The sequence below is a fragment of the Ovis aries genome, chromosome 4 (genome assembly GCF_016772045.2).
Source record: "Ovis aries strain OAR_USU_Benz2616 breed Rambouillet chromosome 4, ARS-UI_Ramb_v3.0, whole genome shotgun sequence".
NCBI lineage: Eukaryota > Metazoa > Chordata > Mammalia > Artiodactyla > Bovidae > Ovis > Ovis aries.
Genome location: NC_056057.1, coordinates 496947 through 551161, shown reverse-complemented (window position 1 = coordinate 551161; position 54215 = coordinate 496947). Strand labels below are relative to the sequence as shown.

Here is a 54215-nt window from a genome sequence, read left to right as displayed (position 1 = left end):
ATTTTCTATACGTATTAGACCAACTTTATTAGTTGTGTTGTTCAAATCTTCTATATAGGCATTCTCAAAGATATTGTAGTCTGGTTCCATACCACAATAAACAAATACCACAATAATGTGAATCATGGGGATTATTTTGTTTCCCAGTACATAGAAAACTTATATTTATATTATAATGTAGAATGTAGTATCTACTCATACAGTCTAAATAACAATGCTCATATCTAAATTAAAAAATATTTTATTGCTAAAAAGTGCTAACCATCATTTGAGGCTTCAAGTGAGTCATACTCTTTCTGTTGTGGAGAGTCTTGCCTCAATGTTGAAGGCTGCTAACTGACTGGGGTGGTTTCTGTAGGATAGGATGACTGTGGCAATTTCTTAAAAGAAGAAGATAATGAAGTTTGATGCATCCATTGACTCTTCCTTTCATGAAAAATTTCTCTGTATCATGAATTACTGTTTGGTAACATTTTACCCAAAGTAGAATGTCTTTCAAAACTGAAGTCAATCCGCTCAAACTCTGCTTCTGCTTTATCAACTAAGTTTATGTAATATTCTAAATCCTCTGTTGTCATTTCATCAATCCTCACAGCATCTTCACCAGGAGTAGACTCCGTGTCAAGAAATCATTTTCTTAATGCTCACCCATGAGAAGCAACTCCTCATCTATTAAAGTTTTATCATGAGATTGAAGCAATTTAGTCACATCTTCAGGTTCCACTTCTAATTCTAGTTCTCTTGCTATTTTTCTACCACACTGGGTGTTATTTCCTCCACCAAAGTCTTAAAGCCCCATAAGGCACCATAAGGGTTGGAATCAACTTCTTTCAAACTCCTGCTAATAGTTATATTTTGACCTCTTCTCTTGAATCATGAATGTTCTCAATGGCATCTAGAATGGTGAATCCTACCCAGGTTTTCATTTAACCACCCAAATCCATCAGAGGAATCACCATGGTAGTTATAGCCTAAAAATGTATTTCTTATGGGACTTCCCTAGCAGTCCAGTGGTTAGAATTTGGCACTTTGACTGTGGTGGCCCAGATTCAATTCCTGGTCAGGAAACTAAGATCCTGCAAGCTGTGAGGTATGCCACCCCCAAAATATACTTCTTAAATAATAAAGCCTTGAAAGTTCAAATTACTCCTTGATCAGTGGGCTGCAGAATGGATGTTGAAAAGGTAGGCATTAAACGACATTAATCTTGTACATCTCCATCAGAGTGCCTGGGTGACCAAACGCATTGTCAATAAGCAGTAATATGTTAAAAGGACTCCCTTTTTTTATAAGCAGTAGATCTCAACAGTGAGCTTCAAATATTTAGCAAACCATGTTGTAAACAGATGTGCTATCACCCATGCTTTGCTGTTGCATTTACAGAGCACAGGAAGAAATTTAGCATAATTCAGAATGGCAAATGAGCATTTTGTTACTATTCAGCTGACACATCATATCCTACTCTTTTGAAACCCCATGGACTGTAGCCCACCAGGCTCCTCTGTCCATGGAATTTCCCAGGCAAGACTACTGGAGTGGGTTGCCATTTCCTTCTACAGGGGATTTTCCTGACTCAGGGACCAAACCCACATTTCCTGCATTGACAGGTAGATTCTTTACCACTGAGCCACCAGACCAGCTGCATTAGCCCCTAACAAGAGAGTCATCCTGCCCTGTGAAGCTCTCAAGCCAGGCACTGACCACTCCTCTCTAGCTACGAAAGTCCTGGTGACATCTTCTTCCAATAGAAGACTGTTCTGTCTACACTGAAAATCTGTTGTTTAGAACAGCCACCTTCATGAATGATCTTAGCTAGATGTTCTGGATAACTTGGTGCAGCTTCTACATCAGTACTTGTTGCTCTGCATGAACTCTGATGCTACAGAGATAACGTCTTCCCTTAAACTTCACAAAATTGACCCCTGCTAGCTTCAAACCTTTCTTCTGCAGCTTCCTCACCTCTCTCAGAGCCCTCACAGAATTAGAGTTAGGGCCTTGTCTTAGATTAGGCTTGGGCTTAAGGGAATACCATGGCTGGCTGATCTATGCAGATCCCAAAACTTTCTCCATATCAGCAATAAGACTGTTTTGTTTCCTTATCATTCATGAATTCACTAGAGTATCATTTTCAATTTACTTTAAAAACCTTCCCTTTGGATTCACAACTTGGCTGTTGAGCTCAAAAGGCCTAACTTTTGGCCTGTTTCAACTTTCAACATGACTCTCTCACTAAGCTTAATCATGTCTAGCTTTTGATTTAAAGTGAGAGGTATGCAACTCCTTTCACTTGAACCCTTAGCGGCCACTGTAAGGTTAGTTGGCCTGATTTCAATATCGTTGTGTCTAAGTGAATAGGGAAGCACATGGAGAGCCTTTTATATGTAAACCCATCCCCAAAACGTGTGTGACTTGCTTTATTGTGATATTTGCTTTATTGTAGTGGTCTGGAATCAAACCTTCACTATCTCAGAGATATGCCTATCATGCAAGTGTTACCAAAATGTGACACAGGGATATGAAGTGAGCAAATGCTGTTGGAAAAAAAGGCACCAACATATTTGCTCAACAGAGGGTTTCCACGAACCTTCAATTTGTAAAAACTGTGGTGTCTGCAAAACAAGAGTCCAAAATGCAGTACCTGGATGCAATCTCAAAAAAGAATGATCTATTCATTTCCAAGGCAAACAACTCAATATCACAGTAATTCAAGTCTATGCCTTGACCAGTTATGCTGAAGAAGCTGAAGATGAATGGTTCTAGGACGTACAAGACCTTCTAGAACTCACACCCCCAAAAGACACCCTTTTCATTATAGAGGACTGGAATGCAAAAGTAGGAAGTCAAGAAACACCTGGAGTAACAGGCAAATTTGGCCTTGGAGTACAGAATGAAGCAGGGCAAAGGCTAATAGAGTTTTCCAAGTGAATACACTAGTCATAGCAAACACCCTCGTCCAAGGACACAACAGAAGACTCTACACGTGGATATTACCAGATGGTTAATGCTGAAATCAGATTGATTCTATTCTTTGCAGCCAAAGATGGAGAAGCTCTATACAGTCAGCAAAAACAAGGCTGGGAGCTGACTGTGGCTCAGATCGTGAATTCCTTATTGCCTAATTCAGACTTAAATTGAAGAAAGTACGGAAAACCGCTAGACCATTCAGGTATGACCTAAATCAAATCCCTTACGATTATACAGTGAAAGTGACGAATAGATTCAAGCGATTAGATCTGATAGAGAGTGCCTGAGGAACTATCAATGGAGGTTCATGACACTGTACAGGAGACAGGGATCGAGACGATCCCCAAGAAAAAGAAATGCAAAAAGGCAAAATGGTTGTCTGAGGAGGCCTTACAAACAGCTGTGAAAAGGAGAGAAGTGGAAAACAAAGGAGAAAAGGAAAGATATACGCATTTGAATGGAGATTTCCAAAGAATAGCAAGGAGAGATAAGAAAGCCGTCCTCAGTGGTCAGTGCAAAGAAACAGAGGAAAACAACAGAACAGAAAAGACTAGAGATCTCTTCAAGAAAATCAGAGCTACCAAGGGAATATTTCATGCAAAGATGGGCTCAATAAAGGACAGAAATGGTATGGACCTAACAGAAGCAGAGGATATTAAGAAGAGGTGGCAAGAATACACAGAAGAACTGTACAAAGAGTGCCACTACCCAGATAATCACGATGGTATGATCACTCTCCTAGAGCCAGACACCCTGAAATGCGAAGTCAAGAGAGCCTCAGAAAGCATCACTATGAACAAAACTAGTGGAGGTGATGGAATTCCAGTAGAGCTATTTCAAATCCTAAAAGATGATGCTGTGAAAGTGCTGCACTCAATATGCCAGCAAATTTGGAAAACTCAGCAGTGGTGACAGGACTGGAAAATGTCAGTTTTCATTCCAATCCCAAAGAAAGGCAATGCCAAAGAATGCTCAGACTACCACACAATTGCACTCATCTCACATGCTAGTAAAGTAATGCACAAAATTCTCCAAGCCAGACTCCAACAATACATGAACTGAGAACTCCCAGATCCTAAAGCTGGATTTAGAAAAGGTAGAGGAACCAGAGATCAAATTGCCAACATCCATTGGATCATCAAAAAAGCAAGAGAGTTCCAGGGGGAAAAAAAAAAATCTATTTCTGCTTTATTGACTAGGCCAAAGCCTTTGTGTGGATCGTAACAAACTCTGGAAAATTCTTAAGAGATGGGAATACGAAATCACCCGACCTGACTCTTAAGAAATCTGTATGCAAGTCAGGAAGCAACAGTTAGAACTGGACATGGAACAACAGACTGGTTCCAAACAGGAAAAAGAAAAAAAAATATACGTCAAGGCTGTATATTGTCATCCTGCTTATTTAACTTATATGCAGAGTACATCACGAAAACACTGGGCTGGAAGAAGCACAAGCTGGAATTAAGATTGCTGGGAGAAATATCAATAACCTCAGATATGCAGATGACACCACCCTTATGGCAGAAAGTAAAGAGGAACTAAAAAGCCTCTTGATGAAAGTGAAAGGGGAGAGTGAAAAAGTTGGCTTAAAGCTCAACATTCAGAAAACGAAGATCATCGCATCTGGTCCCATCACTTCATGGGAAATAGATGGGGAAACAGTGGAAACAGTGTCAGACTTTATATTTTTGGGCTCCAAAATCACTGTAGATGGTGACTGCAGCCATGAACTTAAAAGACGCTTACTCCTTGGAAGAAAAGTTATGACCAACCTAGATAGCATATTCAAAAGCAGAGACATTACTTTGCCAATAAAGATCCATCTAGTCAAGACTATGGTTTTTCCTGTGGTCATGTATGGATGTGAGACTTGGACTGCGAAGAAAGCTGAGCGCTTAAGAATTGATGCTTTAGAACTGTGGTGTTGGAGAAAACTCTTGAGAGTCCCTTGGACTGCAAGGAGATCCAACCAGTCCATTCTGAAGGAGATCAACCCTGGGTGTTCTTTGGAAGGACTGACGCTAAAGCTGAAACTCCAGTACTTTGGCCACCTCATGAGAAGAGTTGACTCATTGGAAAAGTCTCTGATGCTGGGAGGGATTGGGGGCAGGAGGAAAAGGGGATGACAGAGGATGAGATGGCTGGATGGCATCACCGACTGTGATGGACTTGAGTTTGAGTCAACTCTGGGAGTTGGTGACGGACAGGGAGGCCTGGCGTGCTGTGATTCATGGGGTTGCAAAGAGTCGGACACGACTGAATGACTGAACTGAACTAAAGTGACTGAATAAACTTATCTAAAGAGACAAAAGAACTGTACACAGAAAAGTATAGGAAAATGATGAAAGAAATCAAAGATGACACAAACAGATGGAGAGATATTCTGTTTCTGGGTAGGAAGAATCAACATTGTGAAAATACTACCAAAAGCAATCTACAGATTCAACATGATCCCTATCAAATAACCAATGGCATTTTTCACAGAACTAGAACAAAAAATTTCAGAATTCATATGGAAACAGAGAAGATCCCAAATCGCCAAAGCAGTCTTGAGAAACAATGGAGTTGGAGGAATCAACCTTCCTGACTTCAGATTATACTACAAAGCTACAGTTATCATGACAGTATGGTACTGGCACAAAAATAGACATATAGACTGATGGAACAAGATAGAAAGCCCAGAAATAAACCCATGCACCTATGGGTGCCTTATTTTTGACAAAGGAGGCAAGATTTTACAATGGGGCAAAGACAGGCTCTTCAATAAATGGTGCTGGGAAAACTGGACAGCTATAAGTAAAAGAATGAAATTAGAACACTTCCTAACACCTACACAAAGATCAACTCAAAATGGATTAAAGACCTAAATGTAAGATCAGAAACTATAAAACTCTTAGAGGAAAACATAGGCAGAACACTCGATGACATAAATCAAAGCAAGATACTCTCTGACCCACCTCCTAGAGTAATGGAAATAAAAACAAAAGTAAACAAGTGGGACCTGATTAAACTTGAAAGCTTTTGCACAGCAAAGGAAACGATAAGCAAGGTGAAAAGACAGCCCTCAGAATGGGAGAAAATAAAAGCAAATGAAACAACTGACAAAGGATTAATTTCCAAAATATACAAGCAACTCATACAACTCAATGCCAGAGAAACAAACAACCCAATCAAAAAGTGGGAACAAGCTAAACAGACATTTCTCCAAAGACGACATACAGATGGCTAACAAACACATGAAAAGATGCTCAACACTGCTCATTATTAGAGAAATGCAAATCAAAACTACAATGAGATATCACCACACCGGTCAGAATGGCCATCAACAAAAAATCTACAAACAATAAATGCTGGAGAGGGTGTAGAGGAAAGGGAACACTCTTGCACTGTTGATGGAAATGTACATTGATACAGCCACTATGGAAGATGGTATGAAGAGTCCTTAAAAAACTAGGAGTAAAGCCACCATATGACCCAGCAATCCCACTCCTAGGCATATACCCTGAGGAAACCAAAGTTGAAAAAGACCCATGTATGCCATTGTTCATTGCAGCACTATTTACAATATCTAGAATATGGAAGCAACTTAGATATCCATTGACAGACGAATGGATAAAGAAGTTGCAGTACATATACACAATGGAATATTACTCAGCCATCAAAAGGCAGGCATTTGAGTCAGTTCTGATGAGGCGGATGAACCTAGAACCTATTATACAGAGTGAAGTGAGTCAGAAAGAGAAAGATAAATACTGTATTCTAATGCATTTATATGGAATCTAGAAAAATAGTACTGAAGAATTTATTTATAGGGTAACAGTGGAGAAACAGACATAGAGAAGAAACTTACGGACATGGGGAGATCTGGTAGGTGAGGATGAGACATCCTTCACCACCTCAAATTCTATTTTATTATGCCTGTGATAGGGCCCAAGAAATCTGCATTTTGACAATTTTCCAGACTTGAGAAAGCATCACACGCACAGTATAGAAAAAACACGGATGTGCTATAGACATTCTCACATGATTGGAAGTACTGTTCTCATGAACTTCCTGCATTTTCAGTTTTCTTGGCAGCACCAGTTTCTAAGCCTTCAGACTCCCATCAACTAGATATTCAGTAGTTACATGCATCAAATAGTTTCTAAGAAACTGTCACTGATATTAAGTTTGCCAAATACACATATAAGCTTATACTGAAGCTGATTAATCTCAATAAACTATCACTGATATTGTTTGCCAAATACATGTATAACCTTATACTGAAGCTGATTTAATACAAACCATTTTCTTCACAAGGCTTGGATTATAAAGCCAAATGACAGAAACTTATTGCACAGAGGCATTTATTAGAACTCTGCAGTAAGCCAGGACTTGAAGAGAAAAACACCTAAAAAACACTCTATCCTTGAGTTCAAAAGAAGGACAAACTTGTAAACACAATACAAGATATAGCAGCATGATGTATGAAGCAATCACAATTATGAAAGACTTCATGTCAGTCCCTCACCACAGGATTTTTGAATCAGTATTTGTCAGTACTGGCAGTATGGCAATCAGTATTCTAACAAAAAATGTGAGCAAAGGCACAGAGGTTCGACCAGGGTGTGTTTAGCACTGCTGGGGCACGAAGAGTGCATGAACTGTAAGCACAAGAGGTAAGCACTTTCAGAAATGTGTGTGTGTGCATGTGTGTGTATAAACACTGATATAAACATACCAATGGACATATCTGTACATCCAACTGCCAATTCACCATACATATACTCCTTTTTAATCCTTCCAAAACCAAACTCTTGATTTCCACTCCTTAGTTTCTCCATTTTCACAAATGGTAATCCCATTCTTCTAGCTGCTCAGGCTGAAACCCTTGGGATCCTCCTTGAAACTGCTTCTGTCGTATCCACCTCACAACGTAACAGCACTTCTTGTCATTTGACTTCATAACGTTATCTATAATCTGATCACTTTCCACGTCCTCCACAGCGTCCAACCAGTTTGAGCTATTAGTACCTCATCCTTGGATTTCTGGAGTGTCTTCCAGTTCATCTCGATTTGTATACAAGAACCAGAGTGATACTTTAAAGACATGTCACCCCTGTGCTCATGATCATGTCTCTTCTGCTCAAAATCTTCTAACTCACTCAGAATCAAATCCAAATTCCACAAAGGAGCTCTAAAGACACCCCTAAACCCCAGTGCTTTCTGAACGTATTTCTTTCCCTTCTCCCTTACTCACATGGCTCTAGCCTCTCTGGTGTCCCTGTTGCTCTGTGAATATAACCAGCACGCTTCCACTTCAGAGCCTCTGCACTTGTTGCTCTGCTTCTTCTGCCTGGACTGATCTGTATCATAGATATTTGTATCATTTGTTCTCTCATTTCATTCATGTCCCTGTTACATTGTCTCCTTCTTAAAAAGGCCCTCGCTAATGTCTCCCTACTATATTGCTATCACCTAACTCTATTCTTTCTTATTGACATTCATTGCCATATGACATCTATTTATTTATCTCCTACCACCTAACTCTATTCTTTCTTATTGGCATTCACTGCTATATGACATTATCTATTTATTTATATCCTACCATTACAACCATCACTAGAACTGTAGCTCCATAAAAACAGACCACGTTTTGTTCACTACTCATCTTCACTATCTGGAATAGTGTCTAGCACATGCTGCTGCTGCTGCTGCTGCTAAGTCGCTTCAGTCATGTTCGACTCTGTGTGAACCCATAGACGGCAGCCTACTAGGGTTACCCCCGTCCCTGGGATTCTCCAGGCAAGAACACTGGTGTGGGTTGCCATTTCCTTCTCCAACGCATGAAAATGAAAAGTGAAACTGAAGTCATTCAGTTGTGTCCGACTCTTAGTGACCCCATGGACTGCAGCCTACGAGGCTCCTCCATCCATGGGATTTTCCAGGCAAGAGTACTGGAGTGGGTTGCCATTACCTTCTCTGGTGGAGAACATGGAAGACATCCAATTAATATTTGCTGAATGGATGGCTGTTGACTAAATATTTGCTGAATTGATGACTGTTGATAAATATATTCATATAGCCCTTACCCAACTTAACAGCTTCCATGATGGCTCAACTGGTAAAGAACCTGCCTGCTAATGCAGGAAACGCAAGAGACATGGGTTCAATCCTGGGGTCGGAGAGATCCCCTGGAGAAGGAAATGGCAACCCACTTCAATATTCCTGCCTGGAAAATTCTATACATGGACAGAGGAGCCTGGTGGGCTGCTACATCTATATAGTCCATGGGGTCTCAAAGAGTTGTACATGACTAAGCACTCACCCCATATAAAAGTTAATTAGAAAGATGACTAGAAGGAGTATGGAAGACATTTGAGCTGTACAAAACTGAGAGAGGAGATATCTGATGAGCCATAACTAAAATCAGATAAGGCAGTAAGAATGAGACAGCTATGAAATTAGTTAAATTAAAGCAACAGAATCTACAACTGACTGGATGTGGGAGCTTAGGTCAATGAAGGAGGAATATGGCTTCTAGGAATAAAAAAAAAAAAAAAAGAGCAAAGAGTAAAATCAATTTTAGACGTGTTGTAGTTGAGGTACTTGAGACAAATTCAGGTTAGGATATCCAATGGCTGCTTGTTAGGCAGATTTGGAACTTACCAGAAAGATGTCAAGGCTATAGATTTGGATTTAGGAGTTATCAGCATGTGAATAACAGTTAAAATCATTGAGATGAAATTATCCAGGGGAAGCATGTAGAATCAAAAAGAACAGAAACAGATTGCTAAGAAGCACCAGGAAGAAGAAGATGCAAGAAAGGAAATTGAGAAGGACTAGACTGAGATGTAGCAGACAATAGTTTGCACAAAATGCCAAAGTGATTTTCAGGAAAGGAGGACAGACTGAGGTTGAGGGGAGTAAGGGTCAAATATGGAATAAAGGTGAAATGAAATATAGGTTTGAAGTGAGTGACATACATTTGGCATAAGCGCTGAGGAGAATGAATAGAAACTTGCCTGTTGACCACACTGGAAACTGACTAAAGACAAAGAGCAAACAGAGTGGCTATGATTTAAAATGTCTATCAACAGGAGAATGGATAAGCAAAATAAAGTAATCTAAACAATGGAAGATAAGAAAAAGGAAAGAACTATTAATGAACACAAAAACATTAATGAGTCTTGAAAATAAACCAAAGAAAAGCAATCTTAAGCAAAATAAGAGTTATACAACATATGACTTCATTTGTATGAAGTTCTAGAATACACAGAATAATTATCTAGGAAGGATGCTAAACAGCAGTTGCTTCCAGAGGATGGTATAGACATGGGCTGACTAGCAAGGAGCATGAGAGCATGAGGTAACGATAATATCCAATTCTACACCCTTCTCAGGATTTGGCTTTCTAAGCTGCAGGTTTTTATCAAACCTCAGATGCTATCTTTAGATTTGTGCATTTCCTTGTAAAGTTTTAAATAGAAAAAAAAAAAAACAAAAAACAAAAAACAAACTACCGACAAATGTTTGGTGAAGGACCTGATAAAATATTTGTGATGACAGTAACTGTTGTCTCTAATTTATTTTGAAATACACTCAAAGAATAATGTAGATTAGTGGATCAGTAGAGGGATGGACAGATGTGATAAAGCAAATATAATAAAACAATGATAGACTCTGGACTATAGTAAAAAAAAAAAAGGAGTTGCTATGGTTTAAATAATTAAATATGCAGCATAATTAATTTGTAAGAAATTAGTTGAATTGGTCCAGCTAGAGATCTGAACAAGCACAACAGACGGAATAAGTTGAAACTTTTAGCAAAAGTACTATTTTATGTGACAGACAACAAAGCTTAACCTAAGTAAGAAAACAAATGAGATCAGGAAGGGAGCTATTAGGAAAGGTGAGAGCAAACCCCAAAACTTTGGGGTATCCATAAAACTGAAGAACAGGTACAGTATGAACAAGGATATGAGAGATGTGGAAGAATGAAAGGTTATTATGCAAGAACAGTTTGTCAGAACTTAGTAAGAATTCAGAGTTAGGCAATTCCAGGCAAAATAATGAGGACATAAAACAGATTTAATACTATCAAAACAGAGATCATAATGAATTTCTATAACTGTACATAATCTATTAAAATAAAAAGACCATTAAACAATAGGAGTTTGACACAAAACATAAAATAGGATTCCTGCTGAGGTAATTCATAACTGTTGTTACAAATACCAATAAATTTAGATTTCTAAAAGAGGAACTATAAATATTATAAGGTTTTGGGGAGATAGTGGATGAATGGTTTGATGGGTCTAGACAAGAGAGTATGTCAAATAGGTGGAAAATATGGTAGACAAACAAAAGAAAGCAAACTGTCAGTGAACTGACTACAAGTAACTAATACATGCTTTAAGCTTCTCCATCTATCAAATGACAGTAACAACGTGGGCTTTTTACCTATCTCCAATGGCTATTGACAGATGATAAATAAAATTAATTTTAAACATGAAGGAGAAAAAAAGTGTTCTGTGCAGCACTGCCCATAATAGCAAACCCCTGGAAATAACTTAAATGACCATCAGTAGAAGATGGCTAAATAAGTACAGATAGTAATATTAACACAATTGGCCATCACAGCAATTAGGAAAGAACCAAACTAACAAATATAAACAACAGATACAGATATAAACACATATACATAAACAACATTATATATTCATATATATATGAAACATAAAAAAGTATATAATGTTGCTTATGGATATGTTTGTAATGTATACTAAGAGTATAAAAACAAACATAAGAAGAATTAACAAGAAATTGAACATAATGATTGTTTCTTCTCTGGGGAGAAAAGAAGGAAATGAAATCAAGATGGATACTAACGAAGGAATCTTCAACTCTACCTGTATTGTTTTATTTCTTTAAAAAAGAAATCTGGGGCATTCCCTGGTGGTCCAATGGTTAGGACTTGGTAGTCTCACTCTCTGGGCCCCGTGTTCCATCCTTAGTTGGGGAACTAAGATCCTGCAAGCCATGTGGGATCTTGGGTGTGGCCAAGAAAAAAAATCTAAAGCAAACACTACAAAATATTATTGGACAAAGCTAGACAGTAAGAGTTTTATAGGTATTCATCTATGCTTTATCCTTGAAACATTTAAGAACACAAAAAGGCACAACATTATAGTATAAAAAAATGCAGTATTACTACCATACACGTTATTACTAACAATTATGTTCTCTTATACAAATCTATAAGACTGTCAGGTAAATATCCTCAAACCTTTAGGAAATGCTTACAATCTCTATATTGGAAGTGATCTGAAAAGTATCTGACATTTTCTGGGTCTGGGTGTTAATACATGACAGTAAAACAGAACCAAGGGACTTTCCTGGCAGTCCAGTGGTTGATTCTGTGCTTCCAGTGCAGAGGCCATGGGTTCTATCTCTAATCAGGGAACTAAGATCCCACATGTTGCATGGTCAAAAAAACAAAACTGAAAAAAAAAAGAAAGAAAGAAAGAAAGAAAGAAAAAATGAAATGACAGAACTACTATAGTCATTAACGATAAAATCATAAAGATATTCAAGTCCCACTAAATCATTAAAGATATTTAATAATGAGGCAACAAATGATTATGTTCTCTATATCTTCTAATCTTTTATAAATGGCATTACTTTTATAACCAGAAAAAAAAAAAAACTGTAAGGGAAAGATATCAACAATCAATATCTTGATTATGTTTTTAATTATTTTAAAAATTTCTTCATAGAAATGTTTTTCTTTTTCCATCTTTTTCATTTCATTCCAAATTCCTAAGGAAATGAACAGCTCTGAGGCATGAAACTTTTGTTCAAAATTATAAGTAATATACACACTTCGAAAAGTTCTTAAAAACTGATGAACTAGAAGATAAAATAATTTTAAATATGCTGCAAAAGAAGCAATGGTCCATGAAAACTCTGATTTTCACACCTACTGCATTCCATACCTTCAGGCCAAGGAACACCAAATAGCTCCATGAGCTTCGAACATTCACTGTGAGCCTGCTGACAGAGCTTATGACAAGGAAGTGTGATACAACTGTATTCCACACAGATAGGAGCACAGAGTGCACAGAGAGATGGCCGGAAACCCCAAGAGCAGTCCAAATTCACCACAGGGTGAAATGGCCAGGAAAAAGTTCAAATCAGATCATTAGATGGAGAGTTGTATACAAGTCAAAGTTTTCTTCATATATAATATGGCAATATTCTTGTTTTATCTGTTTCAGAAGATTCCTGAAGGCAATTAAAATTTTCTGAAGGGAAGTTTTTGTTTTTCTCAACAAAACCCTCTTCACCCTACCCCTAGAGATTCTGATTTGGTTAAGTATGAGGTGTATTGCAGAATCTATATGGATATTTAAATTATTACAGGTGATATTAACGAAAAGGCCTGGTTGAGAACAACAAATAACAATACAGTCCATTTTACATAGAAAAATCCACAAAAGATACGTATCAAATGCTTAGAAACCTGATTACTGCTTGTAATGGAATTACAAGAGATTCCAATTTTGTTTTTCTTATGTACTTCAATTTCGTATTTTTGTCAACTAACATATATCAATAGGAGAGGAGGACAAAAAATGAAAGGAAAGGGTAGGAGACAAAGAGTAGTCATTATACACAGTAGTACATATTTTGAGGTGGGAGGTAAATGAAGAGATATCACTTTGGTCTCATATTTTCCTGTTGTTTTTACATTAAAAGAAAAATTTAAAAACATACACTAGAGTTCTTTGAACTCTGAAATCACATGATGTAAACTGAGCTAACACTGTAAGCTGATATTAAGGAAACAAAAAGAAAAAATAGTGGCCCCAAACATAAAACCATACTAAAATGATCATTATAACCATAGGAATAGATCAACTATCCCAAGAAATGTACATCTGGGCTTTTGACTACCAAATATTTTTTTCACATGTTTATATAACCAGTTTCAGAATCATGGCTGATTTTTAACTAATAACATATTCTCACCACAAGGCCTTTCCACTAAGACTCAATCAATTTATTTCTACATTGATATAAAACATTTTCCAGAAGCCTTCTATACACAACATACTCACAAAACCAAAAGTCACTTAGAGAAACTGGTGTTAAAAGAAGTTAACTGTATAAGAGACGTGATAACTGATACATAACTATATGTGACGATCACTTTCAGTTCAGTTCAGTTCAGTCTCTCAGTCGTGTCCAACTCTTTGCAACCCCAAAAATCGCAGCACGCCAGGCCTCTCTGTCCATCACCAAGTCCCGGGGTTCACTCAGACTCGTGTCCGTCGAGTCAGTGATGTCATCCAGCCATCTCATCCTGTCGTCCCCTTCTTCTCCTGCCCCCAATCCTTCCCAGCATCAGAGTCTTTTCCAATGAGTAAACTCTTCACATGAGGTGCCCAAAGTATTGGAGATTCAGCTTTAGCATCAGTCCTTCCAAAGAACACCCAGGACTGATCTCCCTTAGAATGGACTGGTTGGATCTCCTTGCAGTCCAAGGGACTCTCAAGAGTCTTCTCCAACACCACAGTTCAAAAGCATCAATTCTTCAGTGCTCGGCTTTCTTTACAGTCCAACTCTCACATCCATACATGACTACTGGAAAAACCATAGCCTTGACTAGATGGACCTTTACCACTTATTATTACTATCATCATATATAATATATAAAACAACACTACATATAATATCATATATATGCTATATATAATAAATATAACATATATTTATATATAATAACATATAACAAACTATATGCAACCAGTACTTCCAAGCATGAAGAAATAATTTTAAATTAATTACTTAAAATTAAATCAATGTTCCCATCAAGAACAACTTCAAAATATAGGAAAAGTTTTAAAGTATCTATTGAAGGCTACTAGAGAACTACTGAAGGAAAAGAACTAGACAGACCAGGAATCAGAGAGCAGGGAAGCATGCAGAGGTGGCCTGATAAGTGCAGCCATTTCTCCAAGGAGGTATCTGTTGAACCTAGGTGTAAGGCAAGAGACTGAGAAGCAAGTTTTGCCCAGGCTGATGCTAGAGAACCAAGAAACCAGCAGGGCTCTGGTAGTCATGCAAGACCATGGACAGAACATGTATATATATAACTGAATCACCCCCTGAAACTAATACAACACTGTTAATAGATGATGCTCCAATATAAAATAAAAATTAGAAGAAAAAAAAAAGACTACAGACAAAATTCAAAACAAAAGTGACAGATGGGTGAACAGGGAAGTTCCTAGGTTTGGGCCTGACACAGAGCTAATTTTCCCTTCAAGATATTTGAAAATTCTGGAGATGCACAGGGCAGGAGGTTAAAAAGCTAAGCACAAAGCCTCTGAAAAGCAGATTGGAAATTTTTGTCAGTGTTATCAGTATGAGGAAACATAAATTAGAGGCTTCAAGTCCAGCTAGGGTAAATGAGCATAACTCACTTGGAGCTGGAAGCCCCTCCCCTGAGTGACCACACTTCAGCAGTGGGGGCAAATGACAGAGAGGCAGAGACCAATCAAAACTGAAACCCAGCCTCAACTCAGCTCAGTCCCAAGACTGTACATGAGAAATATGTTTGAGAAAATAAAAGATGAAGGATTCCAGAAAACTGGAATCTATCATAAGGACCAAATGGAAATTCTGTAAGTGAAATACCTAAATTATGATTAAGAGCTCATTAGATATACCAGAAGAAAGAACTGGCAAAATGGAAAACAAGGCAATAGAAAATATCCAAACCAGAAACACACAGACCAAAACTTACTGAAAAATACAGAAAAAAACATAACGGATGTGTAAAACACATGAAAATGTTTAGGATTTACATAACTGGAACCTTAAAAGAGGGAAGAAAGAATAAACAGAGGCAATATAAAACAAGATGATGGTCAAGAATTTGTCAAAACTGATTAAAGACAACCCATAGATTCAAAAAGTTACGCAAATCCCCAGAAGAATACATACAAAAAATACATCTAAGCATATCTCATTTAAACTGTGGAAAACCAAAGAAAAATATAGTAAAGGGGAAAAAAGATACCTTACGTTCAACAGAACAACTACTGCTGGACTTTGGAATGCTAGAAAACAGCAGAATGACGTATTTAAAGAACTAAGAGAAAACAACTGCTCATCATAATACTATGGTCAGCAGAAATACCCTTTAATAAGTGAAGGCAAAGTAAAGACATTTTCAGATAGGCAAAAACAGAAAATATACTGTCCCAAACCTACACTAAAAGATAAAAGTAATCTAAGATGAAAATTCAAAAGGAATTAAAAGCCACAAAAGAGGTGACTATGTGGGAAAACAGAAATGAATATTCTCTGTAAAAACAAAAAGTAATGCCTTAAAAGACATATAAAATACAAAATAATTATGTGTAATAACAAAATGATAAAGACAGGGGTCAGAGGAACATTAATGGGAGAGTGATCAAAGTTATTATTTTTATTTCAATATTGTAAGTCAAGAGTACATATCATAATTTCTGGGGTAAGCAATAAAAGAATGCACACCTAACTAGGTAATCAGAGAGAAAAATACAATAATACAAAAGAAGTCAAGACAGGAGAGAGAAAAAGAAAAACAGTTTGGAAAAACTGAAATTGAATAATAAGATGGCAGATATTAACCCAAGCACATCACCAATTGCATTATATATAAATGAACTACCGACTACATAAGAGATTAAAATTGCTAGACGAGGTACTAAAACAATTTGCTGATAGCAATGTAAAATGAGGCAACCACTATGGAAAACAGTTTGGCGACTATTCAAGCAGTTAAACATAAAATTGCCACATGACCCAGCAATTCCACTCCTAGGAATACACCCCAAATAATTTTAAATCATGTCTAAGCAAAAACAATCCTGCTTATTTAACTTATATGCAGAGTATATCATGCGAAATGCCAGACTGGACAAAACACAAGCCAGAATCAAGACTGCCGAGAGAAATATCAATAACCTCAGATGTGCAGATGACAGGACCTTTATGGTAGAAAGCAAAGAAGAACCAAAGAGCCTCTGGATGAAAGTGAAAGAGGAGAGTGAAAAAGTTGGCTTAAAACTCAACATTCAGAAAACTAAGATCACAGCCTCCAGTCCCATCACTTCATGCAAATAGACAGGGGAACAATGACAGACTATTTTGGGGGCTCCAAAATCACTGCAGATGGTGACTGCAGCCATGAAATTAAAAGACACTTGCTCCTTGGAAGAAAAGTTATGACCATCCTAGATGGTATATTAAAAAAGCAGAGGCATTACTTTGTCAACAAAGGTCCATCTAATCAAAGCTATGGTTTTTCTAGTAGTCATGTATGCATGTGAGAGTTGAACTATAAAGAAAGCTGAGTGCTGAAGAATTGATGCTTTTGAACTGTGGTGTTCGAGAAGACTCTTGAGAGTCCCTTGGACAGCAAGGAGATCAAACCCCTCTCATAAAGGAAATCAGTCCTGAATATTCATTGGAAGGACTGATGCTGAAGCTGAAACTCCAATACTTCTGCCACCTGATGGGAAGTATGGACTCATTGGGAAAGACCCTGATGCTGGGAAAGATTGAAGGTGGGAGGAGAAGGGGACAACAGAGGATGAGATGGTTGGATGGCATCACTGACTAAATGGACAGGAGTCTGAGCAAGCTCTGGGAGTTGGTGATGGACAGGGAGGCCTGGCATGCTACAGTCCATGGGATTGCAAAGAGTCAGACATGACTGAGCAACTGACCTGAACTGAAGCAAAAATGTATATATGAACGTTCATAACAGAGTAGTGTTAATATAATAACCAAAAAGAGCAAAATAAAAGCAAAGCAAGCAAAGGAAAGAAAATAATAAAAAGGAGAAGTCAATGGCACTGAAATCAGAAAATCAATTTTCTTTTTTTAAAAAATCACTCAACCCAAGAGCTGGTTCTTTGAAAACTTCAGTACAATTGATAGGGTTCTAGTACGAATGATTTAAAATGACAGAGAAACACAACCAATATCAAGAATGAAAAAGAGGGTATCACTGGAGACTGTACTGACATTAAAAATATAATAAGGAAGGACTTCCCTAGTGGCCCAGTGGTTAAGAATCCGCCTGCCAATGCAGGGGACACAGGTCTGATCCCTGGTCCAGGAAGATCCCTCATGCCTCAGAGTGACATGCCCATGTGCCATAACTACTGAAGCCCACACACTCTACAGCCCAGGCACTGCAACATGAGAAGCCACCACAATGAAAAGCCTAAAACAAAGAGTAGCCCCCATACTCTGCAACTAGGGAAAGACTGCACACAGCAATGAAAACCCAGCACAGCCAACACTAACATTCACTTTCCAATAAAAATGTTAAAAATATATAATATGACAAACAACTCTATGCATATAAACCAGACAATTTAGATGAAACAGACCAATTCCTCAGAAGTCAGACTACCAAAATTCACCAAAGATGAAACTGATAATCTGAACAGTCCTATATTCAACAAATTGAATTTGTAGTTTAAAATCTCCTGAAAATAGATATTCAGGCCTGATGCTTTCCTTGGTAAAATCTAACAATTTTAAAAGAATACCAATTCTACACAATCTCTTTCAGAAAACAGCAGAGAACTACTCCAAACAAATCCTATGAAGTCCGGATTACTTAGTATTCAGTTCAGTTCAGTTGCTCAGTCGTGTCCAACTCTTTGAGACCCCATGGATTGCAGCAAGCCAGGTATCCCTGTCCATCACCAACTCCCAGAGTTTCCTCAAACTCATGTCCACTGAGTTGGTGATGCTATCCAACCATCTCATCCTCTGTCAACCCCTTCTCCTCCTGCTTTTAATATTTCATAGTATCAGAGTCTTTTCAAATGAGTCAGTTCTTCGCATCAGCTGGCCAAAGTATTAGAGTTTCAGCTTCAACATCAGTCCTTCCAGTGAATATTCAGGACTGATTTCCTTCAGGATGGGCTAGTTGGATCTCCTTGCTGTCCAAGGGATTCTCAAGAGTCTTCTCCAACACTACAGTTCAAAAGCATCAATTCTTCGGCACTCAGCTTTCTTTATAGTTCAACTCTCACATCCATACATGACTACTGGAAAAACCATAGCTTTGACTAGACGGACCTTTGTTGGAAAGTAATGTCTTTTTAATATGCTGCCTAGGTTGGTCATAGCTTTTCTTCCAAGGAGTAAGGGTCTTTTAATTTCATGGCTGCAGTCACCATCTGCAGTGATTGTGGAGCCCCAAAAAAATAAAGTATCTCACTGTTTCCCCATCTACTTGCCATGAAGTGATAAGACCAGATGATATGATCTTATTTTCTTATTTTCTGAATGTTGAAATAATCTGAATAAGAAAATGATCTTATTTTCTGAATACTGAGCCTCAAGCGAACTTTTCCGCTCTCCTGTTTCACCTTCATCAAGAGGCTCTTTAGTTCTTCACTTTCAGCCGTAAAGATGGTGTCATCTGCATATCTGAGGTTACCAACATTTCTCCCGGCAATCTTGACTCCAGCTTGTGCTTCCTCCAGCCCAGCGTTTCTCATGATGTACTCTGCATAGAAGTTAAATAAGCAGGGTGACAATATACAGCCTTGACATACTCCTTTCCCAATTTGGAACCAGTCTGTTGTTCCATGTCCAGTTCTAACTGTTGCTTCCTGACCTGCATACAGATTTCTCAAGAGGCAGGTCAGGTGATCTGATATTCCCATCTCTTTCAGAATTTTCCAGAGTTTGTTGTGATCCACACAAAGGCTTTGGCATAGTCAATAAAGCAGTCAATAAATGTTTTTCTGGAACTCTCTTGCTTTTTCGATGATCCAATGGATGCTGGCAATTTATCTCCGGTTCTTCTGCCTTCTCTAAAACCAGCTTGAACATCTGGAAGTTCATGGTACACGTACTGTTGAAGCCTGACTTGGAGAATTTTGAGCATTAGTTTACTAGCCTGTGAGATGAGCACAACTGTGCAGTAGCTCAAGCATTCTTTGGCGTTGCCTTTCTTTGGGATTGGAATGAAAACTTACCTTTTCCAGTTCTGTGGCCACTGCTGAGTTTTCCAATTTGCTGACATACTGAGTCCAGCACTTTCACAGCATCATCTTTCAGGATTTGAAAAAGCTCAAATGGGATTCCATCACCTACACTAGCTTTGTTTGTAGTGATGCTTCATAAAGCCCACTTGACTTTGCATTCCAGGATGTCTGGCTCTATGTGAGTGATCATACCATCTTGATTATCTGGGTTGTGAAGATCTTTTTTGTATAGTTCTTTCTATGTATTCTCGCCAACTCTTCTTAATATCTTCGGCTTCTGTTAGGTCCATACCATTTCTGTCCTTTATGGAGCCAAACAATCTTGCTATTCCAAAGAATAGCAAGGAGAGATAAGAAAGCCTTCCTCATTGATCAGTGCATAGAAATAGAGGCAAACAACAGAATGGGAAACACTAGAGATCTCTTCAAGAAAATTAGAGATACCAAGGGAATATTTCAGGCAAAGATGGGCTCAATAAAAGACCTAACAGAAGCAGACGCTATTAAGAAGAGGTGGCAAGAACAGACAGAAGAACTCTTTAATATTAAAGCAAAACATAAGTGTGTTAGTCACTCAGTCATATTTGACTCTTTGCAGTCTCATGGACTGTAGCCCAACAGTCTCCTCTGTCCATGGAAAGCTCCAGGCAAGAATACTGGAGTGGGGTGCCATTCCCTTCTCCACGGGATCTTCTTGACCTAGGGACTGAACCTGTGTCTCCTGCACTGCATGCAGATTCTTTACTGTCTGAGTCACCAAGGAAGCCCAACAAAGATAATACAAAAGATAAAAACTATAGACTAATACCACCCCCTTAAAACTGCAAAAATCCTTCATAAAATAGTAGGAAATCAAGTCCAAAAATATGTTAAAAGTATTACACAGCACCACAACTTAGTAGGATTTGTTCCAGAAATCCAAAGCTGGTTCAATATTCCAACATCAATGTAATCCACCAAATCAACAGGCTAACATAACAAAGAGAAAAATCACACAATCATGCCAAATGATGCAGAAAAAGCATTCATGATTTAAAAGTTTTCAGTAAACTAGATATAGAAAGTAACTTCTTCAATTTGATAAGATATATATACAAAAACCCTATAGTAAACATCATACTTTGTGGTGAAACACTGGATTTCTATCTTCAATGTTGGAAACAAGGGAAGAATGCCTAGTCCCACCACTCATATTCAGTAGAGTACTAGAAGTCCCATCAGCACAAAACAAGAAAATAAAAAATGTAGAGATTGGAAAAAGAAAACTGTCCCTATTTGCATATAACATTACTGTCTACATAGAACATCCCAAGGAATATCAGAAAAAATGTTAAAATTAGTAACAACAACAAAAAACTAATAAAATGCATTAGTCCTAGAATGAGTAAGTTCAACAAGGTTGCAGAATACAAGAAAAACATACCTAAAAATTTAATTTCTGTATACAATTGTGTTTTTATATATAATGAACGTGTAGAAACAAAATTAAAACAATAGATTTATAATCACACGTATTTTGTAACAAAGAAACACCTGGATATATACTTAACAAAACACATGTGGCTTGTATGCTGAAAACTATAAAATGCAGATGTAATCAAGGAAGATATAAATAAATGAACAGATACATGTTTTATTAGTTTGCTAGGACTGTTGTAACAAAGTCCCTCAAAATGAGTGGCTTAACCAACAGAAATTGATTGTGTCACATTTCTGGAAGCTAAAAGTCTGAGAACAAGGTGCTAGCAGAGCTATACTCCCTCTAAAGGTGATAGGGAAAGATATATTCCAGGTATCTTTCTAAGCTTCTAGTAGCTCCTTGGCTTGTGGCAGTACACACCTAACCTTCACACAGCATTCTCTCCATGCTTCTACATGTATCTTCCCTCTATGTGTACCTGTGTCCAAACTTACCTTTTAAAAGGACACCTGTCATATTGGAACATGAGTCCCTCACTGCTTCAGTATAAATCTGTCTTAACTAATAACATTTAGAACGGCCCTATTTTCAAATAAGGTCACATTCTGAGGTACTGGAGGTTAGGGCTTATTAGGGGGACTCAAGGGACTCCCCTGATGGCTCAGACAGTAAAGGATCTGCCTGCAACATGGGAGACCCAGGTGCAATCTCTGGATTGGGAGACCCCCTGGCCAAGGGAATGTTTACCCACTCCAGTATTCTTCCCTGGAGAGAATTCCCTGGACAGAGGAGCCTGACGGGCTACAGTCCATGGGGTCACAGAGAGTCAGATATGACCAAGCGGCTAACACTTTCACTTTTCAGGGGGACTCAAGTCAATTCATAACAACACTGTTTATGGATTGGAGATTCAACATCTGACCTCTAGATTTAATAACATCTCTGTCAAAATCCAGTAACACTTTTAGTAGCTAGAGACAAACTTATTCTAGATTTTATATGAAAAAAAAAAACTAGAATAAATGAAACAATTTTGAAAAAAAAAGTGGGAAAAATCTTACTATCCAATTTTAAGATTTACTGTATAGCTAACAAAAATCAAGACACTGTGCTAATGGTGGTGAAATAGGCACAAAGATCAACAAAACAGAATAGAGAACCCAAATATAAATCTGTGTAAGGACAGATAACTGATTTTTGAGGAAGAAGCAAAAGCAGTTAAATGGTGGAAGGACAGATCGCCTTTCCAACAAATAGCGCTGAAGCTAGTGGATATTCACAGGCAAAAAAATGAAACTTACTTTATACAAATTAACTCAAAATATATCATAGATTTAAATGTGAGACATAAAGCTATAAAACTTCAGAGAATTTGCAGACCCACTGAAGAGTTCTTATAAATGACACCAAAAACACAGTCCCTAAAAGGAAAAAAAAAACTTGGTAAACTGGACTTTGTTAAAATTTAAGACTTCTATTCTCCTAGACTTTGTTAAAAGGATGAAAAAGCAAGCTATAGACCAAACTATTTACAAACTACATTTCCAACAAAGGATTTGTATCTAGAATATATAAAGAACTCTCAAAGCTCAAAAATAAAAAACAATTTGACTGAAAATGAACAACAGACATGAACAGACATTTTATCAAAGAAGATATATAAATGGCACATGAAAAGATGTTCAATATTATTAGCCGTAAAGGAAATGCAAATTGAAATCATGTAAGATATCACATAATCTGAGAAAAGCTGAATAAAAAATAGTGAAAATAACAAATGGTAGTAAGAATGCTGAGAAAGTATGTCTCTCATGCACTGCTAGTAGAATGTGAAATGGTAGAACTTGTATGGAAAATAGTTTCTTAAAAATTCAAATACATGCTTATCATATAACCCAGCAATCACACTCCTGGGCATTTATTTACCTGAAAGGAAAATGTATGTCTGCACAAAAACCTGTACATGAAAATTCATAGCAGCTTTATTTGTAATAGCAAAAAGCTGGAAACAACTCCATTATCCTTCAATGGATGATTAAACAAATTGCAGAACATCTCTATAATGGATACTACTCAGCAATTAAAAACAGTCACTACAGGTGCATGAAGCAACTTGGATGGATCTCAAGGGTATTATGCTAAATGAAAAAAGTCAATCTCAAAAGATTATATATGATTCTATTTATATAACATTCTTGAAATGACAAAATTATAGGGAAGTGGTTGCCTGGGAATAGAAAAGGGTGGTAGGGAGAAAGGAAGCACAAGAAAGATGTGGTGATAAAAATAGTTTTGTATCGTTTTGGTGTTTTGTTTTCTTTTTGCCACGCTGCGGGTCTTGTGGGATCTCAGTTCCCCAACCAGGGATCTGAACTCGTGCCCCCTGCAGTGCAAGCACAGAATCCTAAACACTGGACTGCCAGGGAATTTCCACAGAATCTTAACCAAAGTGATGGCTACATGAATTTATACACGTGATAAAAATGCAAAGACAATAAAAATACATGTACAAAAATGAGTACATATAAAAACTGGTGAAATATGATAAAGGGCTAAAGAGTATACCAATGACAACTTTTCTTTTTTTTCTTTTAGATCACCTGTACCTTTAAAAAATTGTATTTATTTATTTGGCTGTGCTGGGTCTTCATTGCTGAGTGCAGGCTTTCTCTACCTGCAGTGAGTGGGGGCTACTCTCTAGTTGCGGTGTGCAGGCTTCTCACTGCAGCGGCTTCTCTTGTTGCAGAACACAGGCTTTAGGGCATAGAGGCTTTAGTAGTTGTGGTACGTGGGCTTAGCTGTCCCGAAGTATGTGGGATCTTCCTGGATCAGGGATCAAGCTGGTGTATCCTGTACTGGCAGGAGGATTCTTAACCACTTGACCACTAGGGAAGTCCAACATCCCAGTTTTGATACTAATAGCTATATAAGATAGCAAGACACACACCACCACCACCCCCTACCCTGTCCCCAGTGAAACTAGCTACAGTATATAGAATTTCTACACTACTTTAACTTCCTGAGCTGGTGCTGCTGCTAAGTTGCTTCAGTCCTGTCCAACCCTGTGCAACCCCATAGATGGCAGCCCACCAGACTCCCCCATCCCTGGGATTCTCCATGCAAGAACACTGGAGTGGGTTCCCATTTTCTTCTCCAATGCATGAAAGTGAAAAGTGAAAGTGAAGTCACTCAGTCTTGTCTGACTCTTAGTCACCCCATGGCCTGCAGCCTACCAGGCTCCTCCATCCATGGGATTTTCCAGGTAAGAGTATTGCAGTGGGTTGCCATTGCCTTCTCCCTGTGAGTCTATAACTATTTTAAAGTTTAGGGACTCCCTGGTGGTCCAGTGGTTAAGAATCCACCTTGCAATGCAAGGGACATCAGTTCAATCCCTAGTCTGGGAAGATCCCACATGCCACAGGGTAACTGAGCCAGTGGGCCACAACTAATGAGCCCGAGCTCTAGAGCCTGGAAGTTGCAACTATTAAGTCCATGCTCCACGACTACTGAAGCCTACACACTTTAGAGCCTGTGGCCTGAAACAAGAGAAGCCCCTGCAACGGAGAAGCTCTTAAACCACAACTAGAGAAGACTGTGCACAGCAACCCAGTGCCACCAAATAAAAAAAATTCAAAGCTTAAAAATGCATTATGTTCACATGCTGATGTATGTATAGACATCATACATATAAGCATAGGTATGCCTTAAGTACATCTCAAACTTGCTTAGTCCTCAACTATACAATACCAACTAATCTGATATTGATATGTTACCATGGTAGTAAACCCTCCATTTGTGAGCCCCACCATGAATTATAAAACTGACTTGAATCACCATTTTGTGCTGCTTGCACTGAGTATAAGGTTTTAAGTGTATGCTTCTGTCACTCACTAGCTGTAAGTCTCTAGTGCTGTGTCTCAGCTAGCATTGATGGACACTCACTACAGGCTGGGCAGTGTCTTAAGTGCTTCACACACCTAACTTCATCTTCTCAACAATCCTACAAGGTAGGTACTATCATTCAGTTCAGTCGCTCAGTTGTGTCCAACTCTTCGCGACCCCATGAATCGCAGCATGCCAGGCCTCCCTGTCCATCACCATCTCCCGGAGTCCACCCAAACTCACATCCATCGAGTCAGTGATGCCATCCAGCCATCTCATCCTCTGTCGTCCCCTTCTCCTCCTGCCCCCAATCCCTCCAATGAGTCAACTTTTCCCATGAGGTGGCCAAAATACTGGAGTTTCAGCTTTAGCATCATTCCTTCCAAAGAAATCCCATGGCTGATCTCCTTCAGAATGGACTGGTTGGATCTATCATTAGTCATACCATTTTATAATAAATGTGAAGAAAAGAAGACATAGAAAGTTAAGTAGCTCGCCAAAGATCACACAGCTACAAACACAGTCCCAAGAGTTAAACCTTGGCATTCTTATCCAGAGCCCTTGAGCTTATTAACCAGTTTGTTCTCTGTAACCTCTCTAAATTTCAGCTTTTCCTCTATAAAATGGTGTTAGTATATATAGATGTGTTTAGGAGATCAAACCAGTCCAGTCAACTCTAAAGGGAATCAACCCTGAATATTCACTGCAAGGACTGATGCTGAAGCTGAAGCTCCAATACTTTGGCCACCTGATGTGAAGCGCCGACTCACTGGAAAAGACCCTGATGCTGGGAAAGACTGAGGGTAGGAGGAGAAGGAGATGACAGAGGATGAGATGACTAGATGGCATCACCGACTCAATGGACATGAGTTAGAGCAAATTCCGGGAGATGGTGAAGGACAGGGAAGCCTGGCATGCTGCAGTCCATGGGGTTGCAAACAGTCGGACATAACCTAGCAACCAAAGAACAACAATATATACAAATAAGAATATATAAAATAGGATACAGCACCTAGTAAATGACAGCTTAAAAAGAGATTAGGAAAGAGTTACAAATTAATAAAGCTGCAGAAGGCCTGTTTGATGGGCATGAGGACCCCTACTCAATTCCCTGTGCTCAACTACCAAGTGAAAACATGAATTGTCAACTGGAATGGTGTTTGTAAAAAGCAAAATCAAACATGCATTAATCTCTAAATCATGATTCTGGGTGAAAGAAACCAGACATAAAAAAGTAGATACTATATGTACATTCATATAAAAGTCTAGAAAATGAACACTAATCCACAGTGACAGAAAGATCAGTGGTTGCTTACAGCAGGGAGTCAGTCAACTCAAAGGGGCCGAATGCAATGGGCACAAGGAAGCTTTTGTAGTGTAGTAGTGTTAGTCGCTCAGTCGTGTCAGACTCTTTGCGACTCCACGGAGTGTGGCCCACGAGGCTCCTCTGTCCATGGGATTCTCCATGCAACAATACTGGAGTGGATTGCCATTCCCTTCTTCAGAGGATCTTCCCAATCCAGGGATTGAACCTGGGTCTCCTGCATTGCAGGCAGATTCTTTACTGTCTGAGCCACAGGGAAGATCCCTAGGAAGCTTTTGAGGTGATGGAAATGTATGATATCTTGATAGTGATGATGGTTTCACAGATACATACTTCTGTCAAAACTCAAGCTGAACACTGTTAAATGGGTACAGTTACCTGTATACAAATCATACCTCAATAGAGTTATGTAAAAACCAAAAACATTAATATTTTTCAAATAAGCAAACTGCCCTGATTATAACTCTTAACAATTTTTAACTTCATCAAATTAAAAATTAAGTGTTAGCCAGCATACTGCCAAGTTGAGAATATATATAAGGAACACACACTATCAAAGCTCTATAAAGGAGGAAAAAAGAATCTTCAGCTGATAAAATTTTTAAAAGATTCTTACTGAGTATTCCCCTAAGCAGCAGTACTTTTATTCACTAAATTAAGACCAGGGTATATGAAGTTTACAAACTGAAAAATAACTTTCTAAAATTAAATTTCTGGTTTCTTCAACAAAGGTGCAAGACCAGGAACCTTCTATTCTTTGTTCAAATTCAAACCAACCAAGCCTTTGTGCTCCTATTCTTTCTTCTTTGAAATTTCCATTCCTGTTACCATAGGAACTTGCTAGCTGACAAGCCTTCAAGCATAGCAACAGCCCAAGCTTAGCAAGGATTGTGAAAGGGGAACAGAGTCAAAGGCCAAAATTTGACTCATGAGAATCAGAATTCCAATCTTTGTCACTCTACAAAGGATGTGATAACCATAGAAACTGTATCCTACTGGGTTTGGGACTATTATGACTAAATTCATTAAATGTGAAACCAAATGTGGAACAGCCTTGAAAATTCAAAAATGATATTCATTCTATTTTAGATCCAAATTAGAGTAAGAAATTATTTTTAAAAAACCTTTTAGAATAATTTTATGTAAAATGAGACCTTTAAAAACTTTTTTGTAAGAATAAAATTCTAAAGAGAAAAGGTCTAAAACTTTAAGAATTACTTTATATATATATATATATATATATATATATATATATATATATATATAAATTCTACTGGATTGGGAAGCCATGCCCTCCTCCAGGGGATCTCCCCAACCCTAGGATCAAACCCACATCTCCTGCACTGGCAGGTGGTTTCTTTACCACTAGTCCAACATGTATATTTTGCCACAATTAAAAAAAAAAATCTGAGGAATATTATGTATAAGTGCTACTATGAAATGGCCAGGATATACTGTTAAGTAAAAAAGCAAGGTAGAAAAAACAAACAGTATGATACTATATCAAAAATGCGTGAAAGAATATATAGCTATACACAGATATTATACAGACATTTTCTACAATTACTATAATTTTTAATGGAAGGATAAACAAAAAGCTTTAAAAAAACAACTACCCCCAAGGGAAGGAAAGAATAAGATTAGGATTCAGCTGGTAAAGAATCCACTTGCAGACTCCAGTTCAATTCCTGGGTCGGGAAGATCCCTTGGAGAAAGGATAGGCTATCTACTCTAGTATTCGTGGGCTTCCCTGGTGGCTCAGATGGTAAATAATTTGCCTAAAATTCAGGAGACCTGAGTTTGATCCCTGGGTTGGGAAGATTCCCTGAAGGAGGGCATGACTCCACTCCAGTGTTGTTGCCTGGAGAATCCCCATGGACAGAGGAGCCTAATAGGCTACAGTCCATTGGGTCTCAAAGAGCCAGACTTGAATGAGTGACTAAGCACAAACACAGTCCAGAAACTAGACTCCTCTGAATGTACCTTGTTGTATATATCAAGTTTTTAAACATGATTATAAAATTAATTTAAACAAAAAAAGAAAATTTTAAGTTGTTCCTAAAAACCAAAATGAAAAACAAACCTAAACTGTGTATTGAGATAAACCAAACAGAGGAGTACTTAACTATAAAACACAGTAATCTCACTGCACATCCTTGGTGAAATACATCCTAAGGACATAAGAAATACAAAGAAACCTTACAGTGCTTTCAGTAATGATACTGATATTATTCTGAAATTATGTAATATCTGTAAATCATAAGGTTTCAGTATGAGAAGAAACAAAAATTCTAAAATATTAAATAAAAACTCTCCAATACTATTTAATTACAGGTTATCAGTATAAACTCATGCTGAACTTTTCTTTTTTAAAAAAGTATTTCCTAGCTCCATCTTTGAAGAGACCTATAAACTACTAAACTAGTATAAATAAGCATAGCACCCAGATAGCAGTCTGTAAAAATCCGTGAAAATTCTTTCCACCTAAAAGGAACCAGCGCTCCCTAAAGAAAGTGATAATTCAAGTTCTGAGGCAGAATTTTATAAATGAGGTTGGATCATACCAGAAAGCAAGGAAGCTATCAGAAACCACTAGGGTAGTATCAAAAACACTTAGGGGCTATCTTGAAGAGGTGCTCACTATCAAAAACAGAACAAACTGAGCCACAACAAAATAGTAACTGCAATGGACTGAAACATATAAAATATGGTAAAAATCCATGAGTTCATAATGATACTTGGAAAGGAGAACAATGATATTTGAAAGGAGAAAGATCTCATTAGTCACTTTTGAAAGATTCTTGTGAATCAATTATCCTAAAAACTAACAAAGAACAGTTGCATATTTACTGTCTTTTTTATATAAACTGAACGTAAGAGTAACTCAATAGTCCAATAATCAAAATGAGGAAGTTTCTGTTTATAAAGTATTCCAGATGAGAATTGAAGAATGACAGAGTATCACCATTTTACAAACCCCTAATAAAATTCTTGAACTAGGGAAAGATCGATGGCTGCTAAAATAATACAGAGCAACAAGCAGATATTACACTGCTTTGGAAGTCTTCTTTCAAAACAAAAACAGACAGAGAAAGTGTGAGAAAGTAAGGAAGTGCCCCATAAAGGGAGAGTTATGGAGGTACGTCAGAGACATAAGGAACCAACTGAAAAAGCTCCCACTGGAGCACATGCCACACTGAAGGATCTGCATAATGCAACAAAGATCCTGTGGGCCACAACTAAGACTTGATGCAGCGCAATAATAAAAAGTAAATATTTTTTTAAAAAATATATTTAGAACTTTTAAAATTTCGATATTACTATGGAGAAACACACATGAACCAGGCCTCAGTTCCTGTGGTCACTCTGCTGTGTGTGGGCAACACTAGTTAGAGGCTCTTGCTGGACAGAGACTGTGTGGGGGATTGAGATATGCTTGGGAGCTCTGCCAGTCAGGGCCATGCTGCTGGTGCTGCTATCCCTTAGTCATTAACCGACCTTTCCTCCCCACTGGTCCCTGACCAAGAGACAGATTCTATCTGTTCCTCTGTCCCTGAATGTGGAGATTCAGTCATTGTAAAGATGCAGTTCCCCTGAAGCAACCCTCAAGACTTGTGCAATGCCTATAACCATGTTTTCTGAGTGTTTCAGAGGTAGACTTTAATGGTGCTGTTCTTATTTACATATTTTTTTCAAATACTTTTGCACACACTTGCTGCTTTACACAATCACTCTGAAAATGCTGTCCCTTTAAACCATGGATCAAGAAAGGTGACAATTCATCAATGTAATTGGCTTTTAAAGTAATAAAGTCATCTCTGATTTTAAAAGTAAGTAAATAAAACGGAGAAAAAAAGAAAAAAACACCACAGGGATGCAAATGGCAAACTGAAGTCTGAGAAAATCTGTAGGGTAAGTGTGTTACAAGAAAAAAGGAAGAGGGGAAACAGAAGGAGAAACTATAAATTAAGAGACATATCAGTTCAGTTCAGTCGCTCAGTTGTGTTCGGCTCTTTGTGTCCCCATGAACCGCAGCACGCCAGGCCTCCCTGTCTATCACCAACGCCCAGAGTCCACCCAAATCCATGTCCATCAAGTCGATGATTTCATCCAACCAGCTCATACTCTGTTGTCCCCTTCTCCTCCTGCCCTCAATCTTTCCCAGCATCAGGGTCTTTTACAATGAGTCAGCTCTTCACATCAGGTGGCCAAGGTATTGGAGTTTCAACTTCAACATCAGTCAGTCAAAGGAACACCCATGACTGATCTCCTTTAGGACGGACTGGCTGGATCTCCTTGCAGTCCATGGGACTCTCAAGAGTCTTCTCCAACACCACAGTTCTAAAGCATCATTCTTCTGAGCTCAGCTTTCTTCACAGTCCAACTCTCACATCCATACGTGACCACTGGAAAAACCATAGCTTTGACTGGACAGACGTTTGTTGCAAAGTAATGTTTCTGCTTTTTAATATGCTGTCTAAGTTGGTCATAACTTTCCTTCCAAGGAGTGAGCATCTTTTAAATTTCATGGCTGCAATCACCACTGGCAGTGATTTTGGAGCATAAAAAAGTAAAGTCTGACACTGTTTATTGTGTCCCCATCTATCTGCCATGAACTGATGGGACCGGATGCCATGATCTTCGTTTTCTGAATGTTGAGCTTTAAGCCAACTTTTTTGCTCTCCTCTTTCACTTTCATCAAGAGGCTTTTCATTTCCTCTTTACTTTCTGCCATAAGGGTGGTGTCATCTGCATATCTGAGGTGACTGATATTTCTCCCGGCAATCTTGATTCCAGCTTGTGCTTCCTCCAGCTCAGCATTTCTCATCATGTAATCTGCATATAAGTCAAATAAGCAGGTGACAATATACAGCTTTGAAGTACTCCTTTTCCTATTTGGAACCAGTCTGTTGGTCCATGTCCAGTTCTAACTGTTGCTTCCTGACCTGCATACAGGTTTCTCAAGAGGCAGGTCAGGTGGTCTGGTATTCCCATCTCTTGAAGAATTTTCCACAGTTTATTGTGATCCACACAGTCAAAGGCTTTGGCACAGTCAATAAAGCAGAAATAGATGCTTTTCTGGAATTCTTGCTTTTTCGATGATCCAGCGGATGTTGGCAATTTGATCTCTGGTTCCTCTGCCTTGTCTAAAACCAGCTTGAACATCTGGAAGTTCACGGTTCATGTATTGCTGAAGCCTGGCTTGGAGAATTTTAAGCATTACTTGATTAGTGTGTGAGATGAGTAGCCACCATAGTCAACAAAAGAGTCCAAAATGCAGTACTTCAATGCAATCTCAAAAACGACAGAATGATCTCTGTTCATTTCCAAGGCAAACCATTCAATATCACGGTAATTCAAGCCTATGCCCCAAGGAGTAACACTGAAGAAGCTGAAGTTGAACACTTCTATGAAGACCTACAAGAACTTCTAGAACTAACACCCCAAAAAGATGTCCTTTTTATTAAACAGGACTGACATGCAAAAGTAGGAAGTCAAGAAACACCTGGAGTAATAGGCACATTTGGCCTTGGAATACAGAATGAAGCAGAGCAAAGGCTAATAGAGTTCTGCCAAGAGAACACACTGGTCATAGCCAACACCCTCTTCCAACAACACAACAGAAGACTCTACAAATGGACATCACCAGATGGTCGACACCAAAATCAGATTGATTATATTCTTTGCAGCCAAAGATGGAGAAGCTGAATACAGTGAGCAAAAACAAGACCGGGAGCTGACTGTGGCTCAGATCAGGAACTCCTTATTGCCAAATTCAGACTGAAATTGAAAAAAGTAGAGAAAACCACTAGACCATTCAGGCATGACCTAAATCAAATAAGCAGGGTGACAATATACCGCTTTGAAGTACTCCTTTTCCTATTTGGAACCAGTCTGTTGTTCCATGTTCAGTTCGAACTGTTGCTTCCTGACCTGCATACAGATTTCTCAAGAGGCAGGTCAGGTATTCCCATCTCTTTCAGAATCTATGGTTTTTCCAGGGGTAGTGAGAAACAGATTTAAGGGACTAGATCTGATAGACAGAGTACCTAATGAACTATGGATGGAGGTTCATGACATTGTACAGGAGACAGGAGTCAAGACCATCCCCAAGAGACATATCTATTGAATGTAATGCATGAACCCTGATTTGAAAAGCCAACTATTAAAAAACTGTGAAATTCTAAGTGTAGTTTGGGCTGCCCTCGTGGTTCAGATGGTAAAGAATCTGCCTGCAATTTGAGAGACCTGGTTTCAGTCCCTGGGTTGGGAAGATCCCCTGGAGGAGGGCAGAGCAATCCACTCCAGTGTTCCTGGCTGGAGAATCCCATGGATGGAAGAGCCTGGTGGGCTACAGTCCACGGGGTCGCAAAGAGTAGGACATGACTGAAAGACTAAGCACAGCACAAGGATAATTTGAACATTAATTTGAAACATATATTTGAAAACACTGAGGAAGTGATATGTTTACATATTTTCAAAGAGTCCTTACTTTATAGAGAAATACAAGGAAATATTTATGGATGAAATTATGGTGTGTGGCATTTGCTTCAAAGTAACCCAGGTACATGTGCAGTCATAAATGAAATACGACTAGTATGAGTTGATAGTTTTTGCACCTGGATGATGGGTATATGATGTTCCATATATGTCCACATAACTGAAATCTTCCATAATAAAAAGTTGCAGGGAGAAAAGGCTAAAATTTGAGTTTGGATAACTAGGAAACTAGTCCAAACATGCTTTGTTCTTAATGAGCCATAAAGGATACCAAGAATGTTCAGGCTTTGAGGATATGTTTCCACTAGGATCTATGCACCTGCCAGTTTCTCATGCTATAAGAAAATAGTTAATGAGAATTACGAAAGAAAACAGGAAATGGGGGCACGTAGAAACCATCTCGGGAGTTTTTTTTTCTCTGATTATCCTACACAGGTTTAGTTTCAAAAAAAAAAAAAAAAAAAAAAGGCAATCAACCTCCCAAAGAAATTAAAGACTGCTTATTGCACAATCTAACTAAAATTAAACAGACTGACAGGTAACAAAGAATGATGCTCTGTATTTGAAGAGCATTTTAACGTTAAAGTTCTTTAAAATACACATAAATTGTACCATTTGATCTTAACAAAAACTTTGTAAAAAAGACAGGGAAAATACTTCCTAAAAGAAACAGGCACAAGGGAGTCACAATATTAGGTAGTGGCAGAATACAAGTCTTCTATTCCTGTTTTAGTGCTTCTTTCAATAAACTGTACCCGTCCTATTCAACGGGGCTTAATTATTCAATATAGGAAAAAAAAAAAAACCTGCTCAGATTTCTTTTATTACTGATAAAGTCGTAAGTAGCTGATAACATGTAGGTTCATAAAAATAGTTACTGACATTTGTTGTCCATGTTGGACAGCTCCTAAAAATGTACTTGGCAATTTCAGTTCAGTTCAGTCACTCAGTCATATCCGATTTTTGCGACCCCATGAACCACAGCAGGCCAGGCCTCCCTGTCTATCACCAACTCCAGGAGTCCACCCAGATTGATGGCCATCAACTCAATGCCATCGAACCATCTTATCCTCTGTCGTCCCCTTCTCCTCCTGCCCTCAATCTTTGCAGCAGCAGGGCCTTTTCAAATCAGTCAGCTCTTCACATCAGGTGGCCAAAGTATTGGAGATTCAGCTTCAACATAAGTCCTACCAATGAATACCCAGGACTGATCTCCTTTAAGATGGACTGGTTGGATCTCCTTGCAGTCCAAGGGACTCTCAAGAGTCTTCTCCAACACCACAGTTCAAAAGCATCAATTCTCCAGCACTCAGCTTTCTTCACAGTCCAATTCTCATATCCATACATGACCACTGGAAAAACCATAACCTTGACCAGACGGACCCTTGTTGGCAAAGTAATGTCTCTGTTTTTGAATATGCGTTCTAGGTTGGTCATAACTTTCTTTCCAAGGAGTAAGCGTCTTTTAATTTCATGGCTGCAATCAACATCTTCAGTGATCTGGAAGCCCAGAAAAATAAAGTCAGGTACTGTTTCCACTGTTTCCCCATCTATTTGCCATGAAGTGATAGCACCGGATGCCATGATCTTTGTTTTCTGAATGTTGAGCTTTAAGCCAACTTTTTCACTCTCCTCTTTCACTTTCATCAAGAGGCTCTTTAGTTCTTCTTCACTTTCTGCCATAAGGGTGGTGTCATCTGCATATCTGAGTTTATTAATATTTCTCCTGGCAATCTTGATTCCAGCTTGTGCTTCCTCCAGCCCAGCATTTCTCATGATGTACTCTGGGTATGAGTTAAATAAGCAGGGTGACAATATACAGCCTTGACATACTCCTTTTCCTATTTGGAACCAATCTGTTGTTCCATGTCCAGTTCTAACTGTTGCTTCCTGACCTGTATATAGGTTTCTCAAGAGGCAGGTCAGATGTTCTGGTATTCCCATCTCTTGAAGAATTGTCCACAGTTTATTGTGATCTACACAGTCAAAGGCTTTGGCACAGTCAATAATGCAGAAATAGATGTTTTTCAGGAACTCTCTTGCTTTTTCCATGATCCAGCAGATGTTGGCAATTTGATCTCTGGTTCTTCTGCCTTGTCTAAAACCAGCTTAAACAACTGAAGTTCTTGGTCCATGTATTGCTGAAGCCTAGCTTGGAGAACTTTACTAGCACGTAAGATGATTGCAATTGTGCGGTATTCTGAGCATTCTTTGGCATAGCCTTTCTTTGGAATTGGAATGAAAACTGACTTTTCTGGTCCTGTGGCCACTACTGAGTTCTCCTTATTTGTTGGCATATTGAGTGCAGCACTTTCACGGCATCATGTTTCAGGATTTGAAATAGCTCAACTGGAATTTCATCACCTCCACTAGCTTTGTTTGTAGTGATGCTTCCTAAGTCCCACTTGACTTCACATTCCAGGATGCCTGGCACTAGGTGAGTGATCACACCATCGTGGGTATCTGTGTCATGAAGATCTTTTTTGTACAGTTCTGTGTGTTCTTGCCACTTGTTCTTAATATCCTCTGCTTCTGTTAGGTCCCTACCATTTCTGTCCTTTATTGAGCTCATCTTTGCATGAAATGTTCTGTTGGTATCTCTAACTTTCTTGAAGAGATCTCTAGTCTTTCCCATTCTATTGTTTTCCTCTATTTCTTTGCACTGATCGCTGAGGAAGGCTTTCTTATCTCTCCTTGCTATTCTTTGGAACTCTGCACTCAAATGGGTATATCTTTCCTTTTCTCCTTTGCTTTTCACTTCCCGTCTTTTCACAGCTATTTGTAAGTCCTCCTCAGACAGCCATTCTGCTTTTTTGCATTTCTTTTTCTTGGGGATGGTCTTGATTCCTGTCTCCTGTACAATGTCAATTGTACATTGAAGACAATTGTACTATATCCTGTACTTGGCAATTTAGACAGTTCAAAATGGTGTGAGAAACTCAGGAATGAGTAGTCTTGTTTCTATCAAAAGCCACAATATTCAGGGAAAATACAGACATCAAGTTAAGAACTTAAGAAAAATTTAATATGTTTATGTGTGTATAAACGTACGTTTTGTAAATAAGAGAAATAAACATACTAACATACTAACAAGGATCTTTTCCCCAATTTAATAAATGGACATTCACCCCATTTATTTGAACATGTTCCAATTTCAATCGAAGTATTGAGGAGGAATTTTCTATACATAATGAAAGAACACCCAACTTGTTGATTGTGAACAATAATAAGCAAATTTGAAATAACCCAAATTCTGTGATTTCTCTCCTGGCATCTTTAGCTCAATATCATATATTATTTCATTCGAAGCACTCATTTTGATTTCACCAAACATCAGTATAGGAATGAACTCGAGGCAGGCTTGAAGCCTGGGTCTGCTGAAAGATGCTATACCTAGGAAATGTCTTTCAACACATCCAGTCCCACAAAGAACACTCAAGAATGTGTTGGGGTTACCTGCTCCAATTATTTGCTCCCACTAAAACCTGCCAAGCTGATCCAAAGTTCCTGGATCAGAGACAGGAGGGTTTCATCAGCAGACAAGTCCTTGTAAGGATCTAAGAATTCTTACTTCTATCTGCAAGTATGCTGTGCTGATTGCTGAATTTCCATATTCTTTGCTATTACAGAAACTTGACACTCCCAGACTGTCAGGAGACTCTGTCAGTGGCATCACTGTCCTGATATGATGATCAAGCCAACTATCCCCACATCACTTCATATCACCAGAGCTTTCTCTTACTCATCTAGGTGCTCTCCCTAGAATGAGTGAAATTCAAAAAGATGCAGTCTCACTGCCAACAAAATGTCTAGCCTATATGGGCATGTTTGAAGAGAGGAGAGAGACAGCTCACCATGCCACCATTATGAAAGCCCACAATGAGAGATGCAAATTCATATGAAACAAATACATCGTTTTTCTAGTACTTTCTCTTTAGGGTCACTTAGAAATGAAATTTGGAATAGAATTAACACTTGTGGATCATCTATTCTGCATCATGGATTGTGCTAGCTACTTAAATCTCTCATTTAATCTTAATAGCTATTCAAAGTATTTTTGTTATTAGTGCCTTTTCACAAATGATTTTCACAAACATGTTGAAGTGAAGTGAAGTGACTCAGTCGTGTCCAACTCTTTGCCACCCCATGGACTGTAGCCTACTGGGCTCCTCCGTCTATGGGATTTTCCAGGCAAGGGTACTGGAGTGGGTTGCCATTTCTTTCTCCAGATCACAGAGATGTTAGGTGACTTAATTTCAAAGTCTGAAAACTACTATGTGAAAGAGGCAAAGTGAAAGTGAAGTCACTCAGTTGTGCACGACTCTTTGCGACCCCGTGGACTATAGCCCACCAGGCTCCTCCATCCATGGGATTCTCTGGGCAAGAATACTGGAGTGGGTTGGCATTTCCTTCTTCAAGGGATCTTCCTGACCCAGGGATCGAACACAGGTCTCCCACATTGCAGGCAGATGCTTTAACCTCTGAGCCACCAGGTAAACCCAAATCTTTATGACTTATTTCTTACAACTCTATTTGCTTTCCAAAGGAGTTATACTGACTTAAAATGATACCAGAACCAAAGATATTTCTCCTTCATTTTTTTTTGGTGAGAGAATTGGGTAGTTTTAATATCCAACAGGGACTACCATGCCTGGAATCAAATTCCTATATTAAAACAATATGCATTTTCATATACCCAATCTAACAGCCTATACCAAATCTCCCCTTACCAGTTAGACTTTGTATAGTCAGTGGAAGAGCAGAAATATTTTATTCAACCTCTACAATATTTTCAAATATTTGGACTATATAAGCTGCCCTCTAAGTTTCAAAATCTATGAATAATAATCTTTCTACAAAATTTTCCAGATTTATGTTACTTTACTTGGAAGTACTAAACCTTTGAATTTTACTATAAAATGAAGATTCCAAAACACATAGTATTCAACTTGCTGAAAGCACAGTAACAAAGGATTAGAGACTAAATTAAAAAACAAACAAACAAACAAACAACTTTAAATTCTATGTATTATGTAGCTATATTAATATGAGAATATGGGAAAATGGTAAAAGCTATCACTTTAAGAGAACTTACTCCAAAAGTACTGTGACAAGTACTTTATAAACGCTTCATTTCATATCTGCCAAAGTGTTAACTCTATTTTACAAGCAAAATGACAACAGTAAGAAAGCTCAAGTAACTTGCCCAAAGTAATACAGATAGAAAGTGAAAGTGGTAGCTGCTGCTGCAATTTATACAATTCCAAAACCTTTACCTCTTATCGTCACAGTTTACAGCTCCTTAATTTCTATGCATCAATGCTGTGAAAGTGCTGCACTCAATATGCCAGCAAATAAGGAAAATTCAGCAGTGGCCACAGGACTGGAAAAGGTCAGTTTTCATTCCAGTCACAAAGAAAGGCAATGCCAAAGAATGCTCAGACTACCATATAATTGCACTCATCTCACACACTAGTAAAGTAATGCTCAAAATTCTCCAAGCCAGGCTTCAGCCATTATGTGAACCATGAACTTCCAGATGTTCAAGCTGGTTTTAGAAAAGGCAGAAGAACCAGAAATCAAATTGCCAACATCTGCTGGATCATGGAAAAAGCAAGAGAGTTCCAGAAAAACATCTATTTCTGCATTATTGACTATGCCAAAGCGTTTGACTGTGTGGGTCACAATAAACTGTGGAAAATTCTTCAAGAGATGGGAATACCAGATCACCTGACCTGCCTCTTGAGAAACCTGTATGCAGGTCAGGAAGCAACAGTTAAAACTGGACATGGAAAAACAGACTAGTTCCAAATAGGAAAAGGAGTACGTCAAGGCTGTATATTGTTACCCTGATTATTTAACTTCTATGCAGAGTACATCATGAGAAACGCTGGGCTGGAAGAAGCACAAGCTGGAATCAAGATTGCCAGGAGGAATATTAATAACCTCAGATATGCAGATGAAACCACCATTATGGCAGAAAGTGAAGAGGAAATAGCCTCTTGATGAAAGTGAAAGAGGAGAGTGAAAAAGTTGGCTTAAAGCTCAACATTCAGAAAACTAAGATCATGGCATCTGGACCCATCACTTCATGGGAAATAGATGGGGAAACAGTGGAAACGATGTCAGACTTTATTTTTTGGGGCTCCAAAACCACTGCAGATGGTGACTGCAGCCATGAAATTAAAAGACGCTTACTCCTTGGAAAGAAATTTATCACCAACCTAGATAGCATATTCAAAAGCAGAGACATTACTTTGCAACAAAGTTCCGTCTAGTCATGGCTATGGTTTTTCCAGTAGTCATGTATGGATGTGAGAGTTGGACTGTGAAGAAAGCTGAGCACCGAAGAATTGATGCTTTTGAACTGTGGTGTTGCAGAAGACTCTTGAGAGTCCCTTGGACTGCAAGGAGATTCAACCAGTCCATTCTAAAGGAGATCAGCCCTAGGTGTTCTTTGGAAGGAATGATCCTAAAGCTGAAGCCCCAGTACTTTGGCCACCTCATGCGAAGAGTTGACTCATTGGAAAAGACTCTGATGCTGGGAGGGATTGGGGGCAGGAGGAGAAGGGGATGACAGAGGATGAGATGGCTGGATGGCATCACCGACTGGATGGACCTGAGTCTGAGTGAACTCTGGGAGTTGGTGACGGACAGGGAGGCCTGGCGTGCTGCAATTCATGGGGTCGCAAAGAGTCGGACGCGATTGAGTGACTGAACTGAACTAAAATACTGTAAACCCACCAGCCTAAAGGGTGAACCAAAGAATCCATTTTCAAAATCATGTTACCTTTAATATTTACTAACTGAATTATGAATATTATTATAGTCTGCTCTTTAAAGTCTTGTTATCAAATAACAGAAAAGATGTAACCATAACTTAGAATATTTAAACTTCTGAAAGGCTATTACTTCCCCAGTTCTAATGCTTCAAATTTCTTCATAAAAGAATAATATCTGAAAACTAAGATGAGTAACATTCCCCAAACATGAAATCTTCAATCTATCTGAGTCTGAACCTAAATACATATCTTTTTAATGTACAAGATGCAGTTAAAAATAACATATTAGTTTCTCCTGTTATTTATCAAACACATTCATTAGACTGATTAAAACGGCAATACAAGAATAATTTTCTATGACATGCCAAATAATAGATGAAGTCTTACCTCCATTGCTAAAGCTGTTCTCTGTTGGTCATAATGATTCAGAAGATTGGGCATGAAGGCAGTTTATAAGGCAAATCTTGGCACATCCTCAAGGTAATAGGCTCAAAGAAAACAAACTGTGCCCACCTATATGGCCCACAAACATAGTCAAGGGCCACAGACAGAAGATAATCCAACTAATAGCCATGCTTTCTCTATTGAATGAGATTCAGATGATCAGGCCTACTCAATATGTATTTTAGATCTTTGTACAACTGCAGGTCTCAGCTTGAAAGTACTTCTTCTATTTTACTGTTAAGTTCTTCAAACAGAATTACTCTTTGCACCTTCAGAGGTTTGTTAGCTTAGTCTCACAAAAGGCATTTGTTTTTGGTTTCACAATATGGGAAAATGACATCATCTTGCCTCTTCTTTTCATTTTATTACATCGGGCACCATCTGGCCAACTTGTCAAGCTGCTAACAACCACATTCCCAAACAACAGATTCCATGCTAGGAGAACAATTATTTCTTCCTTTGACTGAAATATCTGAAAAATAATTTTTTAAAAAAATTGGGAGAAATTAGCAATTTCCTCTTAAAATATTACAGGCTTGATATTAAAACTTTGATTAGCTCAGTAAAGTTGCAGGATACAAAATCGGTATACAAAAATCAGTTGCGTTTCTACACACTAACAATTAGCTACTAGAAAGAGAAATTTTAAGATACTGCCTTTAGGACTTTCTGGTGGTCCAGCGATTAAAACTGCACACATCCACTGCTGAAGCACCAGTGCACTCCCTGCTGGAGAACTAAAATTCTGAATGTCGGGAGTGTGGCTAACAACAACAATCACAAACTTTGATGAGAGATACAATACTGCCTTACAGATAAAATACATGGGTATTTCATAATAAAAATACTATAGTTTTTCTACCTTATCATTCTTGCTATAGATACACCAAAGAATCCATAAATAGCATTTAAAGGTACTGTTTCCTCCATCAGTTGTTTATATAAGATATAGTTTAACTTCCCATCTATAATGGTAGTTTTTCATTTGTCACAAGACATAATTGATCCATTTTGAAAAATTTGCATGCTCTTGTCCTAAATTTTATTTAAATATCTGGCACAGTTAATAACAAGTTATTTAAATTTTATTATATATGTTTTAATCATTAAATGATTCAGTAGATGGTATCTGTGAAAGGTGTAAAATATAAAGAAATCAAAAGATATGGATTCAAGCCTTTTCCCAACTATGTGAATCACTTAACTTCTCTGAGCTCAGAATTGTGTCTTTCTAAAAATTGCACCTCCCTATCAAAGATGGTATATGAGTGAATTATAAAATAATGTACTCTATAAAAGGTAAAGCAACATCAAACTTCAGGCAGTTTTAGTACTGAATTATAGTAGATACAAAGACTTACTTCTATCAACCAATAATGAACTGGCAAACAGAAGATTCTAAAAGTAGTATCGGGACATTTTCCCAACAATGCTTCATCCTTTTAAATAGTACAAAAATTTAGTACCTAGATAAGAGAAAATGTTTGACCAACAAATGCTTCATTACACACAGTCAGGCTGCAGAGAAGAGTCAACCCTAGAAAGTTACAGTGTGGCATATGAACGATTTCCAGTTAAAGAGTTTACACCAAGTTTCAGAGTCTGACTTGGCACTGCCTTTCCTGGGGGCTTCCCTGGTGGCTCAGATGGTAAAGAATCCACCTGCAATGCTAGAGACATGGGTTCGATCCCTGGGTTGGGAAGCTTCCCTGGAGGAGGAAATGGCAACCCACTCCAGTATTCTTGCCTGGAGAATTCCATGGACAGAGGAGCCTGGCAGGCTACAGTCCATGGGGTTGCAGAGAGTTGGATCCAACTTTCACTTTCACTTTTTTTCTAGAGACAAAACTATGCACCTCTTTTGGGGCTGGAAGGGTAGGTAGAGTTGGAGGCAGGAGTGGTAGGAAAAAAGCATATTATAAAACTATCATACTTGCATTTGGTTTTGTAATGATGTTAAATCTGCTTTTACTTTATTTTCGTTTCACGGATGTCAAATATTTCTGTTTGAAGTACACAACCTCGGCTGGGAAAACATGAGAAAGCCAGTTCAGAAATTCTCAAGAGACCCAGGTAAACAGGACAACTCAAATAGTTATTAGGGCCCGTGACAGCTTAGACCCTGAGAACTTGAACCGGCTTGGCTAAAGCAGAGAAACTGTCCTTTGTGCACTACCAATGATTGGGACCTCTGCATCCCAAGCTTTAATTACTGGGCAGAAAAAACTATTTTGAGACAGTAAAGCCATGGCTGAATCTTCCCAATTTCTCCCCCAAGCATATGGTCCTGAATAGAAGAAGGGAAAAGGAAAGTCTACAACTTTAGGAATTAGGAACACCAAACTTACAAGCAACCTCTGCCTCAAACGTCTAATCTCTCTAATATTGAAATCTCTAAATCAGAAATATTTGTTAAAACTTCTTGGCCTGCCATATTTTTTCCTCCTTCAAGGTGGGCCCAGAAATGTGATGTCTGGCTATGGAAAAGTGATATTAAACACAGTCATGTATATTTAAGCTTAATTATCATGCAGCACGGTAACAATTATGCATATCATTAAATGTGTCAAATAAGCCCTGAAAGCTTTATTTGGCTACAGTATCGAAACATCCATATAAGTTCCTTTTTTGTAGTTTGCTGCTTATGTGGCATGTTCATCTGCTTGCAACTTTAAAAAAAAATAACAGGAACACTGCTCCCTACTGAATATGTATATAACAATGAGAATTTCAAAAATTTCATTTAGACTATTTTTCAAGCAGTATGGGTTCCAAATTTACAGTTCAAAGATTACCATACAAAACTTGAGGAAGCAACAAAGTAATATTGAGTTTTTTAAACTAGATGAGAAACCCCCTTATACTTCTGTCTACTCTATTTTACTTGTTTTTCTCTCAGTTATTCGTTTTGCCTCATTTACAAACAATGCTTCTCACAGACTTACAAAAGTGCTTTCCTTTATGTACTTTAACATTCAAATTTCCATATATCCAAACATTTTTGTAAACTTATTTTTAGGCTGGGGTAGGATAAAACCTTAATACATTAAGACTGTAGTTTATGATTATTAAGATAAATAAGAAAAAAAAACGTAGAATGCCATGAGACAAGAAGAAAAATAGGAACAGTAAAAATATTAAGGAATTTATATTTCTTCCAAATCGGAGGTTCCCTAATTTTAATGTACAGCAGATTCATAGAAACCCCATTGGTCTAAGAAATCCGAACCTCTGGAAAATGAATGGTGTACATGCATTCTAACGATTATCTTGGTACTGTTACAAGTGATCTATAAGTCATATTTTGATAAATACTATTCTAAAATAGAATAATTTAAAACAGTACAGGATATTTGCACATAATTATGTGCTTAGCAAATGTAATATATAAAATGAATTTCTTAAAAAACAGATAGAGAATACTACCTTAATAGAAAAATGGGAAAAGGACATAAATTTACAAAAGAAATACAAATGTCCAGCAAACATATGAAAAGATATTCAACTTTACCAATAAAAACATACAAACATGATAGATAACATTTTTGCCAATCAGATGAGCAAAGTAAGAATAATAGAGCACAGTATAGGAGACGGTTCAGAAAAAATAATATACTCAACATTCCAACACTTGGAAATTTTTTTTTTTTTTTTTGGCTGTCCCACATGGCTTGCAGAATCTTAGTTCCCCAAACAAGGCCTGAACCCGGCCCAGGGTAGTGAAGTGTCTAACCACTAGACCACCAGGAAATTCTCCAGTTTCAAATACTACTGGAGGAAAAGCAAACTAGTTGGTATTTCAAAAAAATAGCTATGGACACCAAAAGCCCTTAAAATGTATATAATTTGATTCAGCAGACCTATTCTGCAACTTATTCTAAGAAAGTAAACTGATGTATAACTGAAATGTTAGTACAACATTGTTTATAAAATAAAAACCCAGAGGCAATCTGAAAGTCTACCAATAAGGAATTGGATAAACTACAGTACAACCAACACATAACACACTCACTAAAAATGATGAGCAAGATCTGTATATGCTGACTTGAAAAGACAGTAACTACAATAAGTGAAAAATAAAATTTTAAATGGTTTATAAAACAGCATATAGTCTCCCACTTTTGTCAAAAACATACATACATGGAACAGAATAAAACTATCTGAACTGTTTGAAAATACAATATTATAGGGACTTCTCTGGCAATCCAGGGATTAGGACTCCACACTGCTACTTCAGGGAACTCAAGTTTGATCCCTGGTCAGGGAATTAAGGTCTCACACTGCACAGCATGGTCAAAAACCAAAAAAGTAGTAAAGTATTATAAATGCTGAAATGTTATTTTAAAATCTGTCACATGTTATTTGTGTATGGGAAAATTAAGTCTGCTAAATCTATAAACATGTGCTGACAATAATACTACTTGAATCAATGATTTCCTGGCTGTTGATTAAGTAATAAGCCAAGGGACACAAAAATGCCCTACTACAGGTTGCAAGGAAAGCAAAAAAAAAAAAAAAAGATGATAAACTTAGAATGGGTCAAAAATTGATTTTCAATACTGAAGAAAAATCAGATCACCTCTCAGCTGAACCAAATATTATGCACAGTTAAAAAAAAAAACTTCTGATATATATTCTAAATTGCTTTTCAATAACATAATGAAATAAGTGCTTCTAATCAGGATCACATGAGTATGGATAGCAACAGTCCTTTTTCCTAAGAGAACCACCCTTGAAGAAGCTGCAAGTTTCAGACAGCAGGACACAGAATATTGAGGAAACCAGGAAATACTGACAAAATACAGCAACTGATCACATACAGGTTAAAAGATTTTTGCATTCTTTTTGATATTATATCTTTTACTATAGGAATCTGCAGAATCTCAGCTGAACAAAGGAAATTGCTGGAGTAACTGGAGGGAACAGTCTCAGGCTCCAAAGACCAGTAAAAATGAGGGGTCTCGCAACAGTTTTTCATGCCCTAACCCTGAGAAAAGAGACATTTACTTCTTTACAGAGCAATATAAGATATGTAGAAAACTAATTTCAGATTAAGTGACCTGATGATTATTTCATCAGAAAACAAAAAGGACTAAATACATTTAACCCTACACTTTAATTTTTATCAATGTGTAACGTCAGGAATCTGATATTCCCCAATTTACCAGTTCTCTTTTGATGATAGAAAGTTTAGTTCAGTTCAGTTCAGTGGCTCAGTCGTGTCCGACTCTTTGCGACCCCATGAATTGCAGCATGCCAGGCCTCCCTGTCCATCACCAACTCCTGGAGTTTACCCAAAACTCATGTCCACTGAGTCAGTGATGCCATCCAGCCATCTCATCCTCTGTTGTCCCCTTCTCCTCCTGCCCCCAATCCCTCCCAGAATCAGGGTCTTTTCCAATGAGTCAGCTCTTCACATCAGGTGGCCAAAGTACTGGCGTTTCAGCTTTAGCATCAGTCCTTCCAATGAACACCCAGGTCTGATCTCCTTTAGGATGGACTGGTTGCACCTCCTTGCAGTCCAAGGACAGTCAAGAGTCTTCTCCAACACCACAGTTCAAAAGCATCAATTCTTCGGTGCTCAGCTTTCTTCACAGTCCAACTCTCACACCCACACCTGACCACTGGAAAACCATAGTCTTGACTAGATGGATCTTTATTGGCAAAGTAATGTCTCTGCTTTTGGATATGCTATCTAGGTTGGTCATAACTTTTCTTCCAAGGAGTAAGCGTCTTTTAATTTCATGGCTGCAATCACCTTCTGCAGTGATTGTGGAGCCCCCAAAAATAAACTCTGACACTGTTTCCCCATCTATTTCCCATGAAGTGATGGGATCAGATACCATGATCTTAGTTTTCTAAATGTTGAGCTTTAAGCCAACTTTTTCACTCTCCACTTTCACTTTCACCAAGAGGCTCTTTAGTTCTTCTTCTCTTTCTGCCGTAAGGGTGGTGTCATCTGCTTATCTGAGGTTATTGATATTTCTCCTGGCAATCTTGATTCCAGTTTGCTTCTTCCAGCCCAGCATTTCTCACGATGTACTCTGCATATAAGTTAAATAAGCACGGTGACAATATACAGCCTTGACGTACTCCTTTTCCTATTTGGAAACAGTCTGTTGTTCCATGTCCAGTTCTAACTGTTTAATTTTTATCAATGTGGAACATCAGGAATCTGATATTCCCCAATTTACCAGTTCTCTTTTGATGATAAAAAGTAAAAGCCCCTAAAATAAGTTGAGTATTTGTCCTGAAGACCAGCAATAAAGGGGATGCAATCTTGGAAGAATGTCTTCAGAGGCTGGCTACAAAGCCAGACCCAAAGAACTCAGGTGGGAAAAGCAGGAGATGGCAACTGTGAAGACGAAAGAAGGCAGGCAGAATCCCAGAAGAGACAATGACAAAAGTGGGTCCTGGGGGCTTGTCAGCAAGGCCCTGCAACAGAAGATGTTAGCAATTCTATTCCAATTCACACTTTCTGTACAGAAAGTGATTCATCTTTCTCAGCTTAGATTTACTTATCTTGACATACCATAAACGTACGTAACATTTTGCGTTTCCAATTCAGAAATTAAAGATTGCCTCAAACACACTGGCTACAATGGGCTGCTACTGCTAAGTCGCCTCAGTAGTGTCTGACTCTGTGCGACCCCACAGACGGCAGCCCACCAGGCTCCCCCGTCCCTGGGATTCTCCAGGCAAGAACACTGGACTGGGTTGCCATTTCCTTCTCCAATGCATGAAAGTGAAATCACTCAGTCGTGTTCGACTCTTAGCGACCCCATGGACTGCAGCTTACCAGGCTTCTCCGTCCATGGAATTTTCCAGTCAAGAGTACTGGAGTGGGGTGCCATTGCCTTCTCCAAGCTACAATGGGAATAGGAGGATATTCTTTTGTCTTTCTTCAGTTTTCCAAGACTGCATTATAAGGATTAGCAATCACTACTTCTGAAACTTTTTCTCTCAAGGAAATTATCATCTTGTTAGAGAGCAAAGTACACAGTGAGAGCATATCACTGCTCAAAGTGCTAGATTCTTTTCCCTAAAACTCATGTGGGTTTTGGTCTTCTGTTTTCCATATCTTATTTAATAAATAAATTCATTCTCAGGATACAGTTTTCTGGTTGCTAAAGCTTATATAGCTCCATATTTAATTCATCAGAGAAGGCAATGGCAACCTACTCCAGGACTCTTGCCTGGAAAATCCCATGGGTGGAGGAGCCTGGTAGGCCACAGCCCATGGCGTCGCAGTGGGACAGGACTGAGCGACTTCACTTTCACTTTTCACCTTCATGCATGGGGGAAGGAAATGGCAACCCACTCCAGTGTTCTTGTCTGGAGAATCCTAGGAATGGGGGAGCCTGGTGGGCTGCGATCTACGGGGTCGCACAAAGTTGGATACGACTGAAGCGACTTAGCCGCAGCATATTTAATTCATAGGGCCTAGATTCTTACTAATCTCAAGGCATCACTTTGCTACTTTACCTAATTTTTAAAGTCCATCTAGCCATCTACTGATTACAAAAGATAATCTAATCTTCCAGTGTGCTGAGTGGTGGGGCTTAAAAAAATACAGGAAAAACAAATACATTAAAGTTCAAAATTAAAATGAACAGTAGGCATCAAATTCCAGTCCATCTGACAAATTATACATTACTTTTAATATTAGAAAAAGCAGAAGATCTTTTAAAACTAAAAACAAAATTGGAAAGTTAAAAGATGGCCAGAGTTTGGATTAAAAAAAAAAAAAAAAAAAAAAACAGGTTGAAATTCCAGCCTGGTTTCCCTTTTCCACTGAAATATGTTCAGAAAATGTTCTAGTATCAAGCTCCTGATTTTTTTTTTTCCCTTTTAGTATGGTTGTATGTGTTGACTATAAAATTAGTTTAATGAGATAAACTTTGGGGACCAGGGTTTTTTTTTTTTTTAGGCCTACTAGCCTAGTTGTTTGGAGAAGGCAATGGCACATTCCAGTACACTTGCCTGGAAAATCCCGTGGATGGAGGAGCCTGGTAGGCTGCACTCCATGGGGTCCCTAAGAGTCGGACAGGACTGATCGACTTAACTTTCTCTTTTCACTTTCATGCATTGGAGAAGGAAATGGCAACCCACGCCACTGTTCTTACCTGGAGAATCCCAGGGATGGCAGCCCATTGCCATATATGGGGTCGCACAGAGTCGGACATGACTGAAGTCACTTAGCAGCAGCAGCAGCAGCCTGCTGTTTTTTCTTAAACTTCATTCACAGCGCATTCCTTGGATCCACCAAAACTGTTCTAAGTTCTCAGCAAAAAAAATTGTAACTCAAAGATAGATTCATCATTTCTGATGCAACAGTCAGTTAAAACTGCTTTCTAGTCAACAAGGAGTTGTTATTCTTCAAACATTCATTCCTAACCTTCTAGAAATGCCACTATTAAAAACCTTCACTTCTTTCCTCAAGACACTGTGACCCTTCTTCTCCCAAATCTATACTGAACAATTCCTCTCATACATATTTCAAAGTCTTGCTTTTCATTTGCCCTACTGCTCTTTTTGTGGGCATTTGCAGTTTTTCTAATTCTAGAGATTTAGGGGTTAAAAAACACTTGAGGCCAACACTGCTCTTCCCTGTGAAAGAAGGTAAAGATGCAGTAAGAACTGTTTCCTATCACGTCTCCTGAAGAAAATAAAGTTAACACCAGTCTAACATCAATACACTAACAAGCTCAGGATAAGTTTTCAGTATGAAATCTCATAGTTTTACCAACATATACGAAATTTAAGTTGGGGAGAGAGATTTTTTGCCTGTCAAGTGGGCAACAGAGGACTTACAGTGAGTTTAAAACCCCCTCTCTTTGCCCAATGGTGACTCTCTCATAACAGTGTGCTATACAAAGAAAGAACATGCACTTTAATATTTATCTTCCCCTCAAGCCTCCCTACTTCAAATATCTCAAGCATGGCTGGGGAATCTCTGTAGAAAAATCCATCCAAATGTTCAAAGCACAAAATAAAGCTCAGAGGAATACAGTACCTAAGATGAAAAAAGGGATGAAAGAACCTATAGTCCTTTCTTCTTCTATTAATAGGGCACTGGTAGATTTAGGAGAGATGTAGAGTCAGGGAATATTAGTGGATGAGAAGAAAAAAAAAAAAAACGGAGGAGGAGGAAAGAGAAAGAAAGACAGTACACTTTATTAATTACCTTATTTTCCTGACAGTTTCAAAGCATTTGGGTGAAGGGGGGTAGAGGAGGAACCTGTTATTTCACAAAATAAAAGGCAACACTGTAAGAAGAATTGCATCTCAATTATCTTTTATTTTCAGCTCTATCCTTGCAAGCCTGCCCACTTAAGCTTTTACATCACTTTCCAATCTTATCACCTCTATGTTGTGGTTTGGTACTTCAAACACTTCCCCCCGCCCCCCCCCCTTCTTCTTCTGGAGGAAAAAGATGGTACTGATTTGCTTGAAACTATGGATGGGGAAAAAAAATACAGATGGAAAGCATTATCTTGAAGAGTAAATGGTTCTTAATAATAGAACTAGGGATTTATCTATCCCTTTGACTGTCAGCACACCACTAAAGGCTAAAAGAAGGCTCAAGAGGGAGGTAATATCCCCCTTGTCAAGTCTTTGTTTCCTTGCTCCTGTGGTATTAGCTTTACCAACTAACCCAATTCCCGTAAATAAACATTACAGGTCTCTCCAAACTACTTCTATAAAATAAGATCTTGTTTGACCAATCTTTTAGAGCAGTCATTTATCTATATAGCGGCTGGTCTGCTCTGCTGCTCTGTCTGCCTACATTCAGAAGGGAACCAAAATTCAAAATTTCATTTATTCTGGGCCAAAAACCAGAACTTTTGTCCTCCTTCCTAGATATTTTGTAATTTCAAGTTGACTCCTCTGCCTAAATTAATGGCATATGCTTTTGTTCTTTTAAGAAATAAAGAAAAAACACCCCTTTTTCTCTTACTGAGGAAGGAACCTAACTCTGAAAAAGACGTCTAGGAAGATGCTAAAATGTCCTGAAATGTTTAACAGCACCTTATTTCAGAGGCTATGGATGAACCTCCCCGCGGTACCCCAGGGCAAACACACGGAGCGTCCAAGGGGACAGAGGGGGAAGCCTCGAGGAGGAATATGCAAAACTGACGGGGAGGGAGGAGAGAGGACAACTTTCAGGACTAGAAACAGGAGGCAGTCAAGATGCTGCGACGCCGCCCGGACCCCGGGAAGCCCCGACGACACCCGCACCCCCGCACCCAGCCCTCGGTGCATCGTCCTCCTACCCAGCGGCCGCGTGCTCCACCCACAGCCCCCAGCGGCCCAGGAGCGCCACACGCCCCCGCGGCGCCGACCGAGCCCCAGGGTTAACCCAGTCCGGGGGCATCGGTCCGCCTCAGCGCCCACCCCAAATTCGGGCTCCACCGCCGGCCCGCCGCCCACCCCGAGAAAGCCCCGAGACACGCCCTCCACAGCGCGGCGCCCAAGACTTTTGTTTTGGCGGCGACGAGAATAACGATCCCTGAGGAGGAGGTGCGCGGCTGCTGGTGGCTCTCCCGCACAGGGTTAGACCGAGGAGCGGGCAGCCGCGGCGGCACCTCCTCAGTCCCCACTCCCGAGTCCTTTTCCCGCTGAGCCGGACGGGAAGGGGCCTGCACGACCCGGGGCTCACCTCACACCTCGGGGCCGGGCTCCCGGGGGGCTGCGGCGCTGGCCGGGGGCGGCCGCAGGTCCCTCTGGTAAACGGAGCCAGCGAGGACCACCCCCGTGCGCCTCGGAGGGACCGCGAGCTTTCGCGATGGCCGGGGCGCATGCGCACGCACGTAGGGCACAGGCGCGCTGCGCACGCTCCGCCGAGCGCTCCTATTTTGAGCCAGGCTTCTGGATACCCGTCTGCAGGTTTCCTTGTTCTTTACCTCGCGCGGAGGCTTGATGCCTGGCCCTGTCCTGCTCCGGCGTAGTCGTTCCAAGCTCTGGAAGCTTTTCTTAAATGCCCTCAGTCCCCTTTGCAAAAAGCTCTCCCTCCCTTCCCTCCTGAGACAGTGCAGCGACTCTCATCACTCAAGCCTGGAACGCTATTATTGCGAGACCACCAAAACCCGTTTCGAGAACCAGCGTGCCCCCTGAGGACGCGGGGGTTGGAGACGGTTAAGAGGCGGGTGCTGAGAGTGGTACTGGGTGCAGATGGAGGTAGTCAGCTTTCATATTGCAGAGCTCCAGGCTGAAGCAGCAGAACAGATACCCTCTTTACCAACACCCACTTTAGTGAGCAGGTGGGGCTTGAGGCTATTGGTGGCATTCCCTATCTTCTGTTCTTTGGCAAATGTTTCTTCTCTCTTATTCTTCATAAGTGATTTTATTTTGTTTTCTACATAAGCTATTTCAGAACTTAAAGATTCCTTAGAAATCATCTAAACCTAACCTGTCATTATTCAGACTCGGAAAAGAAAGGTCCAGAAAGGTTTAAAAGACTTAGCCTAAGCCAGGCAGCGTTTTGAGGGCTGAGTCTGGATTCATTCATTCCAAGGCAAAGCTGTTACCTTTGCCTCCATCATTTTACCTACCTTCCTTTCTCTTCCTTTTCCTCCCTTTTCAACCTAGACGTCACAGGCATCATTTTGTTCTATGGTAGCACCCAGGACTTAAAGAAATACTTTGATCTTGTAGCATAGTATGACTGTACTTAACCTTATTCAACTGTACACTTGGTTAAGATGGTGTATTTTAATATAATCTGTCTGAATCTTTGCCACCCCATGTTAGGAGACTGACCAAAAACAGCTATATAATCTGCGGTTTGTCCAAACCCTTGGGACACATCTCTGTGGCATCTTTAATTATAGGCAACTATTTTATACAAAGAAAAGTGAAAGTGTTAGTCCCTCAGTCGTGTCCGACTCTTTGCGATCCAATGGACTGTAGCCACCAGGCTCCTCTGTCCATGGACTTCTCAAGGCAAGAATACTGGAGTGGATTGCCATTCCCTTCTCCAGGGGATCTTCCTGACCCAGGGATGGAACCCAGGTCTCCTGCATTGCAGCCAGATTCCTTACTGTTTGAGCCACCAGTGAAACAATCTTTTTTAAAGGTGATCCCTAAATGATAATAAATACTGGGCTTAGACAGTCGTAAATATAGTTTAAAGTCAGAAGATGAGCTATGGGAATTGCATCATAAAAGGGATCTGAAATGACATTTTCAATTTCATTAATAAATACTAATGCAATAATACTTTTTTTTTTTTTAAGTAAGGTTGATCCTTAGGCTGATTCTTATTAAGTCATTGTGTTTTGTGGAACCAACACTGCCTCTATTGAGGCTGAGTGAAGAAGCTAAGAGCATTTATGAAAATCAGTGTGGACCTGCTTAAGGTACTTCTAGATCCCTTGTACCTTGAGATCCTCTAAAGATGTGCTGCTCTCACATTTTTATGCAATTTACACAAGGTCTTCTGAAAACTGTCAGGCATAGAACATATCTTGGCTCCTAGTGGGAGGTGAGAATGATGTAGAAATTATCATTGAATGTATCAACATGATCACATCTCTTATGAGGCCAAACATATATATATCAGTTCAGTTCAGCTCAGTCCCTCAGTCATGTCTGACTCTTTGCGACCTCATGAATTACAGCACGCCTGGCTTCCCCGTCCATCACCAACACCCGGAGTTCACCCAAACTCATGTCCATTGAGTCAGTGATGCCATCCAGCCATCTCATCCTCTGTCGTCCCCTTCTCCTTCTGCCCCCAGTCCCTCCCAGCATTAGAATCTTTTCCAATGAGTCAACTCTTTGCGTGAGGTGGCCAAAGTACTGGAGTTTCAGCTTTAGCATCAGTCCTTCCAAAGAATACCCAGGACTGATCTCCTTTAGAATGGACTGGTTGGATCTCCTTGCAGTCCAAGGGACTGTCAAGAGTCTTCTCCAACACCACAGTTCAAAAGCATCAATACTTTGGAGCTCACCTTTCTTCACAGTCCAACTTTCACATCCATACATGACCACTGGAAAAACCATAGCCTTGACTAGATGGACCTTTGTTGCAAAATAATGTCTGCTTCTGAATATGCTATCTAGGTTGGTCATAACTTTCCTTCCAAGGAATAAGCATCTTTTAATTTCATGGCTGCAATCACCATCTGCAGTGATTTTGGAGCCCCCAAAAATAAAGTATGACACTGTTTCCACTGTTTCCTCATCTATTTCCCATGAAGTGATGGGACCGGATGCCATGATCATTTTCTGAATGTTGAGCTTTAAGCCAACTTTTTCGCTCTCCTCTTTCACTTTCATCAAGAGGCTTTTTACTTCCTCCTCACTTTCTGCCATAAGGGTGGTATCATCTGCATGTCTGAGGTTATTGATATTTCTCCCGGCAATCTTGATTCCAGCTTTTGCTTCTTCCAGCCCAGCGTTTCTCATGATGTACTCTGGGTATGAGTTAAATAAGCAGGGTGACAATATACAGCCTTGACATACTCCTTTTCCTATTTGGAACCAGTCTGTTGTTCCATGTCCAGTTCGAACTGCTGCTTCCTGACCTGCATACAGGTTTCTCAAGAGGCAGGTCAGGTGGTCTGGTAAACATGTATATATAAGCATATCTATATATAAGCATAAAAAGTGGACAAGATGGCAGCACACTAATTTCATGACAGTGGATGCCTCTAGGCAGGCAGGGTGAAAAATGAGATCTGGGCAGCATGTAAAAGAGGCTTCAAGTGTTAATCACATACATGAAGCAAAATGTTAACATTTAAAAAAATCTCTGCAGGGAGAAAAGGGTGTTTCTTAGGCAAATCTGTAAACTTTTCTTTATGGTTGAAATGTTTCCTTTAAAAATAATGTTGAGG

General features: G+C 39.1%; 1 long non-coding RNA gene across 1 annotated transcript; it reads right to left on the bottom strand.

Annotated features, from left to right (window-relative positions):
• Positions 1–5331: 5331 nt before the first annotated feature.
• On the bottom strand, positions 5332–51159 carry LOC121819375 (uncharacterized). The gene is made up of 3 exons (XR_009600461.1): positions 51035–51159; positions 40315–40843; positions 5332–12446 (listed from the first exon to the last, which is right to left on the bottom strand). It is a non-coding gene; the product is annotated as an uncharacterized LOC121819375 (long non-coding RNA).
• Between the last annotated feature and the right edge of the window lie 3056 nt (positions 51160–54215).